The 71,424-nt window shown below is 42.1% G+C and overlaps 4 protein-coding genes across 6 annotated transcripts in view; 1 reads left to right on the top strand and 3 right to left on the bottom strand.

Annotated features, from left to right (window-relative positions):
• Nucleotides 1–15,790, bottom strand: part of LOC115134389 (carbonic anhydrase 5B, mitochondrial-like) — a 21,383-nt gene extending 5,593 nt beyond the window's left edge. The window contains exons 1-7 of the mRNA XM_029668292.2: nt 14,955–15,790; nt 3,409–3,606; nt 2,856–2,974; nt 1,438–1,533; nt 1,202–1,264; nt 551–709; nt 1–415 (exon numbers count right to left, since the gene is read on the bottom strand). The exon at nt 1–415 is cut by the window's left edge and continues 5,593 nt beyond it. Coding sequence (XP_029524152.1) covers nt 245–415; nt 551–709; nt 1,202–1,264; nt 1,438–1,533; nt 2,856–2,974; nt 3,409–3,606; nt 14,955–15,096 — 948 coding nt within the window. The 5' untranslated portion in view covers nt 15,097–15,790 and the 3' untranslated portion in view covers nt 1–244. The remainder of the gene's footprint in view (nt 416–550; nt 710–1,201; nt 1,265–1,437; nt 1,534–2,855; nt 2,975–3,408; nt 3,607–14,954) is intronic.
• Nucleotides 15,791–27,898: 12,108 nt separating this feature from the next.
• LOC115134385 (SUMO-activating enzyme subunit 2-like) lies at nt 27,899–40,090 on the bottom strand. The gene is made up of 17 exons (XM_029668288.2): nt 39,885–40,090; nt 37,906–37,989; nt 37,354–37,424; nt 37,161–37,225; nt 36,270–36,370; nt 35,978–36,099; nt 35,732–35,799; nt 35,477–35,598; nt 35,222–35,321; nt 34,886–35,034; nt 34,618–34,711; nt 34,345–34,457; nt 32,053–32,208; nt 31,508–31,604; nt 29,071–29,176; nt 28,849–28,991; nt 27,899–28,636 (listed from the first exon to the last, which is right to left on the bottom strand). The coding sequence occupies exons 1-17, from the start codon at nt 40,029–40,031 to the stop codon at nt 28,437–28,439; spliced, it is 1,938 nt and encodes a 645-aa protein (XP_029524148.1). The 5' UTR covers nt 40,032–40,090; the 3' UTR covers nt 27,899–28,436.
• A 1,486-nt stretch (nt 40,091–41,576) lies between these two features.
• Nucleotides 41,577–48,910, bottom strand: ccdc135 (coiled-coil domain containing 135). Of its 2 annotated transcripts, XM_065022634.1 has the most exons (19): nt 48,750–48,910; nt 47,852–47,997; nt 47,442–47,616; nt 47,157–47,282; nt 46,846–47,040; nt 46,511–46,669; nt 46,179–46,397; nt 45,926–46,048; nt 45,666–45,738; nt 45,007–45,135; nt 44,644–44,772; nt 44,203–44,432; nt 43,814–44,029; nt 43,543–43,653; nt 43,298–43,408; nt 43,019–43,213; nt 42,673–42,812; nt 42,436–42,528; nt 41,577–42,059 (listed from the first exon to the last, which is right to left on the bottom strand). In XM_065022634.1, the coding sequence occupies exons 2-18, from the start codon at nt 47,995–47,997 to the stop codon at nt 42,444–42,446; spliced, it is 2,562 nt and encodes an 853-aa protein (XP_064878706.1). In that variant the 5' UTR covers nt 48,750–48,910; the 3' UTR covers nt 41,577–42,059; nt 42,436–42,443. The 2 variants fall into 2 exon arrangements, with proteins under 2 accessions (XP_064878706.1, XP_029524146.2); XM_029668286.2 differs by lacking the exon at nt 41,577–42,059 and having other exon boundaries at nt 42,317–42,528; nt 48,750–48,908.
• lcat (lecithin-cholesterol acyltransferase) lies at nt 47,483–69,951 on the top strand. Of its 2 annotated transcripts, none has more exons than XM_029668291.2 (6): nt 47,483–47,554; nt 65,478–65,634; nt 66,507–66,622; nt 66,709–66,804; nt 66,935–67,159; nt 67,446–69,951. In XM_029668291.2, the coding sequence occupies exons 1-6, from the start codon at nt 47,530–47,532 to the stop codon at nt 68,066–68,068; spliced, it is 1,242 nt and encodes a 413-aa protein (XP_029524151.1). In that variant the 5' UTR covers nt 47,483–47,529; the 3' UTR covers nt 68,069–69,951. The 2 variants fall into 2 exon arrangements, with proteins under 2 accessions (XP_029524151.1, XP_029524150.1); XM_029668290.2 differs by lacking the exon at nt 47,483–47,554 and adding an exon at nt 53,340–53,740.
• Nucleotides 69,952–71,424: the final 1,473 nt, after the last annotated feature.

Below are 71,424 nucleotides of genomic sequence, written 5' to 3'. Positions count from 1 at the left end.
AGCAGTTCCCACACAACCTAACTAACTAGAGGTCACGTCCCTGACTTTGAATACCACAGCTTTAGATGGTGACATTGGAATTATAAAATCCCTGTCATTTAAGCGAAATCATTGAGTGCTTTCTGAATGCATAAGGAAAGAAGATGCCAGCAGTATGACTTCTGTAGAGTAAAAAAAAAAAAGGCTTCCTAGGGTAATTGCATAATTTTGGTTTGAAGGGTCCGAGTGAGTTAGTGTGTACCGGTCAGTGGCCTGTCTGTGGACCTTTTGCAGGTGGCTCCTGCTGCAGGAAGGGGGTGAACGAGGACCGCACAGTGCGGCCCCTCAGGGGCTGCTGCACACGGAAGTTGTTGACCATGCTCTTCTGCACCTCCTCCTCTGCAGAGGTGAAGAGAAGGCTCCGGAACACTGCCAGCTGAGAAAGGGACAATGTGTTACGCAGACCTGAAACTACAGAGTTAAAATACCAAGGTGTAAACCGCTGGTAATGCCATTGATGTTCCCTCCCTGTTCTCCACTAGCAAACAAACACATACAAATCCACACTAACCTGGTCATGGCTGACTTCAATGTGCTGCTTCATGATAATCCAGGTCACTGCCTCAGTCAGAGGAGGAGTGGTAAGTGACCCTGCATACGTCCAGTAATCGTCAATGTTAGCAGGCAGTAGGCAGGCTGGGTCAAACCTAGTGAACTCAACAACACTGTCCTAGGGAGTGAAAATGGAAAGAGGAAAGGGTTACATGGTGCTGCCAACCATGTAATAATAATAATGATCATTGGCATTCCCCATCCATAATAACCTGATAGTAGTGGCATGTAATTTGACTCATGGCCACTAGATGGCAGTTAGTTGACCATCTTCCCATCTCTGATCATATTTCAGAATTGTTATTTTGTGTAATAATTCTGTGGGAGGTAACAAATGGTGTTCTACCCTCTACCACTCCTGTATAGCTTCCACACTGTCGTCACTCTCCCCCTCACATACTATTGCCATACAAATGTCACGTGTGCTCCACCTGAGACTTGTCCAGATTGCCCAACAGTACATGGACTATTTTTGTTCTTACGCTTGGGCGGCCTTCTCAGAAACTCCGAGGCATATACCACCTGCTTGAAATGTGCTCTTTGAAACCTTGGTTTTAAAAAAAGAAAAAAAATCAACTTCATGATTTAAGTGGCCAATCATTGAACTCACCTTGTGTCTGACAGCAGGTAGGGCATCCACTAGTTTCTGCAGTCCCTTGTGTCTCTTCCCTATCTGAGGAGTAAAATAATCTGTGTCTGAGCACTGAGTCCATCTGTCAGGCATGGGTGTGTGTGTGTGTGTGTATGTATATATGTATGGTCAAGTGTGTATATAACAGTAGTGGTGGTGGGTTGCATATTGAAGGGATGCATCAATAGCTATGTTAACGAAGAGCAATAAATGACCTTGAGGAAGACTCCGATGACAGCCAGTCCATTCTCCTCCATCACAGCTTCCTCAAACCGCCTGTACTTATTAGAGTTCCAGTGGACCATGTGGAGCTAGGAACAGAAAAGACGGAGGATATGTAAATCAAAGTGTGCTTATCCACACACCCAGAGTCAGGTTGTAGACTTCTGTTGACATATGTCATGATATACTGATTGCATTCAAATGCAATGGGTCACAAATGATATATGTTGCTGAATAATGATTAACCTAATTCATGTTTAATATCATTCTCAAGATAAACAGCCAAAAAGCAGAAGTAAAACAAATTTGGGATCATATTCTGAACTTCAAAATACACCCCAAAATAGCCATCCTTAACTGACAGGAATCAGTATCTATTAAACCAAACTGAGCATTGTCTGACCCCGAGGTCACATGTAGCTCCTCTTTGTTTCACTCTATTTCAGTTCCCAACAATGGCCCACAGTCACACTGGGATCAGGGGAGGTTTACAGAAAGAAAAAAGGAGTTACAAACCAATAAATACTCAGACTGTGGTGTGCTCCTATTAGGCCCACAGAGGGAGTTGTGTTGTAATCGTAACTTCAGCCTCTCTACACCTGGGGAATGTTGAGAACCCTGACATGGTCAGATTCTCACAGCCATTAACGACAGCTTGGCATGGCACCCTCCCCCAGACAGACAGTAGTGCTCCCTCTATTGTGTAAGTGTGCTTTAGGTGAGTGGAATAATATTACAATAGATAAAAGGTGGGTCATGAGGATTGACCAGAATGCAGTTCACGCAGAGCATTCTGCTTCTATATGTAGAGGTTTCCAACAGCACAATACTCCTCTGTCACAAAAATTCCATGCCAATATAGTCATGGATTGGCTGGGACAGCACTATGCCCTGATGTCTAAAAGCAGTCCTTCCACCATTCCATAGTCTCCTGAAGACTACAGCTCTACTAGACTTGACATGTTAGGAGGTTTTTCAAATTGCATAGAGGCATTCAACAAAATTGACATTTAAAATACAACGCACTAACTCTCAAGGAAGAGGATGTGCGGTAGCTACCTCAGCAGGGAAGAGGCGGCGGTCCACGGTATGCTCGGAACCCCACGCGTTGCTCTCCCCCCAATGGAAGAGGATGTGCGGTACCTACCTCAGCAGGGAAGAGGCGGCGGTCCACGGTATGCTCGGAACCCCACGCGTTGCTCTCCCCCCAATGGAAGAGGATGTGCGGTACCTACCTCAGCAGGGAAGAGGCGGCGGTCCACGGTATGCTCGGAATCCCACGCGTTGCTCTCCCCCCAATGGAAGAGGATGTGCGGTACCTACCTCAGCAGGGAAGAGGCGGCGGTCCACGGTATGCTCGGAACCCCACGCGTTGCTCTCCCCCCAATGGAAGAGGATGTGCGGTACCTACCTCAGCAGGGAAGAGGCGGCGGTCCACGGTATGCTCGGAACCCCACGCGTTGCTCTCCCCCCAATGGAAGTGGAACTGACACAGCCGGAAGTTATCTTCCAGAGGACCCCCTTTAAGTACTGAGTGAGGGATGGAGAAGAATAAATAGATCATTCGGTGTTATATTAGAGAGCCAAGAATGGGAAACAGTAGCTAGTACATAAATAACAGCTGAGTGGGGGTTAAAAACATGATTATATAAACATACATGCTAAAACATAACAAGTATCCTCTCCACACACACACAGATTTTTTTTTTTTTACACAATAAGCCTATTGTATAATTGGAATGAAAATATGTATACAGTATATTATTAAAGCAGTGAAACAAAATATACATTTTGAAATAACATTCAATTGAAAATGAGAAATGTCTAAACAATACATTTCAAGACAGAGTGATGTTGAGAAATAAGACTAGGGCAGGGATACTTAAAAAGCTAATCAAAGTCACATTCCACGTGGTGGGCATTCTGGTTTTAATGAGGCACATTGCAGAGCAGAGAGTCCTTACTGGATTTGTCGGTGGTGTCGTCGTACTCAACCAGGAATGAGTACCCGTTGTTCCATATCTGTGAGCACGTCCCGGGGTCGTAATCCGGGGTCAGCGGCTTAAGGTGCGGATCAAAAACGCTCTTACGCACCCGAATATCGATAGGAGATTGTCTGTTACCCCCTGGAGCAACGAGTGGCCCCTGCCACATTGGATGCACTGGAGTCAAAGGATGAGAGAGGATTTCAATCTAGGCTGACAGTAACATCTGTGATGAATAAAGCCCAACCAGGAAATACAGGGCACATGTGTAAATCACATTTGGTCCTATTGCTTAGCCCACTAAAACAAAGACAAATGCTGACACTTACTTTTCATTGTGTACTCTCCAGCTTCCTGCATTATTATTTAGCTATTATAGTCAAAATGCCAAACATAAAATACCATTAAAATGTCTTACAGTAGACCAGCAATTCAACAGACTTCGAGTTAGACCAGTAAGCCTCCTCCCTACATCCCATTTAAAGAAATGAGTAAAGCAGAGGAGGAATGAGACACTTGGGTTATTCCTCATGAAACTAGGACAACAAAAAAAAAAGACCATGATTTGGCAGATTTTGACAACATTTAATATACAGAACAGTCCTTTGGAGGAAGGTTTGTTGACATATATTTAACATTTGTAACAAAGCACAATTGAGAAATAATTCATGAAAATGTGCATATTTACAACATTTTGTCCTTACCCAGGCCTCCTTTAAGACTATAATTTATCTGTAGGTGCTACAAAGCAAACACTGGTATCATATGATTGTTTTCCCCACTTGCTCAGTAATAGTAATAGCAGTAGTATTTTGATTTCAATAAAAGTCTTACATAAAATTTATACATATTGAAAAATCTAAACATGAATATAGAAAATATACCAGTTAAGACTTGGCACATTTTTCAATATAGGGGGGGTCCTGGTTTCGTGAGGAATCACCCACTTCCTTCCTCTTACTCGTACTCAAAGGAAATTGCAGAATAAGTCAAATGTGGGTAGGTTACAGAAACGGACTCACGGAATGTATTGGCAGACCAACAGGTCTTCTCCACAGAAGGAGAGACAGAAGTCGTTCAGTTCTGAACGCAAAGTTTATTAAATCTGCATTTATTAAATCTACTAGGACCTCCTAGATCTGTACAATGGTCCGTTGGAAAAGGTATTTTAAATGGGAACAATTATTTTTAAATTAACCTTTTTGCTACTGTAGCCATGGCTCTAATGTGCGACGAAAATGTGTGTCGCTGCTGTGTAACATGCAGTTTTAAATTGGGAACACCAATGCGACAACAAAAATGTATTTTTATTATAATTGTTGTAACAAGGCTTCGCTGTACCGTTGTTTCCCGAGCGCAGACTCGTTAGCTTCATGCTTGCACCCTTACTACAGCGAACACGGTTGTTTCCTACTAGCACACAGTTCAAAAGATAGGACTCATTAACCAGGGCAACGTTTCTTTTTCTTCCTGTCGAGGATTGGAAGCCGCATTTTACATTCCTAAAAACTGTCACCGGCCGTTAACCATTCGTTTTAAACCTTGTTTAGTCATGTTTGTCACTTGACTAACTAGCTAGCTAACAACCTGGTAACATTACCAGTATATACATTTTTCTAGGGCATAACGTGTTCCAGATTTAGCTAGTATTCATATAGGGCTGCTATATCTCAATAAATGCTATGTTGTGTTCCTAACTTTTTTAAGTTGTGAGCACCAGTGCTAACAATGCATTTACATTTAGAGCCCTGACTGTACCGGATTAAAATAAAAAGCCTATTCTTACTACAATTTTTTTTTTAATGCAGCCTAGTTTCCCATCCTGTGTAATATAAATTGTGACAATGAAGATCATAAAATGTCTGATTTTTTTTTAAAGCTTACTTCCTGTACTGAAATGAGCTATGGATTTTTGTATAATGCACTCTTCATAATCCTCTATAGCTCATGTATAGACAATGTGTTCTAATTCTGTGGCCCAGTGGATCGCAGGGAGATACATCTGCCAAAGGTTTCTCAGTGAGGTATGCAGGGTCATGGGTAGTAAAAATAGGTTGAACACCAGTAGGACTCTTATAGCAAACATTAACATTGTGGTTCTCACCATAAAAAAATCAACCATGTTCATTATCTTCATCAGGATTTGAGGCATAATGCCGATTACAGGACCTCCATGTGTTTCTCAGAAACATGACTGCTTTTTCTGTGCCCTAAACTGACTAATTTGCTCTTTTTACCATTTAATCCATAGAATGGTCCTTTAGAGCAAGGTTTCGTGAATCAGCTGTGTAGTGCTAGGGCAAAAACCAAAACGTGCACCCCGGGTAAACAATTAATCAAAGTTGGCATATTGAGGACATTTTGGCCTTCTGGAATCTTAAGGCCTGTGTAATGTTTGATCTGTAGGTGCTACAAAGCAAACTTTGATGTCAAATTAAGCTTTACCACTTACTCTGTAATATGAGTAGTATTTTTCAGTAACAGTTCTTACATTAATTTATGAAGATTGAAAAATATAAAAACATGAACATTGAAAATAACATTTTTGATTAAGCAAATGTTTCAATACATTGTTATCAACTAGATTCAGCCGTGGGACAATTTTTTTCTTGAACAGATGGTCAGGAACATAATTACAAATCATTTGTAGAATGCAAAATTGACCGCAAGAAGCTCAAACAGATATAATATTTGACTAAAACAATTTAAAAGCATGCTTATATGATCACCTCTCTATTATGTTTGGGAATACTTAGAACATTATTATACTTGGGGGGAAAAAATCTGTTCCATCACTTGGAGCCAGTTTGCTGCCATTTTACAGTTGTTTACATTTACACAAGGAGGGGCAAATACATAAACAAATGTAAAAAAAAGTTTTTAAATCACCTGAAGGACAAATTCCCAGTGAGGGAAACTTGCTCTATGGCCATATCAAAGTTCCAGAGAGGGATATTTGCTACTTTTAGGAGTTAAGATCATATTTGAATGCATGACCAACAGAGTGAATGTGAAAATGGATAAAAAAGGATTTCCCTCTGAAGGTGATTTGCAGGATGTCCAATTACACAAGGAAAAGAAGGGCTGTATACCAATTTCACTACGAAATGGGCCATCACTTTAGAACTACCAGAGACTCCACTCTGGAACTTTGTTATGCCCATAGTAGAGTATATAATGGTTCAACGACATATAGAAAAATATGAATAAACATTTTCTATATTTTCATTTGAAAATTTTTCTATATTCAATGAATGTAAGAAAATCATCATCGAAATAAAAAAAAACGCTCATATTTCAGAACAAGCGGTAAAGCTTCATATGACACTGATTTTTGCTTTGTAGCACCTACATATGAAACATTATGGAGTCTTTAAAGGACTGAGTGAGGCCGAAATGTAATAAATATGCCAACTTTGATTCCTTATTCACAATGAATAATGCTTTTAGATACAAATGTCAAATAGTTAACAATCCTTCCTCCCAAAAGGACCACTGTATGGATTAAATGTGGTCAAAATGCCCTAAATCATGGTGTATCTTTGGCCTGGTTTCGTGAGGAATCCCTCTTTTGAGAGCCCAAGCAGAGCTTCCTTGGAAGGAAAACGTTTTTACTTCCACTTTATTTTCCCAATGGATGTACCCCAAAAGAATGTATGGGTTTCCCTGGGACTGAAGAAATTAAAACATAAAATGCAACTCAGTGGGGCAGTAGTTCTTGACAAACATCATTTTACAGTTGAAGTCGTAAGTTTACATACACCTAGGTTGGAGTCATTAAAACTCGTTTATCAACCACTTCACAAATTTCTTGTTAACAAACTATAGTTTTGGCAAATCGGTTAGGACATCTACTTTATGCATGACAAGTAATTCTTCCAGTAATTATTTACAGGTTATTTCACTGTATCACAATTCCAGTGGGTCAGAAGTTTACATACACCAAGTTACCTGTGCCTTTCAACAACTTGGAAAATTCCAGAAAATGATGTCATGGCTTTAGAAGCTTCAGATAGGCTAATTGACACAATTTGAGTCAATTGGAAGTGTAGCTGTGGATGTATTTCAAGGCCTATCTTCAAACTCAGTGCCTCTTTGCTTTACAGCATGGGAAAATCAAGAGAAATCAGCCAATACCTCAGAAAAAAAACATGTAGACCTCCACAAGTCTGATTCATCCTTGGGAGCAATTTCCAAACGCCTGAAGGTAGGTACCATGTTCATCTGTACAAACAATAGTACTCAAGTATAAATGCCATGGGACCACGCAGCAGTCATACCGCTCAAGAAGGAGATGCATTCTGTCTCCTAGAGATGAACGTACCCCCACGTACCCTCTTAAACGCAAATCAATCCCAGAACAGCAGCAAAGGACCTTGTGAAGATGCTGGAGGAAACGGGTACAAAAGTATCTATATCCACAGTAAAATGAGTCCTACATCGACATAACCTGAAAAGGCCGCTCAGCAAGGGAGAAGCCACTGCTCAAAAACCACCATAAAAAAGCCAGACTACGGTTTGCAACTGCACATGGGGTCAAAGATGGTACTTTTGAGAAATGTCCTCTGGTCTGATGAAACAAAAATAGAACTGTTTGTCCATAATGACCATTATAGAGGAAAGGGGGGGAGTCTTGCAAGCCGAAGAACATCATCCCAACCGTGAAGCACAGGTGTGGCCGCATCATGTTGTGGGGGTGCTTTGCTGCAGGAGGGACTGGTGCACTTCAAAGTAGATGGCATCATGAGGCTGGAGAATTATGTTGATATATTGAAGCAACAGCTCAAGACATCAGTCAGGAAGTTGACCCCAAGCATACTTCCAAAGTTGTGGCAAAATGGCTTAAGGACAACAAAGTTAAGGTATTGGAGTGGCCATCACAAAGCCCTGACCTCAATCCTATAGAAAATTTGTGGGCAGAACTGAAAAAACGAGGCCTACAAACCTGACTCAGTTAAAACCAGCTTCGTCAGGAGGAATGGGCCAAAATTCACCCAACTTATTGTGGGAAGCTTGTGGGAGGCTGCCTGAAACGTTTGACCCAAGTTAAACAATTTAAAGGCAATGCTACCAAATACTAATTGAGTGTATGTAAACTTCTGACCCACTGGGAATGTGGTGAAAGAAATAAAAGCTGAAATAAATCACTACTATTATTCTGACATTTCACATTCTTAAAATAAAGTGGTGGTCCTAACTGACCTAAGACAGGGCATTTTTACTAGGATTAAATGTCAGGAATTGTGAAAAACTGAGTTTAAATGTATGTGGCTAAGGTGTATGTACACATCAGACTTCAACTGTATATGATGGCACTGGCAGGCTCAGTCTGCAAGGGCTTATAAATGTGGAAAGCTGACCAATCAGCTGTTTTACTTGTCATGAATATTTGTATAGGCTTTTTTATTTTTTATTTCACCCCTTTTTCATAGTGTCCAATTGTTGTAGTAGCTACTATCTTGTCTCATCACTACAACTCCCGTACGGGCTCAGGAGAGACAAAGGTTGAAAGTCATGCGTCCTCCAATTCACAACCCAACCTAGCCGCACTGCTTCTTAACACAGCGCGCATCCAACCCGGAAGCCAGCCGCACCAATGTGTCGGAGGAAACACTGTGCACCTGGCAACCTTGGTTAGCGCGCTCTGCGCCCGGCCCACCACAGGAGTCGCTGGTGTGCGATGAGACAAGGACATCCCTACCGACCAAGCCCTCCCTAACCCGGACGACGCTAGGCCAATTGTGCGTCGCCCAACGGACCTCCCGGTCGCGGCCGGTTTTGAAAGAGCCTCTCGAGTGGAGGACAGAGGAGCCTCTTAAAGAAGAAGTTACAGGTCTGTGAGAGCCAGAAATCTTGCTTGTTTGTAGGTGACGAAATACTTATTTTCCACCATAATTTGCAAATAAATTAATTTAAAATCCTACAATGTGATTTTCTGGATTTTTCCCCCCTCATTTTGTGTCATAGTTGAAGTGTACATATGATGAAAATGACAGGCCTCTCACCTTTTTAAGTGGGATAACTTGCACAATTGGTGGCTGACTAAATACTTTTTTGCCCCACTGTATGTATGTATGTATGTATAAAATATTACACACACACACTTTTGTTGATTTTTTTATACTAGAACAAGGTGTCTTGGACACACACAGTTCCAGCAGTAAGTGTAAAGCTGCTGTTCTCATCCAAGTGCTGGGTGGCTAAAGATCAGTCACACCATCTGGCCTGGAGAAAAGTACACATTTCAGAGTACTGTTTTAACACATCTGGCTCTAGAGCCAAGACCCTTCATTTGACTGGTTTGCCTTACCCAGTAGGGCTTGCCAGTGCCTTACCCAGTAGGGCTTGTCAGTGCCTAACCCAGTAGGGCTTGTCAGTGCCTAACCAGAGGACTCCACTGTCATGTGACATACTCCACAGAACCTTCTGGCTGTTACTCTTGGCCAACGCATTTGGCTCCATAGTGGGGACTCGATTGCCCTTCAGTACCTTCCTTGATCACAGCTGACAACTAGTGACCATTAAGCTCTCTAAAATGGTAGAACTGGTGGCAGTTTGGGACAAAGTGTAATTTGCTCCAACTTCCCATCTATATGGAGTTAGGGAAAGACTGGATTATCTGGGTGTTTGTCAAGCTTTCTTGTCATAACAGGGGGACATTTGTGAGACTGCACAGAACTACGGGGCAGAGATCCAACTGGAATCAAATAGAGACAGTTCAACTATGTTGTGCAGGACAGAGGAAATCAGGAATTGGGTGTAATGCTCCTCAAAGCCTCTCCAGCAGAATGCACTGCCGGGTCAGGAAGGGGCCCTTAAAAACGATGCATTAAAGTTGTAGAAAGTGAAAAATAAAACTATTGTGACGTGGTTGAGAAAGTATTTGTATTCCTTGCAAAACAATTTTTTATTAAGAACGTGACTGAAAATATATATTTCTCTCTCATCACAGAAATGTGATGTATGCTTGTTAAAGTGTAGATTTTAAGCCACTTCTTCCAGACGTCGTTGGTTCTGGGCGGATCCCCTGAAAACAAGAACACTTGTGCAGAGATTCCATTTACCATTCCAAAATGATTACAGAAACAACATCTAGGCCTAGCTCTACAAAGTGTATTACCACAGTCCTTGGCCTGTGCCATGTCTGCAGGAAACTTGTGCATGGTACATGTGGTGGCACAGTCTTCATGCTCATCGTGCTGTCATTGTATTGTTTGAAAAAGCAAGGCAACCAGGTGGTTGCACACAGGACAGAAGGCTTCATGTCCGTGTACAAAGTGAACTACAGTACCAATATCAGTGGCAGTATGATTTATAAATCTGTTTCTATAGAAGACAAAGCAAAAAATGTAATGCACAGCTGCCAAACCTAATTGAAAGGGTTAGGCAGTGCTACAGTAGATAAACAAAGAGTATGGTCTTTATGAGAGTTATATTGTAGAGTTAAAGGAAATCTGCAACCACAGTAAAACAAAAGCAATGAACTTGGTCAAATCTGAACTTTTCCTAATCTTATCTATGGGTAACCTGCAGTGAATGGGGCTCCTCGTTCTTGCTCATTGACCTTTATCACCTAGTTCTCAAACAAACTCCCCATTCCCTTGCTCAATACTGAACATTTACAGAAAAACAAAAAAACATTTAAAACGTATCATTAGTTGTCAAATCAAGGAAGGACTCACGTCATCAATTTGGTAGCACTTGAACTGAATTACTTGTTATAGCTAGCAACGTGTTATCTTTAGTCACAGGTTAAACAATGGCATAACGTTGTAGCTTGAGTTGGTAGCTAACATTACAGAGTTAGCTACAGCTAGCTAGCTGGTGATGGTAAATATAGCTGATGGTAAACTTACCTTCATAATTGAAAAGGTAGTTCTCGTGGAAGAACATATAATTTATCGAGCTTTGGCCTCAGTCGCCGAGTGGAGCGCAACAAGATTTGATCAGACAGATGTGGTTACTTTTGGCAGGTCAAGCGGAAGTGGTAAAAAAATTAAATAACAGCTTTTTGCGGAATGTTGTGCTACGCAACTAATCACTGACCGGATGCAACCGTTATGGGTGTGATAAAGGCCTATTGACTAGAGGTCGACCGATTATGATTTTTCAACGCCGATACAGATTATTGGCGGACCAAAAAAGCCCAATACCGATTAAAATCGGCCAATTTGTATTTATTTATTTGTAATGATAATTATAACAATACTGAATTAACATTTATTTTAACTTAATATAATACATCAATAAAATCAATTTAGCCTCAAGTAAATAATGAAACATGTTCAATTGTTTAAATAATGCAAAAACAAAGGGTTGGAGAAGAAAGTAAAAGTGCAATATGTGCTATGTAAGAAAGCTAACGTTTCGGTTCCTTGCTCAGAACATGAGAACATATGAAAGCTGGTGGTTCCTTTTAACATGAGTCTTCAATATTCCCAGGTAAGAAGTTTTAGGTTGTAGTTATTATAGGAATTATTGGACTATTTCCCTCTATACCATTTGTCTTTCATTAACCTTTGACTATTGGATGTTCTCATAGGCACTTTAGTATTGCCAGTGTAACAGTATAGCTTCCGTCCCTCTCCTCGCTCCTCTCTGGGCTCGAACCAGCAACAACGATAACAGCCACCATCGAATCAGCGTTACCCATGTAGAGCAAGGGGAACAACTACTAGAAGGCTCAGGGCGAGTGACGTTTGAAACGCTATTAGCGTGCGCTAACTAGCTAGCCATTTCACTTCGGTCACACCAGCCTCATCTCGGGAGTTGATAGGCTTGAAATCATAAACAGCACAATGCTTGACGCACAACGAAGAGCTGTTTGAATGAATGTTTACGCGCCTGCTTCTGCCTACCACCGCTCAGTCAGACACTTAAATACTTGTATGCTCAGTCAGATTATATGCAATGCAGGACATACTAGATAATATCAAGTAATATCATCAACCATGTGTAGTTAACTAGTGATTATGATTGATTGTTTTTTATAAGATATGTTTAATGCTAGCTAGCAACTTACCTTGGCTTACTGCATTCGCGTAACAGGCAGTCTCCTTGTGGAGTGCAACGAGAGAGAGGCAGGTCGTTATTGCGTTGGACAAGTTAACTAAGGTTGCAAGATTGTATCCCCGGAGCTGACAAGGTGAAAATCTGTCGTTCTGCCCCTGAACAAGGCAGTTAACCCACCGTTCCTAGGCCGTCATTGAAAATAAGAATATGATCTTAACTGACTTGACTAGTTAAATAAAGGTATTAAAAAATAATCAAAAATAAATAGGCGCCCCAAAATACAGATTTCTGATTATGACAACTTGAAATCGGCCCTGATTAATCGGTCGACCTCTACTATTGACCAGTACACGCCCACACCATTCTGTTGTTCAGGTAAACCCATACAATTTAAAACAGAGAAACGCTGCTTTTTAAACAAACTATTTCACACATATTGTAATTAAATGTCATATTTAATAGAAATCTGGACAGGCCTTTATCTACTTCCCCAGAGTCAGATGAACTCGTAGATACCATTTTTACCTCTGCATGCAGTTTGAAGGAAGTTGCTAACTAGCGTTACCCATAGACTTCCAGTCATTGCTATCTGCTAGCACATAGACTTTGTAATTGTGAAACTACCTTAAACTTCCTTATTTGACACAGACATAAAAATGGTATCCACAAGTTAATCTGACTCTGTGGAAGTATATTATGGGATTTATTGCCAAAATCCCGGAGTATACATTTAAGATTTTTTTATTTATTACTATGTTTGTTTATCAGTAACAGTTTCCATCCACAGTTAGAGTGTAAAGTTATACCATATTAAAAAAACTGCTGTGATGGAAACAGGTAATTTCGGTATAATTTTATAAATGGCGACATTATTGGTTTGTTCGACGTGGTGGTATCTTTGTGTGTCTGTATTATGCGAAAAATGGTGGCGGAAACAGCGTTATGCGCAAATATTTATACAATAACCATTATACTGAAGTAACCTTGGAGCCACGCAATGATATGGTGTGTGGTCCTCCCACTATAACTTGGGTAACAATGCAGTTTATTAGGATACAGATTAAATAAATGATGATTAACTTCACAGGGTGGTGAAAGAGCACGGTCTTCAGCGTGATGCTTCATGCCAATAAACATTGAGGGTCTTATTCTGGTGACATGATGGTCGATACTTAGCTGCTATTTAACAAATATATTTTTTTTATCTTGCTCTTTTGTCCATAATAATCTCATCACGTAGGCTATACCCACACTATCTGCAAGCTGTTGGCTAAAACGCACGTGCCAATACCCGAGTGGGCACATTACCTATATAACGCTGCATTTGTGACAAAACCCTCAGTAGATTTGAAAATGGGCTGCAGCAAATTTATTTAACCTTTAATCTAGGCAAATCAGTTAAGAACAAATTCGTATTTACAATGACGGCCTACTTGTAAAGCACCCCCTAACCCGAATGACTAAACTTGTATTTTTTATTTCGGTACATGGGAATTTAATTGTAAAAGTTATTTTTATGTGCACTACGTCGTCACTCACAGCCTTTCATCTGCAACAAGTCCATTTGGTGGAATTACACCACAGGTGAGAAAATGTTAATTTTAAAAAATGCAAATTTGATTACGTATATTAGCATAAAAATTGGCCAATTGGTGAGAGATTTATGCAAATATTCTAAAATCTATATTAAAAATGAGCATTTTCATTTTCTCACCAGAAAACAGCTTGCGGATACAGTGCGGGTATAGTCTACATGAGATTATTATGGACAAAATAGCAAGAATATTTGTATTTGTCAAACAGCAGTCAAGCATCAATCATGTCACCAGAATAAGACCCTTGATATTCATTGGAATGGAGCATCAAGCTAAAGGCTGAGCAGTTTCACCACCCTGTGAAGTTCATAATTTCTTTCATCTGTAGCATAATAAACTGCATGCTTTGCTGAGTCGTAGTTGGCGTACAACACATTACATTAGTTTAACGACCCAGTCGAAAGACAGGGCAATGACTCCAATCACTGCCTTGGGATAATTTTTTAGACCTTAGGGAAGAGTGCCTACTACTGGCCCTCCAACACCACTTACAGCTGCAAATGGTCCAGGGACTAACCAGGACCAACCCTGCTTTAACTTCAGAGGCATTCCAGCAGTGAGATGCCGGATGGTATGCTGCTGGCATAATGAACCAGATTCACTCATGCAGAAATCCACTCCCTGGTTTCCATGTATTCTTTGTTTTCATCGCAATTGCGTGCACAATGTCATTATCCCTTTAGTAATGTAGCAACCAAGGATTTATATACATAATTGGTAGCCATAGTGACGTTGATTAAAACGTTACCGCTGCTTGAGAGTTTTAACAGTTATTTATCATGTGTGTGGAATGTGGCAGCATCGCTGCCAGCTGGACTGAGTGACTAATGGTGATCATAGCACTGACTGTTCTAGTCTACAACTAGCAACTGTACTTAATATAATGATACAATATATGTAAAAAGTTTCGACACTTACAGGCAGAAAGCACATATTTGCTTGAACATGCGGTGAGGTTGCATCTTCTCACAGGTATCAAACGTTGACCTTTAGTTTGCTTGATGAGATGTCTGTGCAGCTGCCGAGCAAGTGGCGTTAAAACCGATGAGAGAGCCACCATTATCTCTGATTCTTCGAATACGCTTTGAGGGTTGCGAGAGTCAAAGTGAACTGTTATTTATCGTTTCGGGTAAGGCAAAACGTCAAGTCAACTGCTCATCTTGTCCCCAGGTGTTACGGGTTGGTTTCATAGCGGTTTCCACCTAACGGGATTTGCTTTTTAGGGACCCTCGTCTTCCACATTGTCGGCTGGATGGCTGGTCTCTCGCTACCTCTCGCTTGACTGGTAGCAACGAAATGGGCAGGCTTTCACACGATTAAAACATTCACGAACTGACAGTAAATCCCATCCGGTTTTACAGCTTTTCACTAGTCCTGTTGATGCGTGCTCTTACTTGAACACCGCACCCATCTAATTTAGCTTCCTATAGATATTTCACGCGCCGCATCAACGAAAATAACATATTGTAAATGTGTTTACAAAGCAATGTCATTACGAAGAGTTTGCTGAGTGGGGGGGGGTCGCAAAATTCCCATCCCGACCTAAATCAGCTTTATCGTCTGAGGGACGTTTCAATCCACATGCGCGAGACGATGGGCTAGTTCATAGCATCTTGTAAATACGAGCATATGACTGGAAAATCCATTTGAACGCCTCTCCAACACTTAATTACTTGAGGGAAACTCGTCTACACCCTTGAGCTCCGACTTCTTCCATACACCTAATCAAATTGTATTTGTCACATGCAAACAACATGGCTGCGTTCGGGTATGTTTTTACGTTCTGGCACGTTCAATTTAACGGAAATGGTGCTGAATTGAACGACCAGTTGGAACGCTGTCGCACACAGTTTCTAAACCGAGGCACAACATTGCGAGACTTCTGGGAACGCTTGCAAAACAAACTAAACAGACCAGGCCAGGGTTTGAGAAGTCAATGAGAGAAGTGAAAAGTTCTTCCTTAGTTGTTAATATTCTCTAAATCTAAAGGCACAACCTCGATTCGAGACAATGTTTTTGGTAGTTCAACATGTTATTGCTCCAACCTCGTGAAAGTGACAAACTGACACGTTTTAATTTTCGTTCAAAAACAACTTTATCGAAGGATTAGCTTTGACCTGCACATGCGCAGTTTTGCGCGAGACGACCGTTGGAAACACGTCATCGGATCTACACATGAGTTTAGCTAGCCAACGTCGCCATGCCATTGACTACAAGTGTTTTAGCATATCTTCATACGATATTATAAACCTTTCGGTTACTAGCCCAACGCTCTAACCACTAGGCTACCCTGCCGCCCCATGACAAAACACTTATTTTTACTGCTCTCATTAAGTTGGTTAACAGTTTATAATAGCAATAAGGCACCTCGGGGTTTGTGGTATATGGCCAATATACCACAGCTACGGGCTGTGTCCAGGCACTCTGTTGTCATGCTTAAGAACAGCCCTTAGTATATTGGCCATATACCACACCTCCTCGGGCCTTATTGCTTATGTATACAACAAACCTTATTCCAACTGGTGTCTATTCCACAAGTTACCACCGGCTAAAGATATGACGTTGAAATGCCTATTTACTCTGTTCCATCTCACTGCACAATCCACTGTCTCATCAGCCTAGCCAGGCAATTTATACATTTGATCTCCACTATAAAAAGCATCTAGATATTATCTCCGATGTCTTTTAGACTAGCATTTGATTTAACAGCGGAGATTAATATAAACCTTGTGGTCTGTCTGACATTTGAATTTCAATATTGAAACAATGTTGCAATCTCCAGCTGTCCCATAGTAATAAATGTGTTGGGAGGAGACAGGCAGGCAGGTAGCTTTTCTCAGCAAGTTGAATTCATGAATCAGCTGGCATCATTTTTATGGATATATATATATTTCTTGATGCCTATTCAGATTCCTTGACTTTTTCCATATTTTGTTATGCTAGCCTTATTTTAAAATGGATATAAAACAAAAAGAATCCTCAGCAATCTGCACACAATACCCCATAATGACAAAGCGAAAACCGGTATATAGAAATTTTTCCATTGATCATCCTTGAGATGTTTCTACAACTTGATTGGAGTCCACTTGTGGTAAATTCAATTGATTGGAAATTATTTAGAAAGGTCCCAAAGTTGACAGTGCATGGCAGAACAAAAACCAAGCCATGAGGTCAAAATAATTGTCCATAGAGCTCCGAGACAGGATTCTCTTAACCTTCATTTAACTAGGCAAGTCAGTTCAAATCAAATTTTATTTGTCACATACACATGGTTAGCAGATGTTAATGCGAGTGTAGCGAAATGCTTGTGCTTCTAGTTCCGACAATGCAGTAATAACCAACAAGTAATCTAACTAACAATTCCAAAACTACTGTCTTATACACAGTGTAAGGGGATAAAGAATATGTACATAAGGATATATGAATGAGTGATGGTACAGGGCAGCATACAGTAGATGGTATCGAGTACAGTATATACATATGAGATGAGTATGTAAACAAAGTGGCATAGTTAAAGTGGCTAGTGATACATGTATTACATAAGGATGCAGTCGATGATATAGAGTACAGTATATACGTATGCATATGAGATGAATAATGTAGGGTAAGTAACATTATATAAGGTAGCGTTGCTTAAAGTGGCTAGTGATATATTTACATAATTTCCCATCAATTCCCATTATTAAAGTGGCTGGAGTTGAGTCAGTGTCAATGTCAGTGTGTTGGCAGCAGCCACTCAATGTTAGTGGTGGCTGTTTAACAGTCTGATGGCCTTGAGATAGAAGCTGTTTTTCAGTCTCTCGGTCCCAGCTTTGATGCACCTGTACTGACCTCACCTTCTGGATGATAGCGGGGTGAACAGGCAGTGGCTCGGGTGGTTGTTGTCCTTGATGATCTTTATGGCCTTCCTGTGACATCGGGTGGTGTAGGTGTCCTGGAGGGCAGGTAGTTTGCCCCCGGTGATGCGTTGTGCAGACCTCACTACCCTCTGGAGAGCCTTACGGTTGTGGGCGGAGCAGGTGCCGTACCAGGCGGTGATACAGCCTGACAGGATGCTCTCGATTGTGCATCTGTAGAAGTTTGTGAGTGCTTTTGGTGACAAGTCAATTTCTTCAGCCTCCTGAGGTTGAAGGCGCTGCTGCGCCTTCTTCACGATGCTGTCTGTGTGGGTGGACCAATTCAGTTTGTCTGTGATGTGTATGCCGAGGAACTTAAAACTTGCTACCCTCTCCACTACTGTTCCATCGATGTGGATAGGGGGGTGTTCCCTCTGCTGTTTCCTGAAGTCCACAATCATCTCCTTAGTTTTGTTGACGTTGAGTGTGAGGTTATTTTCCTGACACCACACTCCGAGGCCCTCACCTCCTCCCTGTAGGCCGTCTCGTCGTTGTTGGTAATCAAGCCTACCACTGTTGTGTCATCCGCAAACTTGATGATTGAGTTGGAGCGTGCGTGGCCACGCAGTCGTGGGTGAACAGGGAGTACAGGAGAGGGCTCAGAACGCACCCTTGTGGGGCCCCGTGTTGAGGATCAGCGGGGAGATGTTGTTGCCTACCCTCACCACCTGGGGCGGCCCGTCAGGAAGTCCAGTACCCAGTTGCACAGGGCGGGGTCGAGACCCAGGGTCTCGAGCTTGATGACGAGCTTGGAGGGTACTATGGTGTTGAATGCCGAGCTGTAGTCGATGAACAGCATTCTCACATAGGTATTCCTCTTGTCCAGATGGGTTAGGGCAGTGTGCAGTGTGGTTGAGATTGCATCGTCTGTGGACCTATTTGGGCAGTAAGCAAATTGGAGTGGGTCTAGGGTGTCAGGTAGGGTGGAGGTGATATGGTCCTTGACTAGTCTCTCAAAGCACTTCATGATGACGGAAGTGAGTGCTACGGGGCGGTAGTCGTTTACCTCAGTTACCTTAGCTTTCTTGGGAACAGGAACAATGGTGGCCCTCTTGAAGCATGTGGGAACAGCAGACTGGTATAGTTCAGAACAAATTCTTATTTACACTGATGGCCTACCCTGGCCAAACCCAGACGACGCTGGGCCAATTGTGCGCCACCCTATGGGACTCCCAATCACTAAAGTTTTTAGTGTCGATTGTGTCGAGGCACAAATCTGTGGAGATGGGAGAATCTTACAGAAGGACAACAATCTCTGCAGCACTCCACCAATCAGGCCTTTATGGTAGAGTGACCAGACAGAAGCCACTCCTCAGTAAAAGACACATGACAGCCCACTTGGAGTTTGCCAAAAGGCACCAAAAGAGTCTCAGACCACGAGAAACAAGATTCTCTGATCTGATGAAACCAAGATTGAACGCTTTAGCCTGAATGCAAAGCATCACATCTGGAGTAAACCTGGCACCATCCCTACGGTGAAGCATGGTGGTGGTTGCATCATGCTCTGGGGATGTTTTTCAGCAGCACGGACTGGGAGACTAGTTAAGATCAAGGCAAAGATGAACAGAGCAAAGTACTGAGAGATCCTTGATGATAACCTGCTCCAGAGCGCTCAGGACCTCAGACTGGGGAGCCAGCCAGAGCCCGGACTTCAACCCGATCTAAACATCTCTGGAGTGCTGAAAATGGCTGTGCAGCAACGTTAACTTCCAACCTGACAGAGCTTGAGAGGATCTGCAGAGAATGGGAGAAACTCTCCAAATAAAATACAGGTGTGCCGAGCTTGTAGCGTCATACCCAAGAAGACTCGATGCTGTAATCGCTGCCAAAGGTGCTGCAACAAATTACTGAGTAAAGGGTCTGAATACTTACATAAATTAGATTTTTAATTTTTTAATTAGCAAACATTTCTAAAAAACTGTTTTTGCTTTGGCATTATGGGGTATTGTGTGTAGATTCATGAGGGAAATTTAGAATAAGGCTGTAACATAACAAATGTGGAAAAGGGTCTGAATACCTTCTGAAAGAACTGTATATCTTCAAGGGGCCATCTTTCGTTGCCATATCAATGTTTGGACTTATAAATATGTACCCATTGATCATTGAAGAATATAACTTATAAATGCCTCATGGTGAACTTAGTTCAACTGTCATACCTCATCAGTATTGGACATGATCCAGAAATTAGGCGGGACTTGCAAAGCGTATAACAGCACAATACATCTGACAGTTTCATGCGCTACAATAGATGCAGCACATACACTTAGGTTGAAGTCAATAAAAATCGTTTATCAACCACTCCACAAATTTCTTGTTAACAAACTATAGTTTTGGCAAGTGAGTTAGGACATCTACTTTGTGCATGACAAAAGTAATTTTTCCAAAAATGGTTTACAGATTATTTCACTTATAATTCACTGTGTCACAATTCCAGTGGGTCAGACGTTTACATACACGAAATTGACTGTAACTTTAAACAGCTTGGAAAATTCCAGAAAATTATGTCATGGCATTAGAAGCTTCTGATAGGCTAATTAACATAATTTGAGTCAACTGGAGGTGTACCTGTGGATGTATTTCAAGGCCTACCTTCAAACTCAGTGCCTCTTTGCTTGACATCATGATAAAATCAACAGAAATCAGCCAAGACCTCAGAATTTTTTTTTAGACCTCCACAAGTCTGGTTCATCCTTGGGAGCAATTTCCAAACGCCTGAAGGTACCACATTAATCTGTACAAACAATAGTACGCATAACCTGAAAAGTCCGCTCAGCAAGGGAGAAGCCACTGCTCCAAAACCACCATAAAAAAGCCAGACTACGGTTTGCAACTGCACATGGGGTCAAAGATGGTGCTTTTGAGAAATGTCCTCTGGTCTGATGAAACAAAAACCATCATTATGTTTTGAGGAAAAAGGGGATGCTTGCAAGCCGAAGAACACCATCCCAACCGTGAAGCACAGGGGTGGCCGCATCATGTTGTGGGGGTGCTTTGCTGCAGGAGGGACTGGTACACTTCACAAAATAGATGGCATCATGAGCAAGGAAAATGATGTGGATATATTGAAGCAACGTCTCAAGATATCAGTCAGGAAGTTAAAGCTTGTTTGCAAATGGGTCTTCCAAATGGACAATGACCCCAAGCATACTTCCAAAGTTGTGGCAAAATGGCATAAGAACAAAGTCAAGGTATTGGAGTGGCCATAACAAAGCCCTGACCTCAATCCTATAGAAAATTTGTGGGCAGAACTGAAAAAACGTGTGCGTGCAAGGAGTCCTACAAACCTGACTCAGTCACACCAGCTCTGTCAAGAGGAATGGGCCAAAATTCACCCAATTTATTGTGGGAAGCTTGTGGAAGGTTGCCTGAAACGTTTGACCCAAGTTAAACAATTTAAAGACAATGCTACCAAACACTAATTGAGTGTATGTAAACTTCTGACCCACTGGGAAAAGTGATGAAAGAAATAAAAGCTGAAATAAATCATTCTCTCTTCTATTATTCTGATATTTCACATTCTTCCAATAAAGTGGTGATCCTAACTGACCTAAGACAGGACATTTTTAATAGGATTAAATGTCAGGAATTGTGAAAAACTGAGTTTAAATGTATTTGGCTAAGGTGTATGTAAGGTGTAAACTTCCGTCTTCAACTGTATGGTAAAATGTACAGTGCTTTGTGTCTATAATAAAAATAGTAGTTTCCAATTGTGGTTGAGCACACAAATGCATCTTTACAAACAGCCCAAGTGTTATTTTCTGGTTTAATGTAAATAATTGTATGAGGTTATTTTGACTAACAGAGGTCTTGCAAATGTTATGCAAACGTTGTACTAGTACTTGACTGAGAATATGTTTAGCTAAAGCTCCTTAGGAATGGCATTATTGTAAACTTGCTAATGGCTTTGCAATTTTGTACTCCATTTAGGAGTGTCACTGACAGGACTGTGATTACTCTTTTGGACTTTAATCCCTACACACTCACCCACACACCTTCAATTACAAAATATTCGCTCTGGAAAAAAAGTTTTTCCTTGAGTCCTGGGACACCACACTGGAAGTGGAACACACAAAATACTATCTCAAGGTGAGAAGGACATTATGAAACATATTTGCTGTTCTGGAAATCATGGCTGTAAAAGTATCCAGTTGTAAATACTATATAATGAGGTGTTTTCTCCATCTGAACCATTTATAAAGAACTGTGGCAAAAACAAGACATGACTTATTGTCAAACCAAAAACCAAGCAATGAAAGGGCTTCACAGTAACACGTGTTATATCCAGTAAAAACAACTGCAAAGTACGGAAGTTCCAAACATATACCTTCTGAAAGTATTCACACCCACTGACTTTTTACACATTTTGTCCCACTGAATTTTAAATGGATTAATCTAAGATTTTTTTTGTCACTGGCCTGCACAAAGTGGAATTATGTGTTTATTGTTTTAAAAAAATCTATCTATATAAAAATAAAAAGCTGAAATATTTTTGAGTCACTCACTATTCAACCCCTTTGTAATGGCAAGCCTAAATAAGTTCAGGACTAAAATGTTGCCTAGTTGCCTTGCACAGAATAAGTTGCATGGACATTGTGTGCAATATTAGTGTTTAACATGATTTCTGATCGACTACCTCATCTCTGTACCCAACACATACAATAATCTGTATGGTCCCTCAGTTGAGCAGTGAATTTCAAACACAGATTCAACCACAAAGATCAGGGAGGTTTTCCAATGCTAAAAAAAAACAAAAAAATTCATCACCCATTGATGGCTAAAAATAAATACAAGCGGACAAGAAAAAAATATCCCTTTGAGCATGGTGAACTTATTGATTACACTTTGGAGGGTGTATCAATACACCCAGTCACTACAAAGGTACAGGCGTCCTTCCTAACTCAGTTGCCGGAGAGGAAGGAAACCACTCTGGGATTTCACAATGAGGTTAATGGTGACTTTAAAACAGCTGTAATTGTGGAAAACTGATAGATACTCCACAAGTTGAGCTAAGCACAGGCAAAATCCTAGAGGAAAACCTGGTTCAGTCTGCTTTCCACCAGACACTGGGAGATAAATTCACCTTTCAGCAGGACAATAATATAAAACACAAAGCCATATCTACACTGGATTCGTTTACCATTTGAGTTAGGCAGGACACCCATATCTTTGTAGTGACTGCAGCATACCACTGCTGGCTTCCTCTGAAGCCAAGCAGGGTTGGTTATGGTTGATCCCTGGATGGGAGACCAGATGTGGCTGGAAGTGGTATTGGAGGGCCAGTAGGAGGCACTTTTTCCTCTGGTCTAAAAAAAAAAATATATCCCAATGCAGCAGTGATTGGGGGATTTTTCCAGGATAGGATAGTCTTTTTAATGGGATGTTAAATAGGTGTCTTGACTCTGTTACCACTAAATTCCCAATCTGGCCCTCATACCATCATAGCCACCTAATCATCCCCAGCTTCCAATTGGCTCATTCACCCCCCTCTCGCCTGTAACAATTCCCCAGGTCGTTAATGTAAATAATGTGTTCTCAGTCAACTTACCTTGTAAAATATGGGATCAAAAAAAGCAAGACAGTGAATGTGGACAAGTTACAGTTTTGACATAAATCTATTTCATAGATGCACAAATTTCTAAAAACATGATTTCACTTTGTCATTATGGGGCATTGTGTGTAAACAGGTGAGAAAAAAAGTATATTTAATCCATTTTGAATTCAGGCTGTAATACAACAAAATTGTGGAATAAGCCAAGGGTATGAATACTTTAAGGCACTGTAATGACACAAATATTAATTTCCACAAAGTTTGCTGCTTCCATGTCTTTTTTAGATATTTTTTTATCAGATGTTACTATAGAATACTGAAGTATAATTACAAGCAGTGTCAAAGGCTTTTATTGACAATTACATAAAGTTGATGCAAAGAGTCCATGTTTGCAGTGTTGACCCTTCTTTTTTTAAGACCTCTGCAATCCACCTTGGCATGCTGTGAATTAACTTCTGGGCCACATCCTGACTGATGGCAGCCCATTCTTGAATAATCAATGCTTGTCAGAATGTGTTTTTTTGTTTGTCCACCCGCCTCTTGAGGATTGACCACACGTTCTCAATGGGATTAAGGTCTGGGGAGTTTCCTGACCATGGACCCAAAATATCAATATTTTGCTCCCCGAGCCACTTAGTTATCACTTTTGCCTTATGGCAAGGTGCTCCATCATGCTGGAAAAGGCATTGTTCATCACCAAACTATTCCTGGATGGCTGGGAGAAGTTGCTCTTGGAGGATGTGTTCGTACCATTCTTTATTCATGGCTGTGTTCTTAGAAATTGTGAGTGAGCCCACTCCCTTGGCTGAGAAGCAACCCCACACATAAATGGTCTCGAGATGCTTTACTGCTGGCATGACACAGCGCTCACCTTGTCTTCTCCGGACAAGCTTTTTTCCGAATGCCCCAAACAATCGGAAAGAGGATTCATCAGAGAAAATGACTTTACCCCAGTCCTCAGCAGTCCATTCCCTGTACCTTTTGCAGAATATCAGTTTGTCCCTGATGTTTTCCTGGTGAGAAGTGGCTTCTTTGCTGCCCTTCTTTTATTTTTTATTTTTTTGACACCAGGCCACAAGTCCTTGCCTCACTGTGCATGCAGATACACTCACACTTGCCTGCTGCCAATCCTGAGCAAGCTCTGTACTTGTGGTGCCCCGATCCCACAGTAGAATCAACTTTAGGACAGTCCTGGCACTTGCTGGACTTTCTTGGGCTCCCTGAAGCCTTCTTCACAACCATTGAACCGCTCTCCTTGAAGTTCTTGATGATCTGATAAATGGTTGATTTAGGTGCAATCTTACTGGCAGCAATATCCTTTCCTGTGAAGCCCTTTTTGTGCAAAGCAATGATGACGGCACGTGTTTCCTTGCAGGTAACCTTGGTTGACAGAGGAAGAACAATGATTCCAAGCACCACCCTCCTTTTGAAGCTTCCAGTCTGTTATTCAAACTCAATTAGCATGATAGAGTGATCTCCAGCCTTGTCCTCGTCAACCCTCACACCTGTGTTAACGAGAGAATCACTGACATGTCAGCTGGTCCTTTTGTGGCAGGGCTGAAATGCAGCGGATTTTCTTTGGGGGGGGGGGGGGATTCAGTTCATTTGCATGGCAATGAGGGACTTTGCAATTAATTGCAATTCATCTGATCACTCTTCATAACATTCTGGAGTATATGCAAATTGCCATCATACAAACTGTAGCAGCAGACTTTGAAAATTAATATTTGTGTCATTCTCAAAACTTTTGGCCACAATTGTACACTGTACTGGTCATCAGTAGTTGACACAGGCAGCGCAATTCTGATATATTATGTATACTAGTAATACTGTGTATGCTAAAGCTTAAGAAAACAAGTTTTGGGTTATTAGATCTGCAAGCGTCTATTCTGTCGTTACCTACTTGGTCCAAAGGGAGGTCAAGGCCCAGCTATGATGGATCAAACTATAAACCACATGAAAAACAAATGTATAAATAAAGTAACAAACACCAATAACAATGCATTTTTTAGCCAGCTGTGACAAAGCAACTCACCTTGCAAGTGGTCAATGGTCAACAATTACAAAGAAAATTCAGTCAATGCTAGACCCAAAGAAATAATTGGGTTTGATTATATATATATTGTTTTACAATGATCTGGAGGAAATACCTTGAAAACATTTGGTATTAAAGGTGCTACACAGGATTTAGGGGGGGGGGATGTTAGCATTGTAATTTCAGAAAATGTCCAAAATATACAGTTGAAGTCAGAAGTTTACATTACACCTTAGCCAAATACATTTAAACTCAGTTTTTCACAATTCCTGACATTTAATCCTAGTAAAAATTCCCTGTTTTATGTCAGTTAGGATCACCACTTTATTTGAAGAATGTGAAATGTCAGAATAATAGAAGTAGAGTGATTTATTTCAGTATTTATTTATTTCATCACATTTCCAGTGGGTCAGAAGTTTACATAAACTCATAGTATTTGGTAGCATTGCCTTTAAATTGTTTAACTTGGGTCAAACGTTTTGGGCAGCCTTCCACAATAAGTTGGGTGAATTTTGGCCCATTCCTCCTGACAGAGCTGGTGTAACCGAGTTAGGTTTGGAGGTGTCCTTGCTCGCACAAAATTGTTCAGTTCTGCCCACAAATTTTCTATAGGATTGAGGTCAGGGCTTTGTGATTGCAACTCCAATACCTTGACCTTGTTGTTCTTAAGCCATTTTGCAACATCTTTGGAAGTATGCTTGGGGTCATTGTCCATTTGGAAGACCCATTTGCGACCAAGCTTTAAATTCCTGACTGATGTCTTGAGATGTTGCTTCAATATATCCACATAATTTTCCTACCCCATGATGCTATCTATTTTGTGAAGTGCATCAGTCCCTCTTGTAGCAAAGCACCCCCACAACATGATGCTTCCACCCCCGTGCTTCACGGTTGGGATGATGTTCTTCGGCTTGCAAGCCTCCCCCTTTTTCCTCCAAACATAACGATGGCCAATATGGCCGAACAGTTCTATTTTTGTTTCATCAGACCAGGACATTTCTCCAAAAAGTACGATCTTTGTCCCCATGTGCAGTTGCAAACCGTAGTCTGGCTTTTTTATGGCGGTTTTGGAGCAGTAGCATTCTTCCTTGCTGAGCAGCCTTTCAAGTATAACAATATAGGACTTGTTTTTCTGTGGATATAGATACTCTTGTACCTGTTTCCGCCAATATCTTCACAAGGTCCTTTGCTGTTGTTCTAGGATTGATTTGCACTTTTCGCACCAAGTACATTCATCGCTAGGAGACAGAACGCATCTCCTTCCTGAGCGGTATGACGGCTGCGTGGTCCCATGGTGTTTATACTTGCGTACTATTGTTTGTACAGATGACGGTGGTACCTTCAGGCATTTTGGAAATTGCTCCCAAGGATGAACCAGACTTGTAGAGGTCTACAATTGTTCTTTTGGGGTATTGGCTGATTTCCTTGGATTTTGCCATGATGTCAAGCAAAGAGGCACTGAGTTTGAAGGTAAGCCTTGAAATACATCTACAGGTACACATCCAACTGACTGAAATTATGTAAATTAGCCTATCAGAAGCTTCTAAAGCTGTGACATCATTTTCTGGAATTTTCCAAGGTGTTTAAAGGCACTGTCAACTTAGTGTATGTAAACTTCTGACCCACTGGAATTGTGATACAGTGAATTATAAGTGAAATGTCTGTAAACAATTGTTGGAAAACGACTTGTGTCATGCACAAAGTAATGTCCTAACCTAATTTCAGTTTATGTGATAAAACAGAACAGTGTTGGGAAGCATTGTACCATCCAAAAATATATATATTTTTTAATAGAACTGAAGGAGGAAAAAAAATGGGTGGGGGGGGGAAATGAAGCTGGAGACTCATATCTCCCTCACCAGCTCACAGATCACTGCACCTGTAAATAGCCCAGCCAACTACCTCATCCCCAAACTGTATTTATTTATCTTGCTCCTTTGTACCCCAGTATCTCTACTTGCACATCTATCACTCCAGTGTTTAATTGCTATATTGTAATTACTTTGCCACCATGGCCTATTTATTGCCTTACCTCCCTTATTTGCACACACTGTGTATAGACTTGTATGTTTATTGATTCCATGTGTAACGGTTGTTGTATGTGTCAAACTGCTTTGCTTTATCTTGGCCAGGTTGCAGTTGTACATTTACATTTACATTTAAGTCATTTAGCAGACGCTCTTATCCAGAGCAACTTACAAATTGGTGCTTTCACCTTATGACATCCAGTGGAACAGCCACTTTACAATAGTGCATCTAGGTCTTTTAAGGGGGGAGGGGGAGAAGGATTACTTTATCCTATCCTAGGTATTCCTTAAAGAGGTGGGGTTTCAGGTGTCTCCGGAAGGTGGTGATTGACTCCGCTGTCCTGGCGTCGTGAGGGAGTTTGTTCCACCATTGGGGGGCCAGAGCAGCGAACAGTTTTGACTGGGCTGAGCGGGAACTGTACTTCCTCAGTGGTAGGGAGGCGAGCAGGTAAATTGTAAATGAGAACTTGTCCTCAACTAGCCTACCTGGTTAAATAAAGGTGAAAAAAATAAAAAGCACATTACTAATTCTACAGGGAAATGGGATGAATGGGAGGGGGAGATTTGCTTTGAATGCCTATTGCAGTTGCTATTCACCTGCTTCCACATAGAGGAGAAATTCTAGCTTAGCACCTTTAAAATGTTTCTTTCAATCTCCCCAAAAAAACAAATACACTATTTTTAAAAAATTTTTTAAACTTAAATATTTTATCACAAATAGATGCGATGTATAAAAATTTCCACTGTAAACAGTACTCTGTTGACCCCAAATAACGAGAAAATGTAAGTTTTGTACATTATTATTTACAAATGTTTGGTAAGAGGAATGGCGCATGAAAATAGTTCCCTTCTTCTAACGGGGGGGGGGGGGGGGGGGGGGGGTGTTGAGACATGCTAGTCCAGCGCAATGATGTCATTATCATCATCAGCTGAGGGTTGACTCAGGTGTTGGCGCTTAGCTGAGGCCTCGCCTGTCTCAGCATCATGGAGCTTCCTCTTGTGGCCTCCTGACTCCATGCTGACAGCCATAGTGCTGGAGGACGGCGCCTCCTCGTCTGAATCAACTAGCAGAATGTCATTCTGTTCAGCAGGAGCTAAGAGGTGAAAGGAAAGCAAGAGGAAAACAAAGTCAGATTTACCTGTACCCCTTTAGTGTTTACATTCAACTACAGAAGAAACATTGCCTCATTCTCAGCACTATAAACAAATGGTTTAAGGACCGGACTGATTACTTATGACCAGGATTTGAATTATCAGATGTAGTCTAAAATAGTTCATTTCTGTAGACAATGTCAGTTTTGCTCACCTTTGGAAGAGGTGGACGGTTCTGAAGATCCTGTGTTGCCATTGGCAACGTTCTTTCCCTCTTCTTGTGACCTGGTTGGGGTTGGGGCCTTGTCAGGTGCATCACCCACCACCTCAAATTCCACATCCTTCTCAAAGTTTTCACTTTTTCAGCAGAAATACATTTACATTAGGGAAATACAAAGGCGAAAACAGCACACAGAGAAATAAATCATTCTCTTACCAGTGAATCACATTAACCAGGAGTGTGTAATCCTGCAGAAAGTCATCCACTTGCAGACGGCTGCCATTCCGAATCGCAAAGTCAGACAGGAACTTGCAGTTGTTTGCTATGAGAAGAGAATGGTGCATGAAAATATTTGTATACTGATGATAAGAGAGTATACTGTTTAGGGGTGGGCACAGTTAATCAAAATATCCCAACAGACGTTAGTATCGGATTATTTGCAAGAGTATTCACGTTGGTGATCGTGTGCCCACTGTTTTTAGCTGATAGAAGAAGTGCAACCCGGTGTGGTCTGCTGCAATAACCCTCTACAAGGTGTGGAAAACTTTCCACAGGGATGCTGGCATGTTGACTCCCAATATTCCCACAGTTGTGTCAAGTTGGCTGGATGTCCTTTGGGTGGTTGACCATTCTTGATACACACGGGAAACTGTTGAGCTTGAAAAACCCAGCAGTGTTGCATTTCTTGACACAAACCAGTGCGCCCAGGCTTGCACCTACTACCATACCCTGTTCAAAAGGCACTTAAATATTTTGTCTTGCCCATTCACCCTCTGAATGGCACACATACACAATCCATGTCTCAATTGTTTCAAGGCTTAAAAAAATACTATTTAACCTGTCGTTCAGTCTGTTTAGGCTCTAAAGATCATATCACTCACCTATTTTAAGACACATGTAGGCTGTGAAAACTGGTAAGAATCAGTTCTTGATTGTGTTAATGCTTTAAGGGAGTAGAGCTAAGAATCATCTCTCATGTAAGCTTGCTTCCCTCTTGGAGGGGTAAGCAGTTCGGAGAGTGCCTCAGTAGCTAGCTAGCTAGCTAGCTAGCTACTTTGTCGATTTGACGTACAGTGTCAAGAAAATGTATGTGAACGCTTTGGAATTATCTGGATTTCTGCATAAATTGGTAACAAAATTTGATCTGATCTTCATCAAATCACAACAGACAAACAGTCTGCTTAAACTAAATCACACAAATCATTGTATTTTTCTTCTCTATACTGAATAGATCATTTAAACATTCACAGTGTAGGTTGGAAAAAGTATGTGAACCCCTAGGCTAATAACTTCTCTAAAAGCTAATTGGAATCAGGAGTCAGCTAACCTGGAGTACAATCATTGAGACCAGATTGGAGATATTGGTTAGAGCTGCCTTGCCCTATAAACTCACAAAATTATGAGTTTGCTATTCACATGAAGCATTGCATGATGTGAACCATGCCTTGAACAAAAGAGATCTCAGAAGATTCAAGATTAAGAATCGCTGACTTGCATAAAGCTGGAAAGGGTTACAAAAGTATCTCTAAAAGCCTTGACGTTCATCAGTCCACAGTAACACAAATTGTCTAAAGTTGAGTTGTTTGGCAGGAACACACAACACTGTGGAAGAAAAAAGGCACAGCACACCAACATCCCAACTGTAAAGTATGGTGGAGGGAGCATCATGGTTTGGTGCTGCTTTGCTGCCTCAGGGCCTGGACACCTTGCTATCGTTGACAGAAAAATTAATTCCCAAGTTTATCAAGACATATCGCAGGAGAATATGGAAGGCTATCTGTCCACCAATTGAAGCTAAACAGAAGTTGGGTGATGCAACAGGACAACAACCCAAACACAGAAGTAAATCAACAACAGAATGGCTTCAACAGATGAAAATACACCTTCTGGAGTGGCACAGTCAGAGTCCTGACCTCAACCCGATTGAGATGCTGTGGCATGACCTCAAGAGAGCGCTTCACACCAGACATCCCAAGAATTTTGCTGAACTGAAACAGTTTTGTAGAGAGGACTGGTCAAAAATTCCTCCTGACCGTTGTGCAGGTCTGAGCCACAACTACAGAAAACATTTGCTTGAGGTTATTGCTGCCAAAGTAGGGTCAACCAGTTATTAAAACCAAGGGTTCACATACTTTCCCCACCCTGATCTGTGAATGTTTACACGGTGTGTTCAATAAAGACATGAAAACGTATAGTGTTAGTTTAAGCAGACTGCGTTTGTCTATTGTTGTGACTTAGATAAAGATCAGATCAAATGTTATGACCAATTTATGCAGAAGTCCAGGTCATTCCAAAGGGTTCACATACTTTTTTTTGCCACTGTAGTTAAAACGGGCACTACCAGATGGTATGATAGATAACCTATAGCAGCAAGTTTGTCAAACTAGCATGACTATGTCTACTTTCACTCGGTCTATCCATCCCATCTCACATACCGGCCCTTCCCCCACCCTGCTGCAGCTCTCCCGAGTCACGCAGCAAACAAGAGCTGTTTTACAAAAAACATGCATTTCGACTATCCGAAAGAATGTCATGATATTATTCGAACAGTACAAATATTTCAAATGCAAACCCTTAACTGTTGAGTGCAATATGCAGTCCTCTAATGGTCTCCTTTGGGACAGTCTGATAATGTTCTGTGATTGTCTCATACCTTCTGTTTCACCCTCCTCAGAGGAGATAAGGATTGTCCCTTTCCCATCCTCGATCTGCACATCTGGCGCCACCATCCCAAACTTCTCCTTTAATATCTAACAAAGAAACAAGAGTCTTGAGCTGAACACATGGTTATGGAGTGGCAGGTAGCCTAGTGGTTAGAGCGTTGGACTAGTAACAGAAAGGTCGCAAGGTCGAATCCCCACGTCGACAAGGTAAAAATATGTTGTTCTACCCCTGAACAAGGCAGTTAACCCACTGTTCCTAGGCCGTCATTGAAAATAAGAATTTGTCCTTAACAGACTTGCCTAGTTAAATAACAGTATTAAAAAAAGGTTAAATATGCTGATCACATTTCACTCTGTCATGTTTGCAACAACGAAACAAGATTTGTTTAGATTTTACATGCAACCCACGAGTCAATATCTACATGGCTTTATCTCTTCCTCCCTGGTCAAAAATGTCTATCAGTCTGTGCATTTGTCTGGCAGTATGATTGTAAGCATGGTTACATGAAAAAGGAGCCAGAAAGCCATACATTACCTTGTCTTGTAGGGCCAGCACAAGAGTTTTGTGCACATTCAGTTTGACTGTGACTTCTGGCTTGCTGGCGCACACATAACAGTTGGCACTGGGTGGGTCCAAAGCACACGGAACCAGCAACTTTTTCCTGGGGTTGGGCTGCTTGTTCAGGAAGATCTAGGAAGACAATAAAGGAATGGACATTGGAATAGGTTTCAGATCACACTAGCTATACACTAAAACAGCCCTAAATTGCCATTAAATTATTCACAACCACAGGGTATCTGCAGGTTCAATGACGCTACATTTTTAATGGCACTTTGAATGCAAATTAATACCAACTTGATGTCTGCACGCACCACACACACCAATATTCCTCCCAAGAAATGAGCACATATTGGCAAAACGTATTGTTTTGGGCTGACTTTCATCAGAAGGCTATAGCTTATATTATCAGGCAGGTGTGCCATTTTAGGCTTACTGATGTAGCATAGTGGCTAGGTTATAGATGGGTAAAGCATGGGGTTGCCCATCTGCATTTGTTTAGGTTACCCCGATGGGCTAATAATTTTTATAACCTTTATTTAACTAGGCAAGTCAGTTAAGAACAAATTCTTATTTACAATGACGGCCTACCCTGGCCAAACCCTAACGACACTGGTTCAATTGTGCCGCCCTATGCGACTTCCAATCACAGCCGGTTGTGATACAGCAGGGAATCAAACCAGGGTCTGTAGTGACACCTCTAGCACTGAGAGTGTCTTCGACCACTGCACCACTCGGGAGCCCTTTCATTAGCTAGATCACAAACTAAGTGTTCAGAATTTTGGGTTCAATACCAAAACCAGCCTAGTAGAATGACACTCAATATCATAATGATACCGCTGAAAAAAAAGTCAAATATACAGCAGTTACTCTCCATCTGGAGAGCTAGGCCACATAGGAGTCAGATTAACAACGTCCTGTTGAGCAGTGTGCTAGAGTAGAGCTGGACCAAAAGTCTACACACTCAATAGCTCGCTCTGAGGTATTATGCTATAACATTAGCCTACAACCAAAAAGTCTAATAAATTCCTTAATTCCGTGAAACAGGTATAAAATGGCTATACTTTGAAGCAAAGTAACTAAGCAGGAGAGCTCTAGACTTACTTTTTCCCGGTGCCAAGTAAGACCTGGCAAAAGTGAGATATTTCAACTAACATGTTCAGGGAACGCATGATGGATATTTTTATGTGCCGCATGTCAAAGCAGGATCCAGAATAATCACATTTATTTTTGGCTCTTTAGAGAGATTAACTTGCCAGCATTGTTTGTGCACATTGGCATAGGCCATGCCTATATGCTACATAACTCAAATGTTATGGTCACATGCGCAAAATACAACAGGTGTAGAATTTACAGTGAAATGCTTGCTTACGATCTCTTTCAAACAATGCAGTTAAAAAAATTATAAAAATAGTAACAAGAGGAATGATCAATGCCAAGTGTCGGCTGGATTGGTGTAAAGTTCACCACCATTGGACTCTGGAGCAGTGGAAATGCATCCTCTGGGAGTGGTGGATCACACTCAGCCATCCGGCAGTCCAACAGACGATTCTGTGTTTGGTGGATGTCAGGAGAACGGTACCTGCCCGAATGCATATTGCCATCTGTAAAGTTTGGTGGAGGAGGAATAATGGTCTGGGGCTGTTTTTCATGGTTCGGGCTAGGCCCCTTAGTTCCAGCGAAGGGAAATCTTAACGCTACTGCATTCAATTACATTCTAGACAATTCTGTGCTTCCAACTTTGTGGCAACAGTTTGGGGAAGGCCCTATCCTGTTTCATGAAATTGCCCGTGTACAAAGCGAGGTTCATACAGAAATGGTTTCGCGACATCGGTGTGGAAGAAGTTGACTGGCCTGCCGCGCCCTTGACTTTAGGGGCCCCCCAGTTACACGGCAACCATCACAGCTACTATTACAGGGAATGATACAAAATGACAGGCAGGTAAGAGGGCTACAACAAAACCGTTCCTTCACCAAATGTATTTTGAAATAAATGCTGTGTTGTGTACTTAAAATTATATGAGTTTTGAAAATAGTTCCCCATTCCTACTGTCAAACTTCCCCTGGGTTGTATTCATTAGTTGCACACCATAGCAAAACGTTTAGCAACGGAAGCGGTTAGATCCAAATGGAAAATGGTATGCAACGAAAACAAGAGTTTGTATTGGACAAGTTCAGGTTCGTCCTGTTTGGTTCCTAGTTAATATGACAAAATGTTTGAAGGCTTAGAACCACCCTTAGCAGAAAGGATCACTCCTGATTTCTCACCGTGCGACACTGCTCCACATCTCCTGAAAGAATCTTCAGTGCCTCCAGCACTATGAGGCCAGCAATGACTGCATTGGTCGTGGCAATCGCTGGGATGATGTTCCCTGCCATGGCTGCAAGGAACAATTTACAACACGTCAAAACAGCTTACTAGGAAAAAGACCTTGCAATTTTTTTTAATCAAAAGTAAAATCACTTATTTATAATAAATCAAAATAAACATACATTTTTTGTTTTTACAAATGCTAGACAGCTTTCACTAAAAATACCCACACTTGATGTCAAAACGGCTCTTCATATTCATGCTGAAAATATACATGCGCAAGTTGGCAGCTGCTGTCACAAAGTCCATCGCTGGAGGGTCATCCTAGCAACAAGAGGAAGACAATCAAATGGACTGCCAAATAACTTGCAATGCAACTTTAAGCTTAAACTATGAGCGCATCATCTTCACCGTTCTGTTGTACCGTGATAATATATTGTGTTCCAGTTTAGACCCTGCACAGTTACCCATCCAAATCCATTCCCTGTGTGTCCTCACCTTGTCCCACACAAGCTCTGCTCCATCCCCTTTGTCAGCCAGCATGGAGTGCAGGGTTTCCACGCTGCGGGAGAAGAGCTGGCAGTAGCCTGCCACACCCAACACCTGCTGGTCCTTCAATCCTGTCCCAGTCACCCCCTGGGGACACGCTATCACACAACCAGAGAGAATCACAAACCTAAACCTCAAAGCTTATATAACAAGACCAGAAAATGAATCAGAAAATATTCAAATTCAATTTGAATTAGAAGATTTTCTAATTCAATTTCTTTGAAAAATAAAAATAAAAATCTAATTCAAATTGGAGCAATATAATATAGGATGCTAATATCTTACTAAGTTTCTGATGCTCAAGCCAATCCAGAGGCAGTGGGGCTTTCCTCTTCTTCCACAGCTTGTCCATGGTCAGGAGGTACTGGATGTCATCTTTAAAAAGCTGGAGGACCACACAAATATAGTCCTGGACTAGTAGCTATTTCTATACATTTTAATACCCATAGCTTAGGGTAATAAGCTGCTTGACAACAAGACATGGGGCCACATTCAAGCAGTCCTCTAGTAAATGCTTGCTCACCCTTAAGCCTACAGTACCTTGTTGAAGAGTTTGACTGGGTCGTAGCCAGTGGAACGTGCCCAGTCCTTAGTGGACACACGTTTGATGTCTCCATCCTGGTCAGATGCTGTGGCTCGGGCTTCAGTGTCTGCAGGGTTCCCTGGGAATAGGCAACAAATATCCAATGGCATATATTATTATCCCAATGAAGCCCAGAGTACACAAGACTCAGTCTCATGGAGACCAGGGAGAGTGGCAGTTGGGAGAATGTTCAAGTGTTTTGTTATACTCACATGAAAGCTCTGGGTCAGCTGTGTCAGGGGACACCTCTTGATCTGCATCTTCCTCTCCAAAAAGCTGACTGAGGTGGAGATAGAACTGGATTGTCAATACCATGGACGACAGCTCAACAAACCTGATCGCAATAACAGATCTACGCCAGGAATCCCATCATTAACCCCCTATTGGGTAAAATGAAAAATAATCAACTTCGCAATTGTTTACTACGAGAGAGATACAAGCACTTTTACTAGACTTACTTGAAAAGGTACTTGGCCCACACAATGCAATGTATGGGCTCAGATGGGGTGTTGCGAATGGTGCAGCCAGGGAATGTTTTCTGTGTGGGTTTGGGCTGGCACTCATAGCACTCAGTAAGACCCTGTAGTGTGTAAAAACAAGAAGAGGGAGGTGGCTGTTATGTGTTACATTGGTGCTCAACATTAACAATTGGATGAATGGTACTCACAGGTTGTGGTTGACAACTACACACATGTGATTCACAATCAAATTGTTAAACTCATCCTTAGATGTTTTTAATCTGTTTCTTACCTTCTTAATAACGGTCACCTGCCCAAGGTAGCCAGCTGTGCCACTCTCAATAAGGGGAATGTCAGCTGCAAGACACATCCTGTTCACATGGTTACGAGCCACTGCAAGGAAGAAAAGATTCAGCTGGCAGCAATGTTCCACAAAATGTTTTTAAAAACATGTTTTATACTCTTGTAGGAAGCAATCACTCCCCTATTGCTGACTACAAATTATCTATAACTGGGCTAATAACTCACTAACTAGCAAAAAAATATGAACAAAATGTGCACACGTGGCTACATGCAGCTCTTGATTTGATCTCAAAACAAGCGCATCTACTCAGGACCGCTCATGCTGTCAACATAGTTCAGTTCAAAGTAAATGCCACAGATCCATATATCGCATTGATCTATTTGCATATAGGCCTACTGCAGCTCTGATTGGTTATGCCGCACCAGTCTGTGTAGACTACGGTCTGAGTAGTGCGTGTCAATTCAATAGAATCCTACTCCGATGCGTTCTGCATACAACAAAATCTCTTGGATACTTAGTCTTGTATAGTTTGTTTTGTTTCAGTATGTTGCATTGAAAGGGGCTAATATTGCGTTGATTCAATCACAATTGCCAGAGTAATGGGAAACGTTGTGTGTTAACAGGGAAAACTCTAGAAAGGTGTGTGAAGTTCAATCTCGTGCTTCTCTCCATGGGCTTATATTTCTTCTGTGTGGCAGTCCACGGGAGCTGAACGGCAGTCTCGGGCTACTGCACGCAGCTTAGAGGGAACATTGGCTGGCGGTAAGACAAGGACCATAATAATTTGGAAAAGATAACAAATATACTCTACAAACAGACAAATTGACTAGGGATCAGTATTGAGGGTTTCATTAGGAAGGCATTGAGATTCCACTATACCTCGATTGTCCAAGGCATTCATTACAAGCATGAAGTTCCTGAAGAATTCCACATTGTAATCTGGACTGGGAAGGACAAACAGACCAAGGACATCTCAGTTTTCCCATCGGCAACTCATGGTGACAAACACACACAATATAATATATGCACAATGAACAATCATGCACATAACTACAGTAGCTAGTTGACTTACTTCATGATGCTGTCATGGTAGGCCGTGATATTGGCAGTAGGACAGAATTGCAGCACACTCTCTTTGGCCACCTGCAAGACAGCCACAAGTTCATTTATAGCAGGGGTTGGCAACAGGCAGCCCCCAAGAGTTAAGTAACAAAATAAAAAATATATAATAAATAAAATAAACGTAGCTTTGGATCAAAAAGCCTAGAAATCACCAGTTGTTCAGCATAAAACTATTTTGATTTAGGAAATCTGCTCCCAAGTATTCCCACAAATAAAAAGAGGTGATTGTGTCTCAATGTAATCAAGGAATGAAATGTTCAAATACAATCTATTTTGCAATGTGCAAATTGTTATATTTATGTTCCGGCATCGTGACTATCGGCTCTGGGGGAAATGTTTTTTGTTGTTGTTTTTTAAAAATCAGCCTGCAGTTGAATCTAGTTGCCTACCCCTGACATAGTATTTTGGTTGTATAGCTACATAGCCTACAGCAAAAGTGAGAATGGACCAAAAGGATCAAGCAGTGATGCATGTTTGTGAAAAGAAACATTGGGTCCCCTACCTGAGCCTTGGACTTTCCCACATGTTTCTTCTGGAACAGGAACTGTCTGTTCAGGTTGCTCACATCAATAATGTCCAGATCAATCTATAAGGAACACAGATACAGCCAATTAAAATCCAAATCCAAGTTAACAAGACAATTACTAATAGCTGCAACAACAAAAAAAAATACATTTTGTCAGGTTCACTAAAAGTGTGAATGTATGAAAGAATTTGCTACAAGCAGCAATGTATCTAGCTACCTAACAGAAATGCACATTATAAAACACCTAAGGGGTAGAGTACAAAGCAAGATCAATGACTGACCAAACCTGCAGCTAAGCTTATTTACACATTTTGGAATGGCAGTGTAGGCCAATCAGCTCATTTGTTGTTCAACGTGACATGCCATTCCATCATGGCCGTTGTGGCTACTGCCAGCTAGTATGAGGAAGAAAAGGGCAGTTTTCCAGGAAAAAGCAACAGTATCTCAATCTTCGATGGAGCAGTGTCGATAAAGATAACATTTGGAGTGCAGTGGTATATTCCATCCCTGCATTGAGGTACATTTTCAGACCCACATCTCGCACCCGCTCTAAAGGTGCATTCGTAAAATACTCTGACGCTCTACTCAGACATCAGAGCGCTCTCTTCTGAGAGGGTTGATCTGGGTGTTCTGGCCTCACAACTAGTCAAGCACCCAAGCTAACTGTCTCGAGTTAGCTAGCTAGACAACTGCTTCCAGGCACAATTGAGAGAACACTTCACTCTGACCATTTTTACAGAGGAAGAAAATTACAAAATTGTCAGACTCCAGTCACCCAAATCGTAGACTGTTCTCTCTGCTACTGCACGGAAAGCTGTACTGGAGCGCCAAGTCTCGGTCCAAAAGGCTCCATAACAGCTTCTACCCCCAAGCTAGAAGATTGCTGAAGAATTCATTAAAAGGCTGTTTTTACACTGCTGCTACTCGCTGCTGATTATCTATGCTTAGTAACTTTACCCCTACCTAAATGTGCAAATGAACTCAAATAACCTGTACTCCCGCACCTAGACTCGGTATGGGTACCCCTTGCATATAGCCTCGTTATTTTTGTCATTTTATTGTGTTGCTTTTTGTTTTATTTTTTAAAACTTTATTTAGTAAATATTTTCTTAACTCTATTTCTTGAACTGCATTGTTGGTTAAGTGCTTGTAAGTAAGCATTTCACGCTACACCTGTTGTATTCAGGACGTTACAAATACATTTTGATTTGCCCTAGCAGAGCTGGTTAGGCTGTTTTCATGTTATCTAGGTCGTTAGTGATTAACTGTGCTGTTGAAAATAATTTCATTTAACATTTTTGCTGACGTTTATTGTCACCGGTCATATTCAACGGATATTTTGTGTTGATAAATTAATCAGTTATTCTGCGCTCTGGCACACTCAGCCAGAACACCCAGATCAAACCTACTCCGAGGCCAGAGTCCAGTCTGCGCTCTTAACGCTGAGAGCGTAACGCTCTGAATTTAGGAACGCCCCGAGAGCGACATGGGTGGCATTTTACCGGGGCGGAACCGGGCGCCGAGGGGGGTTTGCCCAGGGCGCCATATTGAAACAAATAACCAAACCGAAAACAGACGAAAATGCTTTCTGCTACTAACAACTGTGAAATTGAGGCTAAACTGACAACGGATTGAAGAGCAGAAATCTCAACTAGCCAGCAAATCGCAGCAATGAAGAACACGAAGGGGAGGAGATTTTCGGCACAACACCGGGAAAGATGAGACTCCTTAGTATTGTCTAACGTTACAGACCACAAAGTTAAAACATGGCGCGCAATTTAGATGAAGTGACAACTGTTAACTATGTAGTTATGTTCATTCATGACTATATCTAAAGAGAACGTCACCACTTAAATATAGACATGTTCGAATATAATTATTTTCAGATTAGCTAAATTTAGCCAGCTAGGCCCTTTATATCACCCCGGCAAGTGTCAGCACCCTGCACGACTTACCACTTCTATATTTTTGAAACCGGTGAGAACAACATTTTTCAAGAGCTCACAGCCAATTCCTCCAGCCCCGACCACCAGCACCCGGCAAGTGGATAAGGAGTCAGCGAGCTCTTTTCGGAGAGACCCCACTAGTTGTAACGTTACCATTGTTGACCGCTTCAAGACAGAAACTGTAGAGGACGAGATAGTAGCTTCTTCTTTTGTGGTTTTTATATGGCGGTTGGCAACCAACTTTAGGGTACATTACCGCCACCAACTGGACAGGAGTGTGGACCAGAGACAGTGAAGGTCTAAATCCTATCCAATATCGGCCTGAGGAGCTCCCTGCCCCCACCTTTTCCTGGATCTTATACAGGTGTCTTCCCTTACTCTCCCTATTCCACAACTCTTGCCACTTATTTTTAAGCAGTGTTCTTATTAATCCATTGGCTTCTGCTTTACTGATTGACAATTCCATCTCAACATTAGGATGTTTAAGAGCCTGCTTAGCAATAATATCCACTTTTCTCCCACATGAGCTGGTACCCAGAGGAACATCACAAATACCCCCATCTGTTTCAAATTAAATTGTATTTGTCACATGCTCCAAATACAACAGGTGTATAAGACCTTACCGTGAAATGCTTACTTACTCCACCCTATTCAAACACTGCAAAACCTCAAACAATACATCCTGTCTGCTTTGAGACACACTTGAATTTACACTTGAATCAGTGTAGCACAGGAGTCAGAGCAGATGACTACCCTGTCTGGCCTCACCTCCTCCACCCACTCTGCAGCCAACATTACGGCCAACAACTCCATTGTGTAAACAGATAAATTATTTGTTGCTCTTTTTGTCACTGCCACCTTAAACTCAGGAACACTAAAAGCTGCTCCTGTCCTCCCTGTTTTAGGGTCCCTAGATTAATCTGTGAATATATTCAAGAAAGTATAGTATTTTGTTCTTAAATGTTCACTTACAACTGAATCTACTCCTTCCTCAACATCTCTTACCCTCTCAAGCAACCCTAGATCTATCACTGGTTAAGGGAAAAACCAAGGTGGGATAGCAGAAAGAACCACAGAGGGGCTAAACTCCCTCCAAAACCACCCCATCTCTCTCACCATCCGCTATCCACCCAAAGCTTGTATTCAGATTTTGTTCATGTTCCCAGCACTCAAGGAGCACCTTTTTTGTAGGATGTGTAACCTTATGTCCTTGTAGATTTACCCAATGTCATGGCTAGCTGTTGTCTTTTTATATTTAACGGCATCTCTACCTGCATTGCTGCCACCGGAGGTCCTTAGTGCTCCACAACATATTCTTAGGGCTTGGGCCTGAAAACATCTAGCTTTTTTAAAGATGTCTGAGCTGCTGATACATATGCTATACTTCCATAATCTATTGATGACCTTAATACCGCTATGTATATCATTTTCAACGCCATTCTATCTGTCCCCCACTCCATTCCTGTCAAGCAACGCATCACATTCAATATTTTCTTTCCTTTGACAACTACTCTGTTAATATGCTCCACCCATGTCATTCATGTCAAACCAGACCCCCAGGAACCTAAACCCTTGAGAGAGTAGCAGTGACCAAAGATTATGGCTATACTGACAAGGTACATGTCTCTCAACCCTAACAATGGGAGTCGTTGTCCATAAAGCGGCCCGGCTGGCTGAATTGCTCCCGCCTATCCTTTCTTTGGATTGGTGGATACATTTCATTATTCAAATTATGTTTTGAATATTCAATAAGGGTTGTTGACATCAACCACCTTTATTCAATGGAAAGAGATGCTATGCTACTAGCATCATGTCATGAATATGCATAGCCATCTAAAAAATATAGTGTTCTTTTCTCAAAGTTACCGGGATGTCACATGTCCTACTTATATCAATACACCCGTAACAACTTAAACATTACGAAACTTCTATTCGATCAAATAAATCTCACATAGCAAATAAGCCATACATTTTTGTTGTAGACTGAAATTTGACACTCATTGACCTCCATTCAAAAAAGTCCTTGCTTTGTGGGCGAAACAACAAAAAGATGCCACCTGTCGGGCCTCGCTCTTCTTCTTCCTCTCTGTTGTTGATACAAGATAGCTGGTAGCAGGCACCACCTCCTCACTCCAATAGGGGGTGTTCTGCCAAAAGCACACAGTGTGATCCAACTAGTGCCGCCTGCTGGAGAGGTGAGGTTTAGTATACTTCTCCGATAGTACAGTTCACAAGTTCACATCAAAACCATGACCAAAACAGCCTTGGTTGGCTTTTTCACTATGTGGGTGGGAAGATATTGTTGGATACCATTTTTTATTTAAATGTTCAAGATAGAGCCATGGTAAATTAACTCAATCCAGATGAACAAAAACATCCAGTCAATCGCGTTGTCAAGCTCAAACGAATAGTCATGATGAAAATGATTAAGAGCCAGAATATAACGAATATAAAATTAGTTTATTGCTTTGAGTGGTGGTATACCTAATCAAAACAGAGAAATTGAGGAGTGTCAGATTATGGAGTGGGGGAAGGATGTGATTAGGGAGCTGTACGTGACCATGTTTATCACCACAAGTGATTGGCCAGTCTGGGGTCTCGTCTCAGTCTTTCATCCAGAGCCAGGTATTTCTGGGGGGCTTTGTCCTTATGCCTGAAACACAACCCAAGTCATCCTTCACAAATAATCTAACAAAAGAACTATTGAAGTATGTAAACGTCTATACTAAAGCCCAGTCATGTGAACTAATTTCGATCGTAAATCAAGGCTTTGAAACGGAAACTTTTCAGTGCTTACCTGCTCAGACGCAGTTTGAGAATATGGATCCTGAACATGGCATCAGAGCAGTAGGCAAGGTATTCATCTTCATCCTCCTTGGTCATAGTGAGCTGGTTCTTCTGGTACCACTGCTGTTTCTGCTGAAGCTCCTGGGTCTCCTAAACATACAGTATGCATTACAATACATGAATAGAGAAACATGACAAAATATAGAGATACCCATCAAGATTAAACCATTATTTTTCTACCAGGAGTATTCCCAAACCTTGAACCTTTGCTTGTTTAGTTTATTTTAACATTACTGTACAGATATTCACAAAACTGTTTGTTCTTTTGATTCCACTTATCCTGTGCTTTGACATACCCTCTCAAAACGAGCCTGTATGAGGTTGGCCTTATCAATGAGCCGCTGCTTCAGGTCAGTCAGGCAGTCATTCCTCAGCTGTAGAGCAGCCTGTCTGGTCAGGTTCTCTGGGTCACCCAGCTGGGCCAGAAGAGGTGCTAAGAAGTCCAGCTCCTTCTCCTCCTGTCGGAGACGCTCCTCTTTGGCCGTCCGCTCCTGAACATAAGGTAGAGAGGAATTAGGTTAAGGAGGTTCCTGAGGGTCAGTCAGTCTTCTATGATAAGAGAGTGTGATGCTCACCAATGCCTCTCGGTGGCAGCGTGCTCTCTCATTTCTCGCTGTGTTGTAGATGGAGATGTGGAGCTCAATACTGCTCTCTTCTTGTTCCCTAACACCCAGTATCGCCCTCACCTAAGCAAAAATACAAATGCATATTAGCACTACCAACTACATACCTTGTATTACTTTTCGAATTCTCTCATTTTAAGACATACTGGAAAATGTATATTAATTCATGCCAGAATACCCACACAACACATACATACCTCTTTTTCAGACTCCTTGACTCTGAGAGCAACGCGCTCCTCCTCCTTCATCATATGGACTAGCATTTCATACAGAAAGAGATTCTTACTGGGCTTCTCAAATGGATCTACCTGAAAGCGCATACATAAAAACAATTGGAAAAACACCCTAGTTCACTCAAACCAATTAACAGAAGAATATGTTACCTCAAATTGATGGTGGCGCCAGTTGTAAATGAATGTGAATTGGTTGTTGTTTAGGTACTGTTTATTGTCCCTGGTGATGTCTGACCTGGAAAGTGGAGGCCATTTGAGGGGTGAATGAGTGTGGGTTCTGGGAATCGCCTGAATCTCTGGGCTTTATGAAGTTTCTCCAAGCAGGAATAATCCGGTCGTCCTCCCGGTGGTATGTCACTTGGATCCTGTCCTCAGACACTAGAAAGATACGCTCTGCTACGTCCTCCCCGGGTGGCTTGGACCGGTCTCGATTGAATCGTTCCACCACCTTCTTCTCATAGACCATCGGAGATATCGTCAAAGATGTTCAAATGTTTAACCATATATTTTCCAGTGATGCAGACATGTGTATGACACATTATGGTGGTGTTAAGTTTACCCAAATGGAGTTATGTTTGAATGGTAGTGCAACCAATTATTATCATGTAATGTAAGCAGTATTACCTGTAAAGGGCGTTGCCCCTGGTCAGGTGCCTCAGTATTACTGGGGCCGAACACTTTGATACGTTTGCCAAAAACGACATGACGATGGTACATAAAGTCTGGTCGATCCTCAAAGCTCTCTGTCATCTCAAAGGGCATCTCGACCCGTCTGGCCAGCCCGTCTGCTCGGGCATGGCTGTAGAAGTCCATCTGACGCTCCGTCTCCGGAGTCATAGTAATATACCTGTGGGCTTGACAGCAAAACACACATTTGTCATGTATGCACTCTTGTCACTTTTGTCTTTATGTTTAGATACATTATCTGATGTAAATGTTGTAACACGGTCATAAGCTGACACTAGTTGTTATGTCATGATTATGGCAGAGTCATGTAGCCCTTATGGGAGTGGGTTCAAGTTACAGTTACTGTTTTTCCACTTGGTCCAATTTTCTAACAGTTACATTTTAAAGCGTAGCTCCGTCCAGGTCTGAAATGCTCAATAGTGACATTGCTAGTCTTCTTCAGTTCCCGTTCCTCTAGGTGGTCATGCCTGTGTTGGTACCACTCCTTCACAGTGCTGGGCTGGGTACCTACAGAAACTCACCAGAGGGGGACAGGAGGGAACGGGAGTCAGTGTCTGAGGTAGGAGATAGATTAATCAGAGACAGACTCAAGTCAGAGTTCAGATACCAGAGAGAGGAGACATTAATGCTGATCATTTATCAGTGTGCTGGCTTTATCAGTCCACATTTAGGACTTTTACTGTAACACATATTAGGCAATCACAGCACCATGACTCAATATGTCAATAATATGCAACTCACAGTCGAGGTCTGAGTATGAGGTCAAGCGTGTCACAAGACCATCCGGGAGGAGGTAGGGTGCAAACTTTTCCAGCTTGGCCTTCCGATACTGGATAACTTTCATGCCCCCAGGGCAGCGTGTCTCCATGTCTGGACAAAGTCACAAAGGTCACTCAGGCCAGACAGATGGAGCATGTAACATTTGATAAGGATAGGAGACATGAGACTGGGTTAGGCTGGTTAATCCATGCCAGAAGGTCCAGTTAGTTATGTAAGATTATGAGGCTGAGTAAAGCGGAGGGCCAGTAGGTGGCACTCTTTCCTCTGGTCTAAAAAAATATCCCAATGCCCCAGGGCAGTGATTGGGGACACTGCCCTGTGTAGGGTGCCGTCTTTCGGATGGGGTGTTAAACGGGTGTCCTGACTCTCGGAGGTCATTAAAGATCCCATGGCATTTATCGTAAGAGTATGGGTGTCCTGGCTAAAATTCCCAATCTGGCCCTCAAACCATCACGGTCACCTAATAATCCCCAGTTTACAAATGGCTCATTAATCCCCCTCCTCTCCCCTGTAACTATTCCCCAGGTCGTTGCTGCAAATGAGAACGTCTTCTCAGTCAATTTATCTGGTAAAATAACAGATCAAAAAATAAAATTTAAATAAAGCAATGAATGACTTACCTTGTTGTGAGATGTTGATTTGATTCACCCAGGATGGAGGCATTTCAAACACCTTGGGCTCATCCACTTCTTCCTTCAGAAAAACAACAGAGTACACATGCTCATAGTGAATCATAGCACAAATATACACCCCTGCATGAACTTCACTATTTATTCCCACACGGTCAATGCCATAGAGGGTGTGCAGAATCAAGGGTAAAGTGCACCAGAGCAGAGTTGAGCAAGAGAGTGAGCGAGGGAGTGCGAGATTGGGATTGCACCTCTTCATCATCCTCTGCCTCCTGCTGTTTTTTCATGTCAGGGATGAGAAGCAGAGATTGGCCAGTTGTGCCATAGAGCAGATACTCCCACTTCACCGCATCCCCCAGGTCGAAATTCATCTCCTGCAAAAACATCCAGTCATTCCCCAATTTCAATAACACCTTGTCACTAACTATGTGAGCAAGATATAATACATGTAGTACATGCATACAGTACAAATCACATTGTCACAGACAAGATGGCATTACTAACCGCACAGCCGAACCGGCAGTCCTGCATGTTGACCCAGTAGTTCTGATGGTTCCAGATGCTCTCTATGCCCAGGAAGCATTTGTTGGTGGTGGATAAACTCTTCCCTGTGAGTGGGTTAATGAAGAAGTTCTCTGGAACCTCCCGGTTTCCAGACAGAATGAGAACCCAGCAGTGGACCCGCAGGCCCAACAGGGGATCTGGGGGTAGGCGCTCTCGCTCCTTAGGCACATAACAGAGGGACAGTCACAAACATATACACTGTGCTCAAAAAAGGACAATACATTGACAATTCATTTGTTTCTCAGAGAGTGTTTCTGAAGTTGCCTCCATACCTCTTGAAGTCTCTCTGCCTCCTGCTGTTTCTTCAGGAGGATAGCCTGTGCATCAGCCTGTCTGCGTTCCTCCTGACGCTGCTCAAAGCCACTGCGAAGGTCCCGTGGTGGTTTCACTGAGTACTTCTTCACCTGCCGCTTCTGCTCAGTAGCCTTTCCCTGAAACACACAAACCCGCAGGAAAACCACAAGAGTGATGCAATTGTGCTATAAGGGATGGATGCAGTGAAATTACATACTGTAATTTGAACATGAAATGAAAGCAGATATACCAGTTCAGTAGTACTGGAGGGCAATGTACAGGCCGTGTAGCCAGGTTGCTATCGGTCACTCACCTTAACATGTGTAACCAGTAGGGGGCATTCCTGGAGGGACTGGTTGAGGAGACACATTTCCTTCACAGCGTATCCACTAACACAGTAAGCATTGTAGCCTGCACCCAACAACAGGCTACACAGCAGAGTAGAGAAATCAAAGCAGGAGCCTCGCTGAGTCTGCATCAACCAGGTTGGAGAGTAGAGGTGTCTTGGCTAGAGATAAAGAACATTACTCCTTGCGTCTCTTATATACAAAAGTAAATGCACCAAATCTTCTATTAGTATTATATCATTTTTAGGACAAGCGAAAAGATGTCTCTCTCCCTTACCGGGTCAATGGGAGGATCCAGTGGCTCTAAAGACAAGAACTCTGACACAAAGCTTGCACATCCCTCCCAGCTGTACAGCTCCGGGTATGAGAGCAAGGTGGGCCTCAAGGTTGTACTGACAAATTTCTATTTTGTCCGTTAGAAAGATAAGAGTGACAAAAATGCCCATTCAAAGATGGGATGTTGGAGGAACATAGGAAGCATGGGTGTCAGTGTGCACAACAAACACGTCACAGAGAAAACAAAGTCAAAGGTGAGTGTAATTGTGAATGCTGTGGAGTTTACCTGGACTCCACACTCATTGAGTGGGCTCAGCAGAAGGGGTTTTCGGTCAGGGTAAAGGTGCACATACTGGCAGCAGAAGTTGTCGGCGATGGCAAGCAGCAGCTTTTCCTGTGGTGAGTTTTCTTTATAAGAGGTTGGGTATTGGGACAGGTCAACCTCCTGTGCCCGTTCTGGCCTGTTAGGATTGGATTTGAGCATGAGTGTTGATGCAGCTGTCTAAGCATGTAGTAGGGATGTGAATACAATAAGATTATGTATGTATGCGAGAGCACTCTACGTCATTGTGCAAGTAATCATGACATTGAACATAAACATCCTGTATGTTTATACTTTTTGGTAGAAAGCCATATGAATCAATAACCATGTGCCCTAGTTAAACATGACTAAAAGTGTAACAAAAGTAACCTCACAGGGAACACGGTGTTGTGGTTATTTGTATGTTGCAGAGGGTCTCCTCTAGTTTAAGCAGATCCTCGTTAACCTCGTCCTGTCGATACTCTTCAGCATCATCAATGGCAACCTCTTTGTCAGACTCCACTTTAGGCAATACCTCCATCTAGAAACAGCTATTTATTTAGGCATATCAATAACTAACATTCACATTTTCTCATAACTAATATAGTGGGTTATTTATGGGTGCGTTCGTAAATTAATTTTGGCTATCTAATCCGATTTCAGAGCACTCGTTTGAGTGTGCCGGGGCGCAGAATAACTGATGAATTTACGAGCATGCAACGGCCGTTGAATATGACAGGTGTCCGTAAAGGTTGGCAAAAACAATTAATTAAATTGTTGCTAGCAGCAGTTACAGTCACTAACGCTCTAGATAACATAAAAAATAAAACGTCAGGGAGTTATGAACGCTCGGATCAACCCTACTCCTCGGTCGGGTGTGCGCTCCGAGAGCGAAACGCTCTGAATATACGAACAGCCCAGAGCGGACTCTGACACACTGGAGGCATTTCACGAACGGCCCAGAGCACACTCTGACACACTGGGGAAATTTATGAACGGACAATCTGAAAACGCTCAATATTTACGAACGGCCCAGAGCGGACTCTGACACACTGGAGGCAATTTACGAACGCACCCTATTTTGACGTTTAGTTGACGTCAACATCCATGTGAGCTAACGAGCTAGCTTGCAAAACTAGCAGCGTTTAACGTTAGCTACCAAACAGGTGACAGACATCCGCAATCCAGAGAATAACACATTTCCAAACTTCTATGTAGAAATATTGTACATAGCAACTATTACAAGATTAAACAGTTTATTGAGAACGATAAACGTTTCTTTATGCCGGTTACCTTGGATTAGACAAGATGTTTGTTGTCGTCTGCCTGTCGTTTGCCGTCTATCTCCATAGTAACGGAAATTGTTTGACAAATTCAATTCTGGATTCCTACCCACGATTTCGCGCAGCTAGAGATGTAATTCCCGGTCGATTAAATAAAGTAGCCAAACATTTAATGAATTATATTTGTTAATGATATTATTAATAGGAAATGTGGAGTTATGTCACATGTGCAGCTAACAAAAATATATGGAAATGTGTGCTCTATCCAAAATTAAACCAACTGATTTAAGCATTAGACTACTGCAAAAATGGAGGAGAAAAGTGGAAAGTGAGAAGGTAGGAAATGTTTGTCTACTCTTTATTATATACCAAAATTGGGTAAACAAATTAATAAAAATCATCATAAATAGAAAAATATAGCCTATCAGTTATATGGTTTATAAATGTATATTTATACCTACGTCATTGATCTAGAGCGATTTACAGGAGGGCAATGACAGATTTTTCACCTAGTTGGCTCGGGAATTAATCCCAATCCCCTGTCCCCGCAGGAGGTCTTTTGCCTCTTGGTAGGCTGTCATTGTACATACGAATTTGTTCTTAATTGACTTACCTAGTTAAATAAAGTTTCGATAAAAAAAATGTGTGACTGTAACTGTGCTGCTGGCAACAATTTAATAAAACATTTTTGTTGCCAATGTTTACCTTCTGACACCGGTCACATTCAACAGGTGCTGCTCATGTATCGGCTGCAGATACGCAAAACAACGCTTGATTTAAAACGTTTTTTTTTTTTATGAATTATTATAAAAAATTGCCACCAACAGAATGTTACACTATATATACAAAAGTATGTGGACACCCCTTCAAATGAGTGGATCTGGCTATTTCAGCCACACCCATTGCTAACAGGTGTATACAATCGAGCACACAGCCATGCAATCACCATAGACAAACATTGTCAGTAGAATGGCCTTACTGAAGAGCTCAGTTACTTTCAATATGGCACTGTCATAGGATGCCACCTTTCCAACAAGTCAGTTTGTCAAATTTCTGCCCTGCTAGAGCTTCTCCGGTCAACTGTAAGTGCTGTTATTGTGAAGTGGAAACGTCTAGGAGCAACAATGGCACAGCCACGAAGTGGTAGGCCACACAAGCTCACAGAACAAGTGCTGAAGCACGTGGCGTGTTAAAAATAAATAATAATCTGTCCTAAATTGTAACACTCACTAACGAGTTCCAAACCGCCTCTTACAGCCTTATTCTAAAATGTATCAAACTGTTTTTCCCCGCATCAATCTACACACAATACCCCATAATGTCAATGCAAAAACAGATTTCTAGAATTGTTTGAAAATGTATTTAAAAAAAAAAACTGAAATATTATATTTACATAAGTATTCAGACCATTTAACCCAGTACTTTGTTGAAGCATCTTGTAACATAGACGCTGGGAGTCGGAACCAAGTACAGGTGGTGAGTTTAATAATAAACGGAACATGAAACAAAACAAGACACACGAGAAGCGTACAGACATGAAACACAAAGTCAATCCTGCCTGGGGAATGGAACTAAGGGAGTGACAGATATAGGGGAGGTAATCAGTGAAGTGATGGAGTTCAGGTGTGCCTAATGATGAAGCACAGGTGTGCGTAATGATGAATGCCAGGACGGGTGGTTAGTAAACCGGCGACCTCGAACACCGGAGGGGAGGAGCAGGAGTAGACGTGACATACCTTTGGCAGCGATTACAGCCTTGAGGCGTCAAGCTTGGCGCACCTGTGTTTGGGGAGTTCATCCCATTCTTCTCTGCAGATCCTTCAAGCTCTGTCAGGTTGGGTGGGGAGCGTCACTGCACAGCTATTTTCAGGTCTCTCCAGAGATGTTCTATTGGGTTCAAGTCCAGGCTCTTGCTGGGCCACTCAAGGACATTAAGACTTGTCCCAAAGCCACTCCTGCGCTGTCCTGTTGAAAGGTCAACCTTCGCCCCAGTCTGAGGTCCTGAGCCCTCTGGATTAGGTTTTCATCAAGGATCTTCTCAGTACTTTGTTCCGTTCATCTTTCCCTCGATCCTGACTAATCTCCCAGTCCCTGCCGCTGAAAAATATCCCCACAGCATGATGCTGCCACCACCATGCTTTACCGTAGGGATGGTGCCAGGTTTCCTCAAAACATGGTGCTTGGCATTCAGGCCAAAGAGTTCAATCTTGGTTTCGTCAGACCAGAGAATCCTATTTCTCATGGTCTGAGAGTCCTTTAGGTGCCTTTTGGCAAACTCCAAACGGACTGACGTGCCTTTTACTGAAGAGTGGTTCCGTCTGGTCACTCTAACAAAAGGCCTAATTGGTGGAGTGCTGCAGAGATGGTTGTCCTTCTGGAAGGTTGCCCCATCTCCAAAGAGGAACACTGGAGCTCTGTCAGAGTGACCATCAGGTTCTTGGTCACCTCCCTGATGAAGGCCCTTCTCCCCCGTTTGCTCAGTTTGGCTGGGCGGCCAGCTCTAATGAGAGTCTTGGTTGTTCCAAACTTCTTCCATTTAAAAATGATGGAGGCCACTGTGTTCTTGGGGAACTTCAATGCTGCAGACATTTATTGGTACCTTTCCCCAGATCTGTGCCTTGAAACGATCCTATCTCGGAGCTCTACAAACAATTTCTTCAACCTCGTGGATTGGTTTTTGCTCTGACATGCTCTGTCAACTGTGGAAGCTTATATAGACAGGTGTGTGCCTTTCCAAATCATGTCCAACCAATTGAATGTACCACTGGTGGACTCCAATCAAGTTGTAGAAACATCTCAAGGATGATCAATAGAAACAGGGTCTGAATGATGGGGTATTGTGTGTAGATTGATGAGGGAAAAAAGTTATTTCATAAATTTTAGAATAAGGCTGTAACGTAACAAAATTTGGAAAAAGTCGAGGGCTCTGAATACATTCCGAATGCACTGTAAATCTTACCAAATGTTGCTTTTTTTCTGTCAGAAAATAGACATTTCCCTTAAGAGGGTGGCGATTTCCCACAAGTTACCCAATGTGTTTAAGTACTATCTATCCAGATGTAATGTACATTAAATAACTCTATTCTTGCTATGGAACTACTGTGAAAAAAATGCAATGTATGTAAAAATGTGTGTAGAATATACATGTAACAAAAAAAATTAGCCAACCATTTTCAAAAGTAAAATAATAAGTAACCAAACCAGAAGAAAGGGCATAGCCTTACTACATTTTTTCTGGGGGGGGTACAATTTTTTTCCAAAATCAATCAAAAATCAAAAATGATGCTGACATCTAAAATGTAATTTCCCAGCCAGAAATGAGGCCATTAACATATTGTTCCATATTACCAGGCAGGTGTGCTATATAACAATACTCATTGTCAATTGATTTAGCATCGTGGTTAGAAATAAATAGGCTTGAGGGTTCCCCATCTGCATTTGCCCTATTAGGCTAATCATTAGCTAGATAAGAACTCTGAAGTCTAAACCTTAGGCTATCTTGTTGCTAGTTAGCAACATATTGATTACTTGAATGTCCTCCCAAAAATAACGTTCCACTGGCCCTCAGCCAACCAAGGATCATGTACTGTGAATATATTTTAGGCCTGTTTACAGCGGACCCTGTTACATTTAGCCCTGGTCTTCCATATGCATTCAACGACATTGGCGAGCGAATTAGACAAGATTGGTCGCCATTGGCGAGCGAATAAACCATGCTGCTGCTGAAAACGCAGGCTCTAAAATTGTGAATTTTAGCCAACTAATTTATTGGATTTAAGAAATAAGTGTAGCCCAGTAACACTAGAAAGCTCCGTGATCCTCCTCTTTTAACAGTGGCATTCAAAACTGTTTTGAAAAGTGTGTTTTCCTGCGACTGCATTAAGAATGTACAATGATGACTGGGTATGCATATTTCTCGCCCTGTGCGGCACTCGCAATTTGAATGCGCCTCGAAATTAATATTATTTTATCGGATTGAATGCGACAGGTGGAACAATTGAATAGTTAAACTATTCCACCATGGAGTTGTCTAATTGTAATGTTGTTTACTCGTTTTTTTGACTGTGGAAAATTTTAATGTGGACAATAATTTTTCATTAGATAATTCAAATAATCAAAGCAGATTCCGGATCTCAGCTCAGCCTACATGGCTATCATTTGGGTCATATAGGTACCGGGTCTCGGACCCAGGGGGACCCGTCCCAATTTAACCTCTGTGTGTAGGTTATAATAGGCTAATTGTAGAAGTAGCCTCTATAAAAATGCATTGGCTATATCAACAGGCCTATATTTTATATAACATTGTAAAAAGCCAAAACATGTATTGCATGATAATCAAAATATGATATTCAACAAACCAGCTAACTTTTTTTTCTTCTAAATGTTTTGTTTGGTATAATCAATAGAAATCTCTAAATGCCGGACTGTAATGAATAATTTACCTTGGGACCATAGCGCAAACAGCCTTGACGGAATGGGACTTGTACAACAATCAATAGGGCAATGGGTATGTGGTAGGCTACACGTTGTGTTTGTCCTTCTCTCTGTGTGTGTGTGTGTGCTTAAATTTCCATATAAATTCTGTTAAACTATAACCCGTCGGCCTTTTACGTTTACTACACGGCAGAAGCACACAGCTGCTCTTATAGAAGGACAGATGCGCATCATGTTGATGTTGTTTATAACGTTACCTGATGTGAGAAAGTGCGGTCCAACGATGGTCGAGTAACTGACCTCACATTTTCCCTCTGATTTCGCGCCCCACCTCTTTCACACACAGCATTAATAGGCCAGTTCTCCTCCTCCTGACCTAGTGAGAGACAAGACAACACTGTCAAGATTTGGACAGAATGGGATATGCGCACTGCTGTACCGTGCTCCTTATAGTATTCATTGCGCTACAGCAATCTGCTGGATTTTGGCTCTTCGATGTGGTATTCCCACCAAGTGCCAAACCGCAAAACAAAGTGGCAAACAATAGCACTCCGCCGGTTCTTATAGGTAAGCGTTTTTATTTCTTGATTAGTTTGCTGTGATGTGATTGCACCGTGTTATTTATCATATAATTCGATGTATGTTTTATGTGATTGTAATATCAGTTGGCTTTCTTGCATACTGAAAGTCCAAAATGTATTTCACAAGACAGGTCGATTTTCTGTCTGGAACTTGAAGCCAGCTCCAGACCGTTTTCTATGGTATCTGCAGGTGTTGGTATGAATGCTAAGTGAATCCTATGGTCCTAAGCCAGGGATATATATATTTGATTCCTAATGGCATTGGCTGGGGTTTGGACTTGGGTGAAGAAGCATACCCCAATTCAGCATAATGGGAGGACAGCCAGCCTATATCTGTCTGGAGAGGAAATCATTTGGGGCCTTGGGGTTCAGGAATAGTTCTGGTAATACTTCATTTTAAGGAGTCCTTATTACAGTGTAAATATATGTGTAATTACACTGTAACAAGTCTTGTAGTTAATTGTAATAACTCATAGTTACACTGTAATAACAAAATGTAACTGGCGGGAATTGCAGTCTGTAATTACAGAGGTGTAACAACAAATGCTTGTTACTAATGGGCAAGTTTCCACTAAATTCACCAAATGTAGTGTTTAGTTTCTTCTGAGTTGCATCTGATTCAGTAATAACTGTCACAAGGTTGTAGTCTCTCGTGGACAAATGGGTGTCCGAGATTACAAAGGTTGGAGGCTCAATAGGCTCTAATTACCTCCTGTGAATGCGCACTCTTCAAAATTTCCACTCAATGTTGTTGCTGCTAGCACTTGCCCCCAATAAGTGTAACATCTGGGTTAACTTGATTTACTTTACAATAACAGATCAGATATAGGCCAGCCTCACTGACTGGAGTCTACCATACGGATGTCATTCCACATTATAATACAAAAATAACTTGTAATGTATGTGCACGTTGTCGATGATGACAGCCTGAACCTCCTAGCCACCCAAGTGAGAGGATAAACCCACAAGTACACCACAGAGTACATGTAATATCTGCATAAGTACAATGTAATTACTAGGTGTTACACAGGATATCGCTTGTGTATCTTGAGGGGTACTTACTTGTAATTATTGTGTACTTATATAGTAAATTACTTATCCTGACAATCTGGCCCTTATTTTAAGGCTTCCGAGAGCGCCATCCAAGTGGGAGGTTAAACACACTAGTACATGTAATATCTGCATAAGTCAAATGTAATTACTAGGTGTAATACAGAATATAGATAGTTAAAATGAAGTGTAACTTCTTGAGGGTTACTTACTTGTAATGAATGTGTACTTTTATATAGTAAATTACTTATCCTGACAACCTGGCCCTTATTTCAAGGCTTCTGGAAGCACCATCCAAGTGGGAGGTTAAACACACTAGTACACAACAGAATACATGTAGTATCTACACAAGTGTAACAGTATAACTTTTGACCGTCCCCTCGCCCATACCCGGGCGCGAACCAGGGACCCTCTGCACACATCAACAACAGTCACCCACGAAGCATCGTTACCCATCGCTCCACAAAAGCCACGGCCCTTGCAGAGCAAGGGGAACTACTCCTTCAAGGTCTCAGAGCAAGTGACGTCACCGATTGAAACGCTATTTAGCTCGCACCACCGCTAACTAAGCTAGCGTTTCACATCCGTTACACTCACCCCCCCTTTTGACGACCTCCTTTTCCGCAGCAACCAGTGATCCGGGTCACGGCACCAATGTAACAGTATAACTTTAAACTGTCCCCTCGCCCATACCCGGGCTCGAACCAGGGACCCTCTGCACACATCAACAACAGTCACCCTCGAAGCATCGTTACCCATCGCTCCACAAAAACCGCAGCCCTTGCAGAGCAAGGGGAACTACTACTTCAAGGTCTCAGAGCAGGTGACGTCACTGATTGAAACGCTATTTAGTGCGCACCGCTAACTAAGCTAGCCGTTTCACATCCGTTACACAAGTACAATGTAATTACTAGGTGTTAGCTAGTTAAAATGAAGTGTATCTTGAGGGGCACTACCTTGTAATTATTGTATACCTACAAAGCTTGTTACCCAATTTGACAATCTAATTGTCAGCTTCTGAAAGCACCATCCACCTTGAGAAAATAAACACACTAGTACTAAACAGAGTATCTGTAATAGCTGCATAAGGACACGGTTGTCGCTAGTTACACTGCAAAATTACTGCAGTACAAAAACATTTTTGGGGGGGGATGCAGTATTTGCAGAATACTGGAGTTATACTGCACTCTAACTGCAATCTATTTTCGTAAGGGAAGTGAATTGTAACTTTATAGTTACCCATGAGCAATTTCCATATGATTACTTATTACCAAATGAAAATGCCTACAAACAAAAGATGAGCTTCTACTTTAGTCAACTTTATTGCAAAAATACATTACATTTCATACAAATAATAACTTGTTGTATTGTTTGTTTAATCAAATTATTAAACTAAGATATACAGACCTACTCAATAACATAAAAATAACTATTCTAGTGGTGACTCAAATCTGTAGCCTATATAATGGTGAGTAACCTAGATAGCTAGCTAATACAAAAATGGGATGGTCTTTTTATACCCTTTTTAACATTACAAGTAACAATGGAAATTGACAACTCTGTCTCTGACTCTGTCTTCATCCGTTTATTTCTTGTCAACATTTTCCGATCCTGGAGTCTGAGATCTTGTGGGAATCAGTGGTAGATAAGAATAATGTATAACAACTTAGCATAGGCACTATATATTACCCCTATTTCTCATCATCATGATTTCTAGGCATGTAGCCAGCTAAGCTTAGCTAGTTGTTGTGTTATCCAGCTAGCAATAATAGTGCTTGTGTTGACACGAGTAGCTAACTAGCTAGATAATGTTAACATGCTGGGTGTCTCACGTAATACAGTGCATTCAGAAAGTATTCAGACCCCTTGACTTTTTCCACATTTTGTTACGATACAGTCCTATTCTAAAATGGGTTAAATAAAACATGTTCCTCACCACCTATGGTAGTCCACCTGTGGTAAATTCAATTGATTGGACATGATTTGTAGAGGCACACACCTGTCTATATAAGGTCCCACAGTTGACAGTGCATGAATTGTCCATAGAGCTCCAAGACAGGTATGTGTTTCAGTATGTTATGTTGGATAAAGGAATAAAGACAGACACCAATGTCAGGTTCAATAGCCTTGTTTGTGCATTGTACAAATCCCTACACATGGAGTCCGGGGAACAGTCCGGCTAGTCGAATACCCATCAACTAGACTCAGTAACATCATCCTTTTCAATAGAAAGTGCAAACATAAAGGCATAACATTAAGTTCTTAACAGTCAGGTCATAACAATAGAAAAAGCATGACATTTTATTTTTACTTCAGTTGTCATCTTCCTTTTTATTATTTTTTATTATTTAAGAAAAATATATATATTTTAATTAACCGAGGGCAAGTTAACAGTCCCTTGCTTACAGAGTAAGCCTGTCCGGTGGCTTGCACAGCCGACCCACCCGTGAGTAAGTATTGGCTCTGACAGGGGTAGGATTAGGGGCACGAGCTGGAGAGCTTGGTGGGGTAGAAGCCTCACCTTCAGTTGGCCCATGTCTCAATTCTGCGCCCCTTACCCTTAGGCCTGGACTGTGATCCAGCTCATCTAGGTGAGTGTATAGCGTGTTCTGGTTTGTCTGCTCTGCTACGCACAGATCCACCCGATTGCGATGATAGAGGGAGCCACCAACATCCACCAGGTAAGAACGTGGTGCAACTCTCTGCAGGCATGTGTCCAGCCTCCAAAGTCCTGTGTGGTCTCCCGGCAGCTGTTTCATCCTTATCATTTCACCCACCTCCAGCTCTGGTAGGTCTCGAGCAGTCCGGTCGTAGAAGCACTTAGCGAGCTGCTTTCTGTGACGCAGTTTGTCCGTGACGCCAACCATGACGTAGGGCTCAAGTAGCTTGTTAGCTACGGGGATGGTAGTCTTCAGACGTCTGGACAGAAGGCGTTGTGCTGGGCTGCTGTCCATGTTTTCGGTGGGTGTGTTCCTCCACTGTAAGATCGCTTTCCATGGGTCATTGCTGTCGCGCAAGGCCCTGCTTAACAGGTTTTTTGCAATCTTGACAGCTGATTCTGCCTTGCCATTTGCTTTTGGGTGTCTTGGAGAGGAGGTCACGTGGTCAAACTCCCATTCTGAGGCGAAACGCTTGAACTGTGCAGTGAATTGTGGGCCATTGTCCGTGATTACCTTGTCAGGCTGACCTTGCCTTGCAAACTGCGCCTTGCAGCGTTTTATGACCGTCTCTGCAGACAAGTCAGGGAGCAGTTCAATTTCCCAAAAGTCAGAGTAGTGATCAAAGATGAGAAGATAGTCCTTTTGTCTGTGGCTGAATAAGTCCATGCTGACGATTTGACAGGCCCTTGTGGGCAGTTCGTGTGACATCATGGTTTCCTTTTGCTGTTCATGAGCGTACTCATTGCATGTGGTACAGTTGCTGACAAAGTCTTTAATTTCTGCTTGCATGTTTGGCCAGTATAATGTTTCACGAGCCTGGCGGTAGCATGCGTCACCTCCAACGTGACTGGAGTGTATGCGGGTAAGCATCTCTGGACGTAGTGATTTGGGAATAATACCCTTCTGACCTCTGAACAAGACGCCATTTTGCACGCTGATCTCATCTCGAAAGGTCCAGTATTCTCTCACTGTGAAAGGTGTCTCCTCTTTCAGGTATGGCCAACCTGCGAGAGCCATGGACTTCAGTGACTGTAGGTGTTCGTCCTTGTCAGTGTGTTGCCTTATCTGGGCTAGGCGGTGATCTGTTACGTTTAAGTAGTCTGCTTGATTGATCTGTGGAACATCTTGTTGTTCCTGCTGTATCGAACAGATGGCCTGCCGCTGATAGACAGTGCCTCTGCCTGTACATTGTGTTGTTGCCCTGCTCAGTGTGTCGCTGATGTACATCTCTGGTCCTGGCTTGTAAATGACCTTCAGGCTGTAGTTTTGCAGAGTCAGGAGCATGCTTTGAAGCCTCTTGGGCGCGTTGAGGAGAGGTTTACTGTATATGGCAATTTGTGGTCAGTTTCAGCGGTACCAGCTCTCGCCCATATAAGTAGAGATGGAATCGCTGGCAGGAGAAGACGATGCTGAGGCACTCTATCTCAATTTGTGCATAGTTTTGTTCGGTGGGGGTGAGCGCTCTCGAGGCAAACGCAACGGGCTGGCCTTCCTGCATAAGGCAGCATCCAAGTCCCCTTTGGCTGGAGTTGCTCTGGATTGTGACAGGCTTCATGACGTTGTAGTAGCGCAACACTGGCATGGATAAAGCCAGAGATTTCATCTCCTGCACTGCGGCCTCGTGCTTGGGTAGCCAGTGCCATGGTGTGTCTTTGTCCAGCAACCGGCGCAGAGGCTCACAGACTGCTGATAGGTGTGGCATGAACTTTGCAAGATAGTTTGCAAAGCCGATGAGTCGCTGTACTCCTTTCGCATCCGACGGGTTTGGCATGTCGAGGATCGCTCTGACCTTGTCTGGGTCCGGCTTCAGGCCTTTTGCCGAGAGAATGTGGCCATGGAAGTGGACGTCTTTCACCTTGAACTGCAGCTTCTTCAGGCCAAGGCCAAGCTTAACTGATCGGCAGTGCTCCATCAGTGCCAGGAGCTTCACATCGTGGTCGCATTCTGCTTCTTCGTCTGTGTCACCACAGCCTACGATCAGGACATCATCAGCGATGGGTTCAATGCCCTTGAGCCCAGCCAGTAACTCGTGCTGCTTGCGTTGGTATATCTCAGGCGCCACTGAGACACCAAACGGGAGCTTGAGCCAGGGTTTCCGACCCCAGGGGGTCCAGAAGGTAGTCATGAAGCTGCTTTCTTCATCCAGCTTGCATTGAAGGAATGCATCTCGGGCATCCACCAAGGTGAAAATCCTGGGCTTGGGAAGCTTATAGAGGACATCCTCTAGTGTCGGCATGATGTAGTGGAATTGTTTCAGTGCTTGGTTCAGATGCTTTGGGTCGATGCAGACCCTCAGCTTCTCTGGTTTTTTCACTATGACCATATTGCTGATCCAGTCAGTTGGTTCAGTCACAGATGTCATGTGGCCATCGGCCTCATACTTGTCCAGCTGGGCCTTCACAGCCACTTTCATTGCAATGGGCACATTGCGAGGAGCACACTGGACTGGAGTGATGCTCTCATCCACTTCAAAGTGTACCTCCCCGGGCACAGATTCAACGGGCATGTTGAATACATCGTCATATCTGCTGAGTAGTTGTTCTTTGGACAGGGGTCCATGCTGGACATGATCCACAATGTGCAGGTCATTTGGTACAGTGAACTGCATCAGTCCCAGGCGTTCGCATGTAGAGCCTGAGAGGAGAGGATGTTGACTGGTTTTTACAATCACAAACTCCAGCTTGTGTTTGCGTCCCCGAATAACACATTCGGTCTCAAAAGTGCCCATAGAGCTCATTAGCTCTCCTGAGTACAGCTTTAGTCGAGTATCGCTGGGCAATAGATGTGTGTCAGGTGCCAGGTTGATTTTGTCTTTGTAGCTCATTACATTGCATGTAGCACCGGAATCCAGTTGACATTGTTGTTGCTTGTTGTGTAATCGTAGTGTCACAAACCATTTCTTCCCTCTTGAGTGTACAACCCCAATGGATTCATGCATGTAAATGTCACTTTCACTGTTCAGCTCTGAACATTGAGTGATATCATCAACACAGTGAATCTTGCCCTCACTTACCCTTCTTTTGCTTTTGAGACACACTTTTGCAAAATGATTATTAGTTCCACAAGCTCTGCATGGTTTTCTGTAGGCAGGGCAGTGCTCTTTGCCACGTGTGTGTGTATTCCCACAGTATTTACATGCTACGGGGCTCTCTGTGTTCACCGTTTGTGGTGAATTGCTCTGCCTCGATTGGTTTAGTCTGAATGTCTGCCTAGCAACAGCGTGAACAGTATCAACTTCGGGGCGTGGGGTTTCGATTTCCATTGCTCTCATTCTCATGTCAGTGACTTCAGCAGTGCGCCACATTTCGATGGCAGTTACTAATGTTAAGCCTCTCTCTCTCTCTCTCAGTAGACGCCGGCGTGTATCCTCATTTGCAATTCCCAGTACTATTTTGTCACGAATCAATTCATCTTTCAATCCCCCGTATTCACAAGTGGCGGATTTCTCTCTCAAACGGGTTACAAAGTTGTGTACTGACTCACCCTCTTCCTGTTTGCAGCTTCCGAAAACGAATCGCTCGTAAATGACGTTTCTGGCGGGTTTGAAGTAATTCTCCAATGCATCCAATATAGCCTTTGCATCACACTGTTTGTCGTGCTGTGAGGGTGAGATTGTGCCGGAAGATATGCCTGCATTCGCTGCCCATTAAACTTCTCAGAGTTGCAGCTTGTACCTCGTTGGGTTTCTCATGTAGACCGGTCGCCAGCGCATAGTCCTCGAATTCATCCCTGAAGTTGTCCCAAATAGTATTCTAGTCCCCTGTGAGAACCATGGGATTTGGTGGAGGAATGTTCGCTGCCATAGCAATGGAATATGATATTTCTTTGCCTTCAGTCATCGAAGTAGGTAGTGATGCTAGCTAGCCAGCTAACAACGAGGTGATCAGTGTTGTGAGTAGGAAACGGCGTGTGTTCGCATATGGAACGTAACTGCGCCTATACTGTACTTAGCTACAAAAATAACAAATGTGTGTTTTCCAAGCCACTTCTGATACCATGTTTCAGTATGATATGTTGGATAAAGGAATAAAGACAGACACCAATGTCAGGTTCAATAGCCTTTTTTGTGCATTGTACAAATCCCTACACATGGAGTCCGGGGAACAGTCCGGCTAGTCGAATACCTATCAACTAGACTCCGTAACAGCATGTGTCGAGGCACAGATTTGGGGAAGGGTACCAAAATATTTCTGCAGCATTAAAGGTCCTCAAGAACACAGTGGCCTCCATCATTCTGAAATGGAAGAAGTTTGGAACCCCCAAGACACATCATAGAGCTCGCCGCCCAGCCAAACTGAGAAATCAGGGGAGAAGGGCCTTGGTCAGGGTGGTGACCAAGAACACGATGGTCACTCTGACAGAACTCCAGAGTTCCTCTTTTTAAGATGGGAGAAACTTCCAGAAGGACAACCATCTCTGCAGCTTTCCACCAATCAGGCCTTTATTGTAGAGAGGCCAGACAGAATCCAATCCTTAGTAAAAGGCACATGACAACCTGCGTGCCTTCGAGAAAAGTCTCTGAATGTCCTTGAGTGGCCCAGTCATAGCCCGGACTTGAACCCTGTTGAACATCTCTAGAGAGACCTGAAAATAGCTGTGCAGCGACGCTCCCCATCCAACCTGACAGAGCTTGAGGTTCTGCAGAGAAAAATGGGAGAAACTCCCCAAATACAGGTGTGCCAAGCTTGTAGCGTCATACCCAAGAAGCCTCGAGGCTGTAATCGCTGCCAAAGGTGCTTCAACAAAGTACTGAGTAAAGGGCCTGAATACTTATCTAAATGTGATATTTCAGTTTGTTATATACATTTGCAAAAATGCATTTTTTGGGGGGTTTGTCATTATGAGGTCATTATTTAATCCATTTTAGAATAAGGCTGTAACGTAACAAAATGTGGAAAAGGTCAAGTGGTCTGAATACTTTATGAAAGGACTGTACCCTTGGGGAACGGATATCTTGAGAACAAGGTTCAGGGAAGATAAGACCATTGAGCTTAGCTAACGTTAGCTAGTGAGTAGCAACCATAGTACACTTTTTGCCAGCTTTAGGTAGCTAGTTAGCTAGTCAAGGTTAGAAAACTAGCTAGCTAGCTAAAGTGCTAGCTAATTTTAAAAATGCTAGCTAACTGCCTATGCTAAATTGTCCCGCAGAATTAATGTATCCAAAAATGTACTTACTTTCTCTTTCCTGTGTTGACGATTTTGGCCTACAACACTTTGTTTCGTTCACTGAAATCTTTAATGTCTGGATTTTGCACACTGAGCGTGTACTCCAGGGTTTGACAAACTTTTCCACTCAGGCCCCCCTTCCAGCATTTGGGCAAAAAAATCTAGCTAAAATACTTTAGCTGACAATTTATAAACAGCTCTCTAACATATATTTAACCTTTATTTAACTAGAACAAATTCTTATTTTCAATGGCAGCCTAGGAACAGTGGATTAACTGCCTTGTTTAGGGGCAGAAAGACAGATTTTTACCTAGTCAATTTGAGGATTTGATCTTGCAACCTTCCAGTTAATAGTCCAACACTCTAACCGCTAGGCTACCCTGCCGCCCCAAATGCATTGACCAATTTCGAAAATGCACCTTGTGCATTCTACTATTACAACTTTCAAGAGTAAGTTGAAAGCTGGACTGAGTGCCTTAAATATATACAGTACCAGTCAAAAGTTTGGACACACCTACTCATTCTCGGGTTTTTCTTTATTTTTTACTATGTTCTACAATGTAGAATAATAGTGAAGACATCAAAACTGTGGAATAACACATTTAGAATCATGTAGTAACCAAAAAAGTGTTAAACAAATAAAAATATATTTTATATTTGAAATGTTTCAAAGTAGCCACCCTTTCCCTTGATGACAGCTTTGCACACTCTTAGCATTCTCTCAACCAGCTCCATGAAGTAGTCACCTGGAATGCATTTACATTAACAGGTATGCCTTGTTAAAAGTTAATTTGTGGAATTTCTTATCTTCTTAATGCGTTTGAGCCAATCAGTTGTGTTGTTACAAGTTAGGGGTGGTATACAGAAGATAGCCCTATTTGGTTAAAGACCAAGTCCCTATTATTATTAGGCCTCCCGGGTGGCACAGTGGTTAAGGGCGCTGTATTGCAGCGCCAGTTCTGCCATCAGAGAATCTGGGTTCGCACCCAGGCTCTGTCGTAACCGGCCGTGACCGGTAGGGATGTCCTTGTCTCATCGCGCACCAGTGACTCCTGTGGCGGGCCGGGCGCAGTGTACGCTAACCAAGGTTGCCAGGTGCACGGTGTTTCCTCTGACACATTGGTGCGGCTGGCTTCCGGGTTGGATGCGCGCTGTGTTAAGAAGCAGTGCGGCTTGGTTGGGTTGTGTATCGGAGGACGCATGACTTTCAACCTTCGTCTCTCCCGAGCCCGTACGGGAGTTGTAGCGATGAGACAAGATAGTAGCTACTAAAAAACAATTGGATATTATGGCAAGAACTTATCCTCCTTTTCCTCTAGCGATCCTCATGAGAGCCAGTTTCATCATTGCACTTGATGGTTTTTGCGACTTGAAATGTTCCATATTGACTGAGCTTTATGTCTTGGACTGTTGTTTCTCTTTGCTTATTTGAGCTGTTTTTGAACGGATGATCTACGCATGTGTGGTTCCCACCGTGAAGCATGGAGGTGACTGCTGGTGACACTGTCTGTGATTTGTTTAGAAATCAAGGCACACTTAACCAGCATGGCTACCACAGCATTCTGCGGCAATACACCATCCCATCTGGTTTACGCTGCATCAGATGAACTGGCCTTCAAAATCACCCGACCTCAACCCAATTGAGATGGTTTGGGATGAGTTGGAATGCAGAATGAAGGAAAAGCAGCCAACAAGTGCTCAGCATATGTGGGAACTCCTTCAAGACTTTTGGAAAAGCATTCCAGGTGCAGCTGGTTGAGAGAATGCCAAGTGTGCAAAGCTGTCATCAAGGCAAAGGGTGGCTACTTTGAAGAATCTCAAATCTGAAATATATTTCGATTTCACTACATGATTCCATATGTGTTATTTCATAGTTTTGATATCTTCACTATTATTCTCCAATGTAGAAATGTAGAAATGGTCCCCGCACCCGCCCTGCCGACTGCTTTTTATTTTATGTGAACTGTTTGTAAACCTGTTTTTGTCATTGGTGTCACGCCCTGACCTTAGTTATCTATGTTTCATGTATTATTTTGGTCAGGACAGGGTGTGACGAGGGTGGGTATGTGTGTTTTTGTCCTGTCTAGGGTTTTTGTATATCTATGGGTTTTATGTATGTCTAGGTAATGTAGGTCTATGGTGGCCTGAATTGGTTCCCAATTGTCTCTGATTGGGGATCCTATTTAGGTTGCCATTTTCTTTTTGTGGGTTATTGTCTATGTGTAGTTGCATGTCAGCACTCGGTCGATATAGCGTCACGGTTGTTTAGTTGTCTTGCTTTATTTAAAGAAGAATGTATTCATATCACGCTGCGCCTTGTTCTCCTCTATACGATGAACGTGACAATTGGGCCAGGGCATCAGACTCCAGCTCTTTATTGCAAAATTGTGTCAATGAATTGGTCAGTGTTCAATTGGTTTACACTTATCACATGGTTTGTGCAGGCTGAAATATGGTGCGTTGGGATGCTATTGGAAACTTTAACATTTGTAACAAACAGAATCAAGTATTTGTTGTTACAGCCCTGTAATTAGACTCCAATTACCACATGTTGTTGTTAATGTTACTATTACAATTAATTAGCCTTAAATGAAGTGTAACCATTCTTTTTATTGGTCAATGTCTTGTGTCTGTTTGATGGGACAAATCACATTGACAGTTGTGAAACAAGGGAAAACAAATCTCTACGTTGACTTTGTCTTGTCATCCTTTTCTTCATCTACCCTTGTTGTATCCTCTTTTTAAACTACTTTATTGTAAATTGTGATGATTGTCTCTACATTGTTCTAAACTTGCCTCCTTGCTCATCTGGCTTCTAAGTTCTAACATTTTTCCACTTTTGACCAGTACCTGGGAACCTAGGAAACCAGCTTGAGGCCAAGATTGACAAGCCAAGCCTTGTGCATTGGATGTGCTACAAAAAGACAGATGACTTTTTCACACTTTGGATTGACCTGAATATGTTCATGCCAATTGGGCTTGACTGTTGGATCGATAATATAAGGTGAGGGGGAGAATGAATCTGATCTATGTCAAAATAATTCTGTTTATATCTTGTAAATTCAATCATTTCAATTAGCAAATTTGCAAATTGTTCTTTGCTGTATTAATAAATAATGCACTGTAATAGAAGAATCAAATCAAATTTATTTATATAGCCCTTCGTACATCAGCTGATATCTCAAAGTGCTGTACAGAAACCCAGCCTAAAACCCCAAACAGCAAGCAATGCAGGTGTAGAAGCACGGTGGCGAGGAAAAACTCCCTAGAAAGGCCAAAACCTAGGAAGAAACCTAGAGGAACCAGGCTATGTGGGGTGGCCAGTCCTCTTCTGGCTGTGCCGGGTGGAGATTATAACAGAACATGGCCAAGATGTTCAAATGTTCATAAATGACCAGCATGGTCGAATAATAATAAGGCAGAACAGTTGAAACTGGAGCAGCAGCACGGTCAGGTGGACTGGGGACAGCAAGGAGTCATCATGTCAGGTAATCCTGGGGCATGGTCCTAGGGCTCAGGTCCTCCGAGAGAGAGAAAGAAAGAGAGAAGGAGAGAATTAGAGAACGCACACTTAGATTCACACAGGACACCGAATAGGACAGGAGAAGTACTCCAGATATAACAAACTGACCCTAGCCCCCGGACACATAAACTACTGCAGCATAAATACTGGAGGCTGAGACAGGAAGGGTCAGGAGACATTGTGGCCCCATCCGAGGACACCCCCGGACAGGGCCAAACAGGAAGGAGAAGAGAGAAGCATACAACCGCAACTCTATCTTCACAAGTTGGATTTTGAGGGCGAGGCATTTTAGTGGTTGGGATCATTTCCTTATGCAATAACATCCTGTACATACTGAATATTTCCTGCTACAGAATTGTATACAATAGGACAACTCGCAAGACCTCCAATTCTGCAGGGGTGACGGTGAGAGTGCCTGGTTTTGGACAGACCTATTCTGTTGAGTTCTTGGACACAAACAAGTTGTCAGGTGAGAACAACCATAATGAGGACATCTGTTCCTATAATTGTTTTCTTTTTGATTATGATTTCATTAAATGAACTGTCCTTTTCCAGGATATTTTCACACTATGGTTACACATTTGGTCAACATGGGATATGTCCGTAATGAGACTGTCCGAGCAGCACCATACGACTGGAGGGTAGCTCCAAGTAAGTGACATCATGGACACACACAACATCCAACTGACAATAACATTCCTGTAAAACAAAAGTACAACTCATTCATTGTTTATGCATACATGCTTTCTCATTATGTGGCCTATTTGTCTCTCCTTATCAGACGAGCAGGAGGAATACTTTGCACGACTGAAGAAGCTGATTGAGGATATGTACGAGCAGTATCAACAACCACTTTACCTCTTGGGACACAGCATGGGAAGCAATTATGTCCTCTACTTCTTATATCAGCAGACCCAGACTTGGAAAGACCAATACATCAAAGGCTTTATTTCACTTGGAGCACCCTGGGGTGGGGCAGTCAAGCCTATTCGAGTGCTAGCATCAGGTACTATATGTCAAAGTCTGGTGGACAGATTGAAACAACCTTACCTATAGTAGAAACATAACCTAAAAAAAAACTGATAACCGTGTGGAACTAGTTTTTACTGTCCTGTAAATCACATTGACAGTAATCGGTACATATTGCAAAATCATTTTACTAGTGATGATGCCCACATCTTCATTTTCCTGAAAGGGTGGTAGGACTGGTTTGTCTGGATTACTTTGGCGAGTCACACATTGATGAAAGATTGCCAAGAGAAAATCATTTATGATAACAATTGTTTCTGCAGGTGAAAATGATGGCATCCCAATGGTATCCAACATCAAGATCCGGGAGGAGCAACGCATGACCACAACAAACCCCTGGATGCTTCCATTTGAAGAGGCATGGCCTGCAGACCACGCCTTCATCTCCACACCCTCATTCAACTATACCCACCAGGACTACCAGCGCTTCTTCAAAGACATCGACTTTGAGGATGGCTGGTTCATGTGGGAAGACACCAGAAACCTGACAGCTGGTCTGCCCCCTCCTGGTGTTGAGGTATACTGCTTCTATGGTGTGGGGCTGCCCACACCGGTTACCTATATTTATGACGACCAGTTCCCAAATGTAGACCCTATAGACTATGTGTATGCTGATGGGGATGATACAGTGGACAGTCTTAGCATGAGTTTATGTAAGCGTTGGATAGGAAAGCAAGCACAGCCTGTCTATGTCAAGGAGTTCAGGGCCATGCCCCACTTGGAAATAGTATTCAATAGCAAGGTGCTCAACGTGGTCCAGAGTATCCTGGAAGGAAGATATGGAGAAGAGGATTCTACATTCCATGAGACTGATGAACGTCCCATTGACTCTGCAGTCATGCAAGATCAAGTCCAGCCGGACAAGGCTCCCAAATCTACACTGTAAGCTTTTGGGGAGAAAATAATTCACTCTCCCAATGTACATACGATTACTGATGTAGTAGCTACTGAGTTGGACTTACACACTGAGTGTACAAAACATTAAGAACGCCTGCTCTTTTCATGACGTAGACTGAACAGGGGAATCCAGATGAAAGCTATGATCCCTTATTGATGTCACTTGTTAAATCCACTTCAATCAGTGTAGATGAAGGTGAGGGTTAATTAAAGGATTTTTAAGCCTTGAGACATGGATTGTGTATGTGTGCAACTCAATATTAGTTGTTCCTAATGTTTGGTATACTCAGTGTATATGTACACACATCCTAACTAGTATTACTAATGAGAAGTGATATAGTATGCATATGCCTCTTGTTTCATTATGCTTATCTTTTCCTCTTAGCATGATAGGAAATCAAAAAATAAATATGTATTTGGTCAGTGTACGTTTCCTTATTTTGATTTGAGTCAAAACAGTGGAAAAACAAACGGCTAAAAACATTTTTGAATTAAAAAAAATAAAATCATAAATTGACTTGTTTTCCCATCTATTGTGTCAAAATTGGACATGGAATAATGGCAAACAAATAACAACAAATTGTATTATGTTTTTTTTTTTTCATACACAGAAGTACACACCCCCTCAGAGTATTCACAGGGTTGGGGAGAGGGTGGGGTTTAACAGCCTATGTTGGCAGCTAAAAGAAAGGATTAGACTGAAAAAGATCAAATAATAATGTTAGCTAACATGCAGAACTTATTATGAAGTTCGCATGCCAATAGCACGAACTTAATAACAACTGAACAAAGTTGGCTTGGACTAGCTGGCTAGCTAGCACTAGCCCTACCTGGTTACTGGATATAGTCATGCTAGATAGTAGTAGCTAGTGGAAGTAAGTTGGTCCCTTCACTTGCAACAAGATGAAGCTGCCCAGTTAGAGCTAACTGCTGCAGAAATGTCAGACTCCTCCAATACTTAGCTAGCCCTTCTGTTGGCTAATAGTCAAACACTAAGTAATGATGAACAGCAGTTACTGTAAATGGATACCTTATCTGGCACGTTGCATAGCTATTGCTAAATGGGCAAATAGTTAAAGTTCTAAAGGGAAAATAAACATAAATATGGGTTGTATTTACAATGGTGTTTGATCTTCACGGATTGCCCTTTTCTTGTGGCTACAGGTCACAAATCTTGCTGCTGGGATGGCACACTGTTGTACTTCACCCAGTAGATAGGGGAGTTTATCAAAATTGGATGTGTGTAATCTGAGGGAAATATGTGTCTCTATGGTCATGCATTTGGCAGGAGGTTAGGAAGTGCAGCTCAGTTTCCACCTCATTTTGTGGGCAGTGTGCACATAGCCTGTCTGCTCTTGAGAGCCAGGTCAGACTACGGCGGCCTTTCTCAATAGCAAGGCTATGCTCACTGAGTCTGTACATAGTCAAAGCTTTCCTTAAGTTTAGGTCTGTCACAGCGGTCAGGTATTCTGCCACTGTGTCCTCTCTGTTAAGGCCAAATAGCATTATAGTTTGCTCTGTTTTTTTGTTAATTCTCAAGTTGTTTTGCTGTAGACACCAATCCCATGTTGCCAGATCAACTACTTTATCCCCTAATACTAAACTTTGCTCACTCTTATTAAACTGCCTTTTGATTATATCGGTTTATTTCAATGTTTAAATTTGCTTCAAGTGTGTTTTTTTACTAAAAGTTGACAGATGGCACTTGTATGGAGGAGTGTGGGTGGCGGGAGAGAGTGGATACATGTTCGTTTTTAAGAAACTCCCTCTCCCCTTATATCCCCTCCTTCTCTTGATGAGTAATAAAAGTAAATGTAATTGCTGCATTTTACCTGTGAACCAAAATCTAATAAAATTGAAGACAAAATGAGATTTCATATTGCGTTGTCTTTACATATCTATTCCCTACTTGCCAAATGCAGTCCCCATCCACTTCAGATAGCATTTTCTGTTTTAGCTCTGTTTATTTTAAGGTCAAGCACTTTGGATGAAATGTCAAAAATGTGACAGGCTATATTATCATGCTTATGTATGTGTTGGTACTGTATGTACAATAAGGTCTCCAATATTCTTAAATCTGACAAATATTCCCATTAGTTCTCTCTGCTATAAAATAAAGATGCCACAGATATATGTTAAATACTCAAGCACTGGCTCATTGGAAGAAACATACATTTTATTTGTATTCAGTCAGGGTCTCAATTTACTGTTGAGAGGTCGAACAGTAGAATAGACAAGGTGCAATTTCACAAGCAGGTTGCGCATCAGCACTTTCTCTCGTTATGTCAGTCACTGACACACTTAATTAGCCCATGACAGCTAACGTTTTTACATTGGTCAATTAGTCTAGCGGCCCTCTACGAAAACAGCTTTTTAATGTTAAATGTTGGTCAGGATCACCCTAGACCCTATGCAGATGAGGAGATCTGAGGTGTGTGTGTGTGTGTGTGTGTGTGTGTGTGTGTGTGAGAGAGAGAGGGAGAGAAAGATGAGAGGAAAGGAAGATTACTTTCTCACAGCAGGAAAATAATCCTGCAGCAACAGGAAATGTGAATTATTGTGTAGATTATAATGAAATTACAACACTTTTGATGCCTTTTATACCTTGAATATTCAGAGAAGTAGGTCAATTGTCACAGCAATAGTGGTATACTTCACCAACATCCTTTCTTGCTTACTGAAAGGCAGACGTAGGCTATACTCTTCAGTTGTGAACACCCATACCAATAAAAATGCTCATTTTAAGTTACTGTATTGACTGATGTAACTCCATGAAGTTCATGATGATCAGCTAAGATGCCATGCTGTGCTTTTCTCCTGTGGGAACATTCAGAACTCACAGGCACACACACGCAGAATAGCTCAATTGAATATTGTTGTATGTGTAAGTACTAGCTAAGTCAGCTATTCAAAGAGCCAGGTAGGTAACCATTTAGAGTAACTGATGTTCATTATTACTCAGTCAATAGACACCATCAGCTGACAAAAGATCTAGCTAAGCTACAGTAGCTACAGAAATGACCTTTCTGCTGCAGGTAGCTCTGGCTGGGCAGCTTCATCTTGTAGCATGTTGAGGGAATAATTTACTTTCACTATCTACTACTAGCTAGCATGACTATAGCCAGTAACCAGGTAGGGCTAGCTAGTCAGTTAGTGGAAGCCAACTTTGTTATGATGTTGTTGAGTTTGTGCTATTGGCATGCTAACTTCATAAAAGGTTCTGCATCTTAGCTAACATGAGTATTTTTCACACTCACACAGTCAAATCCTTTCCTTGTACTGCCAACCTAGGCTTTGTGTTATTCTGAGGGCACAATGTCAACTGATTTTGAGTGGGTGTCCAGG

The sequence above is a fragment of the Oncorhynchus nerka genome, linkage group LG9a, assembly GCF_034236695.1.
Source record: "Oncorhynchus nerka isolate Pitt River linkage group LG9a, Oner_Uvic_2.0, whole genome shotgun sequence".
NCBI lineage: Eukaryota > Metazoa > Chordata > Actinopteri > Salmoniformes > Salmonidae > Oncorhynchus > Oncorhynchus nerka.
The sequence above is the reverse complement of the archived record's forward strand: the minus strand, read 5'-3'. Positions and strand labels throughout refer to the sequence as shown.

Coding starts and splice junctions, on each gene's coding strand:
- LOC115134385 (XM_029668288.2), bottom strand. CDS start 40,031: ATGGTAACGTTACAACTAGTGGGGTCTCTCCGAAAAGAGCTCGCTGAC. Junction 37,990..39,884: donor GTTTCAAAAATATAGAAGTG/GTAAGTCGTGCA, acceptor TGTTCCTTATAG/ATTGATCTGGACATTATTGA. Junction 32,209..34,344: donor ATGTGGAGCAGTGTCGCACG/GTGAGAAATCAG, acceptor TTGTCTTCCTAG/ATCTTCCTGAACAAGCAGCC.
- ccdc135 (XM_065022634.1), bottom strand. CDS start 47,997: ATGGAGGTATTGCCTAAAGTGGAGTCTGACAAAGAGGTTGCCATTGAT. Junction 46,670..46,845: donor TACTGGTTACACATGTTAAG/GTGAGTGACCGA, acceptor TGTGTGTTTCAG/GGAAAGGCTACTGAGCAGAA. Junction 46,398..46,510: donor AGGCAGAGAGACTTCAAGAG/GTATGGAGGCAA, acceptor TATGTGCCTAAG/GAGCGAGAGCGCCTACCCCC.
- lcat (XM_029668290.2), top strand. CDS start 53,590: ATGGGATATGCGCACTGCTGTACCGTGCTCCTTATAGTATTCATTGCG. Junction 65,635..66,506: donor TGTTGGATCGATAATATAAG/GTGAGGGGGAGA, acceptor TTCCTGCTACAG/AATTGTATACAATAGGACAA. Junction 66,623..66,708: donor GGACACAAACAAGTTGTCAG/GTGAGAACAACC, acceptor GTCCTTTTCCAG/GATATTTTCACACTATGGTT.